General features: G+C 36.3%; 3 protein-coding genes across 3 annotated transcripts in view; 1 reads left to right on the forward strand and 2 right to left on the reverse strand.

The window, feature by feature from the left end:
- LOC128217511 (proton-coupled folate transporter-like) overlaps positions 1-2860 on the reverse strand; it is a 3272-nt gene extending 412 nt beyond the window's left edge. Inside the window, exons 1-3 of the mRNA XM_052924679.1 lie at positions 1693-2860; positions 1377-1460; positions 228-384 (exon numbers count right to left, since the gene is read on the reverse strand). Coding sequence (XP_052780639.1) covers positions 228-384; positions 1377-1460; positions 1693-2860 — 1409 coding nt within the window. The remainder of the gene's footprint in view (positions 1-227; positions 385-1376; positions 1461-1692) is intronic.
- A 1528-nt stretch (positions 2861-4388) lies between these two features.
- Positions 4389-18175, reverse strand: LOC128216434 (ras-like GTP-binding protein RHO). Its single transcript, XM_052923000.1, has 4 exons — positions 18040-18175; positions 16071-16237; positions 13507-13890; positions 4389-6646 (listed from the first exon to the last, which is right to left on the reverse strand). The coding sequence occupies exons 2-4, from the start codon at positions 16224-16226 to the stop codon at positions 6224-6226; spliced, it is 963 nt and encodes a 320-aa protein (XP_052778960.1). The 5' UTR covers positions 16227-16237; positions 18040-18175; the 3' UTR covers positions 4389-6223.
- Positions 18176-26228: 8053 nt separating this feature from the next.
- On the forward strand, positions 26229-54682 carry LOC128216848 (transketolase-like). Its single transcript, XM_052923533.1, has 12 exons — positions 26229-26399; positions 30334-30451; positions 40812-40925; positions 41830-41927; positions 42906-43097; positions 45722-45849; positions 46084-46280; positions 47796-47909; positions 48210-48417; positions 49209-49423; positions 51864-52080; positions 54020-54682. The coding sequence occupies exons 1-12, from the start codon at positions 26293-26295 to the stop codon at positions 54187-54189; spliced, it is 1878 nt and encodes a 625-aa protein (XP_052779493.1). The 5' UTR covers positions 26229-26292; the 3' UTR covers positions 54190-54682.
- Positions 54683-59251: the final 4569 nt, after the last annotated feature.

Genomic DNA, 59251 nt, shown 5'->3' on the forward strand with positions numbered 1-59251 from the left:
GTAGGGAATACGAGTTTGGCAGCATGGGACATTCATGTTTAATTTTAGCTCGAAAGTGACGAAAGCTGATAGCATATAGAATCAGTATAGGATTTAGTTAACTTTAATCGACCATGAAAATGTACATATTTCGTGGATCGAGCCCGCAACCGCTTAGACGAGGCTCGGACACCTGTAACGATAGACCACTCTCGCCCTTTTAAGTTTAACATGTATACCCAACCTACATCATGCACACGAGCGCGAGGCCGTTGACGCCGGCCAGCACGTAAAACACCAACCCCCGGGCGTTGTTGAGCGTAGCGGCATAAATTGAGAGGCCGGCAGGGCCGGCCACCACCGAACACACCATCTCCGATGACTCAAGACCCGCAAACAATGAACCTGGTAAATGTAGGACATTCATTCCGTAAAGAACCAACTGGATTTCGGGAATTATGGCATATATACATATTCGCTGAATAAAGTAGGATATATCAATGTGTACACACCGGTCTCAAAAATAGTCAGTAAGACCGGTGTGTACACAATGTAGGATATATAGCAAAGGGTTTAGTCCGGTGTAACATTACATTTTGGTCCCGCTGAAAATTGACCCTGAAAACAGTCCAACATTATTTTTTTTATCAAAACAGGCTTTGAAATCTGATCAAGCCGAGTCGGAGTTAAAATATTGCAATTAGAGTCTTTCTAAACCGATTAATACAGTTAAAGAATAAACGCCAGAGATCGACTGTCAGTAAACGAAAAACACTTCTAGAAGGACCAGCGACTACCGCATTCTTACTGGCTAGCTTCTTGATATGTCATGCCGAGCCTGAGCTCGAAGCTACAACTTACAAGACCGGTTTTTAATGTACAATGTTATCCACCGACCTGGGATTTACAGAATGCATCTTGATTGTAAGAACACCACTGGTTCTTCCGTACATATAACACCAATTTGACCTCGGTTTTGCAACAAAAATGATATCTGCATTCTTAAATAATTTTAAATAGCCCCATAAACTTTCTTTTCAATTTGAAAAGAAATACGCCATAATTTGCAATTGTTTTGATATATAAACACAAACACCTCCAGTAGTATCTGATTACAGTGGTTCAACAGATGTCCCCGAGTGAAGACTAGAGTACACGTGCATGTACCCGGATACGACGCCTCCTGTCGGTGGAATTTATTTTGTTCTATTTGCTTATTTCCACTAGCTTTTTTATTATAATAATATATTTTTATGTAGTGTTAATCATCTTGATACGCTAATTGACCTTTAAAACCCGACATTTTTTCTAATACGAAAAAGGTTACAATCCCTTTAACGGCCTTAATTATTGGAGCCGCCATTTATAATAATACATGTCAAGAATGGTATAAAAACCTTGTAAACTCTCTGAGGCCCGGGATGAAGCTATTCCCCTTAGAATTGACTTAGGAAGTATACTCATGATGCCGACGGCCAGTGCTGCAATTAAAAAAATAGGTAATTATATGTATAGCCAGTATAATAACGTGATGTTTAAACATCTCAAAAAAAAAAAAATACAAAAAAATACGGCGTACAGATTTGCAAACACTTACGTGGATCATTTACATGTCATAAAAACAAACAACATAATATATTATATACTTTTATATTCAGCAATACTAGTTTAAACGACTGATGTTTTTAACAATTTGAGAATTAACCAACGTACCAAGAAAAGCCTCCAGAGTATCTGAGGCAAGGCCAGTGACCACCAGAAAGCCTATTCCAGACAGCAGCCCGATACACGCGATCACGGGGTCGGAAAAGCACTGCTGGAAGATCTTCAGCACGAGACAGCCGGCTACCATCGTGACGGCGATGTAAGCAGCGCTGTACCAACCTAGCACCTCAGAAGACCAGCAGAACGGACTGCTTAATTGGAAGAGCGTCAGCGCATTGGAGCGACCTTGTATAGTGAACTCGTTCATGAAAAATATTAACATGCACAGCAAAAACGACTCCCTCTCCTGAGAAGATCCATCCCGCACGTAAAACCCAATATAGTTTTTACACAACTGTTTAATAGATGGGAGACGAGATTCTTCGCGGTGTTTGTGTTCACTACGTTTATACGTGTCTTGAAAAAAAGTAATAGCTATGCAAAATCCTACAATGCATCCAAATGCTGCAGTTAGCATTGGGTAGAGGAACCCAAACCTATGAATGAAATATCCGTTCCCGAACTCGGTTGTCAGTTTGCCAACACCAATAACAGTTTCCATGACAGTTAAAGCGAAGACGCGCTCGTGCGCTCTGTGTGTCATATCCGCTGTACACGTGTACGTCATCAGACTGATCATGTAGTTTGACCCGCAGATCCCGTCCACTGCATTAGCAAGCAACACCCACGCTATGTGTAAGCCATAATATATTACCACCGATATTACCAAGCACCGAACGGCGAATCCGGCGATTGCGATACACAAGAACGTCTTCCGTCCAAGATAGTCCGACAAAGTCCCGAATATTGATAGTGAGAAATATGTAAAGAATGCGATTAGAAGATTCAGGTAAAGCTCCCACGAAGATGCCAGCTTCTGGGCTTCGGTTTCTCCTGAAACACAGTCGGTAGTGTTCAAATCTTCTCTTGATTCGTTGAGCGCCTCGGTGGAAGGAACAGTGTTGTTTTCGCACCAAGCGTACACAAACTGTTTCAATGTCGCCATCGCCATTCCCTCACAGCCCTTGAACACAAGGAGGACCAAGGTGAGACTAATATAAAACCGCCCCCTATTCACTTGTCCTGCTAAGGAATAACGATTTTCATTTATAATATTTACCGCAGTGACATCTTCCTTTTCCGGAAGCAACCGTTCATCCTCGGTCTTGCTGGCCATGATTAAGAATTCATATCAATCGATCATTCCACTATCCATATTATACCCCATACCGGACATAAAATACATGCACAGTTTCACTCAATGTTTACTCCTTTGTGTCCGTGTGATTTGTCTCAATATAATAGCTTATTCATAGAACATGTGCCTTCTATAATAATAAAAAATGAAATAAAATTGCCCGAAATGAATGTCATAATTCGAAAAGCTACATATCCTTATTTTTTCATAAGCAATGTATGTATACACTATGCAGTCTGATATCAATAGATATATCTGTGATGTACCACGATGAAAGATAAATTGGTAATTGAAATAATTAAGAAGTTGATCAAAAACCAGGCTACACAAATGCAGCTTGCCTTTTTAGCATAGTACAATATACAATAACTTGTTGCTCATTTGAGTTTTATCGAAGTAAACACGGAAACTATATTTCGGGTTCATATCTTTAATGTGTTCACCCATTGTTTTTCTGCACTACGCCGCCGTCGCTGACAACGCCTAAACACTTTCCATTGCAAAATTGGGTCAGCTATTTTAAACTAACAACGCGTATTTGAATGTGTCGCCTGTTTGGCGTTGTCAAACGAATTAGATAATATAATACATATTTCAAGTAAAAATTAGCAAAACTTTGTAGTAAATTTGGCTACTTAGGCGTTTATCACACTTGACAAAGATAATTTTATGTTTGCAAATGCGGTCAACACGTTTCATCACGATTGGATAATGAACACTGAAGTTAGCGTACATGTATGCACAAGACAAACTTCCTATTTTGTAACATATAAGGGACATTTATCTGGATTTGCTTATGCAAATTACCCCCACGTTCGGACTTAACGGAGACATCATGCTTTTAAAGACTGCCACCAAGTTTCATCATGATGGGACATTATAATACAGTCATTAGATATTGTCTGCAAAATACATATAACTACTAAGACCCAACTTGACCGAAACTTTAAACTGGCACCAACTTCCATCATGTAATACTTTTCAAAATTACATGTTATTTTGACTGTGCTGATCCTTATTGGGCATCATTGCCCATAAAGCCATTATACTGAAATGGCGAATTGTCTTATCCAGCGTGAGGAAGATTTCCACGCCCTGCAGAAAAAACTATTGAAACAGTCGTCTTCTTACTACTAAACATAGAGTATAATGCCATCATCGTATCGGATACGTAACTATGTGAATTTTAGATTCTTGGTGACGCCATATTTTTTCATCCTTCAGAAGGGTTTTATCCGGGGCAAAGAAAAACAAACATAATGACAAACACTTTTTTGGCCTCGAAAGATTGTAAAGTAGGTCAATCACGTCCAATATCAACTGAAATATAGATTAGATTTACAAACTGTAATAACGTTGTGTAATGTAGTTATGGTCATTAACTTTACGAATCAGTAACCTGGTAAAGAAGTCACCAGACATTACCATTTTAGGAGAGAACTAGCTTATGTATGGGATTCCCCAAGTGCTTGGTCAAAGGGAGGCTATCAAAGACACAAACGCCCCAGATGATAGGATATTTAATAAATGAGCTACTCTTGCATAAAAACTTGAAAAGTACAAAAGAAACCGTTCATACGCTTCTTGATTCATCACAAATTACAACATCTATAGTAAACACAAGATGGAAACTGAGTATAATTGGCACGTGTGTATTGTGCATGCAATTGAGAATATTCAAAACAAAATCTTTACAGGCTTCCTTTATTATCTGGCATTATAACATTGCTAAGTAGAGTCGGAAAAAGAAGGCACTTCAAAACATGCCAACAAGAGACGACAACATTTTGTTAACAAAATATGTTACTTCCTAGCAAAAGATTTGCATCATAGCACTGAAGGGCAGAGAGAAAAAAATTAAAAGTTTTAAAATTATTTACAATCTCTACTTTGTACACTTTTTATTATCAACAATTGATATTTGAATGGTGTAGTTTTTTTTTTAAATTATCAATTTAAGTACAGTAAATCAATACAAGAGAAAACAGAGAATATATTCAATTATACATGAATATCGTCCATGAGCACAACCTTATGCATATCTGGCATTCAACGAGTCCTATTGTTCCCTTAACAAATCTACATGCTTAAATCATATTTTATGATGTACTTTTCAATCTGCAATCATTTATTTAAATGAATGAACAAATGAACTTGAAATACTAACTGTTATCTCACTTTTTTATAAATGTCACACTCATTCAATCATGTTTTGTATAACCCTAATATAAACAGAACATTTCAACATAAATCTTGACAGCCGCGGATCTATAAGCGTGTTTGATGTTTCTGCATTTGAAATCAAAATATTGTAAAACTTTTTTGTATTGATGAACTACTTCTTTTCAATGGTAAATACTGATATACAAAAATATCTGAATAATAAATCTTTCACTCTACCACACAAACAAAATAAATAGTCTTGGATAAGATACTTGATGTATAAGACTTGCACAAAAATAACAGAATGAAGTTACAACAAATACATGTACAAAGCTAAAAACAAGTACAAAATTGTAGCCCCTTTCACTACGAAATACTCCCATTATATTGTGCAAGTGAAAGGGCCAGAAAATATGCTAGTTATCATAATGATACGGCATAATAGAATGGATCGTGAAGCCAAGTGCCTTTAACTTTCTGTTTTGAAATGATTCAGTTTCACAAATAACACCTTCAATACATGGTATGTATTTGTTTGGATGGTGTTAAACTAAGAGTAAAACCAACGGAAATTCAACATCATGTTAAACCTCTTATTTCTCAATTAACTGAACACATAACGGAATCCTTGTTCACCTTACAAAATATGTAACAAATTTAAATTCAGCATAATTGACCTATGATCTTGCACGAGAAGAATTAATGGAATTGTTTAATTTTCCACTTTACATACTAAATAATGGGTTGACAAATTTGACTTTACTATTTTTCCTGTTGTGTCGATGGCAGAAACAGAAATCTTAAATTACAATGTGAATAAACAGTCTAAATTAGTAGGAATGAACAGCTAGTTGATGGAGAGACAGCTATGTACAACTACCTTACGTATGTAAATAAAGCCATTGAAGCTACACAGCATAATGAAAATATTTTCATAAATTTTCATAGAGTTGTAACAAATCATTTTTGTTTAAAATTAATTATTCTCAAACTGTTTCTAGGCCCACAGAAATGAGTTCACAGCTTCAGTTATTCTAGTTATAAAGTGTTCTTTTTACTAAGAAAGTTCAGAATGCAGATGCCTGACAACAAATTGTGACACATTACATACTTCCTACAATAATCTTCCGATTCACGACGCTCAGCCACTCAAACAGTTCAAGAATGGTGTTTCTAGCATTATAAAAGCTGACAGCCTCTGCCTTTCTTTTTTTTCACCTGGAGTGCGGCACGAGTGGCAGTCTCAAAGACTTCCCGTACACCCTCCTTTGTTTTGGCGGAGCACTCCAGGTAGCTGAAAGCATTGATTTTCTCCGACATAGCCCGCCCCTCGTCAGGACGCACTGGCTCTTGTTTCATCTTCATCAGCTCGCGTTTTGTGTTCTCATCATTGCGAGTATCTTTCTTGTTTCCTACAAGAATGATGGGAACATTCGGGCAGAAGTGTTTCACCTCCGGTGTCCACTTCTCTGGGATGTTTTCCAAGCTGTCTGGACTGTCGATGGAGAAGCACATAAGAATGACGTCAGTGTCAGGGTATGACAAGGGACGCAGCCTGTCGTAATCTTCTTGACCAGCAGTATCCCACAGTGCCAATTCAACCTGAAGTAGAAAAACGAACAACCTTTAAGTTTCATTAATTTTGTACTCAGTACTTATAACAGAACATTTTTCTTAAACTGCTACCAGCAGCACAGTCATAGAGCTGAAATTTAATATGAATTTCAAGACCAGGGTTCCTTACTGCATTTCTCTACAAAATAAGAAAATCAAATAATTATTTGTGGAATTAGTCAAATTTTCAGATTTGCTATATCTTTTTTGTTTCTTTACTTTATGATCCAGTCATTCATCAAGGCTGTAGACAAATGGAGCATCATGCAATTTATAATACATGACAGACCCAATTAGATTGTTGCCCAGGGAGTACCAGTAGTTTTATCTTCATTTTTTTTTGAAACAACACCGATCAGTCTGTCTTTATCCCGAGCTAAATATCCTTTCTGTCCTTATTTAATATTAAATGTTCATCGACATACTAATACAAGGACTTTAATCATTTCAAAAGCAAAACGCAATTCAATACGCATAGTGTTAAGAAACAATAACAATATATCTTCTAACCCTTGTCGCAATCACATACCCTTGACCTCTTAGAGGGACAGCTGCAACATGCAGCCTTTTCAACATCTTCGACAAAATGAAGGCATTCAGTTCTCAAATTTTGATCATAATCTTGAACATGCCCTCTTCACGTCCACTTGCATTATTGAAAACCATAAGATTTTATTCAGATTACCTTGAAGGATTCATTGGTGCATCACATGATGCCCATCCATTCATGGATACTGAGGTTGGTCAACTCGATATTGTAAATACCCCTTTCAAAGCTTGAAGGAACTACCCGGTACACATCTGATATAATTGCAAGAAAATAAGAAAATTGTAAAAGAATTATATAAAATTCATATCGTTGTGTACAACTCACTGAATCTTACTTACTGATTTATCACATCGCTAAAGACACTTGTATCTTTTGTAGTTCTTGCTTTACTCAAGGTATGTTTTTTTTAGAAAAGGCAATGTTGTTAATTGAGAGAACACAGCGAACCCTGTCTTAGGTAAAAAGAAGATTCGAGAGGGCATTGGCCAGGAGTAAATATATTTTTATATGTACTAAAATGTATCCTGAATAGGTACGAGCATTGAAAGCTGATGCCAATTATTGCCTTCATACATCAAGCCAATAAAACCATAGGATGATACCAATGCAAAAACGTCAAGGGACAAGACCAAGCCAATAACATCATCGGTCAAGACCAAGCCAAAAACATCATGGGACAATTCCAAGGCAATACCATCATAGGTCAACACCAAGCCAAAAACATCATGGGACAATACCATCTTAGGATTATACTAAGCCAAAAACATCATGGAACAATACCAAGGCAATACCATCTTAGGTCATAAACAAGCTAAAAACATCACAGGTCAATTCCAAGGCAATACCATCATAGGTCAACACCAAGCCAAAAACATCACGGAACAATACCAGGGCAATACCATCTTAGGATTATACTAAGCCAAAAACATCATGGGACAATACCAAGGCAATACCATATTAGGTCATGAACAAGCCAAAAACATCACAGGTCAATTCCAAGGCAATACCATCATAGGATTATACTTAGCAAAAAAAATCATGGGACAAGATCAAGGCAATACCATCATAGGTCAACACCAAAGCAAAAACATAATTTGACAATACCAAGGCAAAACTACATGGGACAATACCGATGCAAGACCATCATGGGACAATACCAAGACAAAAACATCATGGGACAATTCCCAGGCAATACCATCATAGGTCAACACCAAGCCAAAAACCTCACGGGACAATATCATCTTAGGATTATACTAAGCCAAAAACATCATGGGACAATACCAAGGCAATACCATATTAGGTCATGAACAAGCCAAAAACATCACAGGTCAATTCCAAGGCAATACCATCATAGGATTATACTTAGCAAAAAACATCATTGGACAAGATCAAGGCAATACCATCATAGGTCAACACCAAAGCAAAAACATAATATGACAATACCAAGGCAAAACTACATGGGACAATACCGATGCAAGACCATCATGGGACAATACCAAGACAAAAACATCATGGGAGAATACCAGGGCAAAACCACATGGGACAATATCAAAGCAAAAACATCAAGGGAAAATACCAAGGCAAAAACACCATGGGACAATACCAAGGCAAAAACACCATGGGACAATACCAAGGCAAAAACATCAAGGGAAAATACCAAGGCAAAAACACCATGGGAGAATACCAAGGCAAAAACATCAAGGGAAAATACCAAGGCAAAAACATCATGGGACAATACCAAAGCAAAAACATCAAGGGAAAATACCTAGGCAAAAACACCATGGGACAATACCAAGGCAAAAACATCAAGGGAAAATACCAAGGCAAAAACACCATGGGAGAATACCAAGGCAAAAACACCATGGGACAATACCAAGGCAAAACACCATGGGACAATACCAAGGCAAAAACATCAAGGGAAAATACCTAGGCAAAAACACCATGGGACAATACCAAGGCAAAAACATCATGGGACAATACCAAAGCAAAAACATCAAGGGAAAATACCAAGGCAAAAACATCATGGGACAATACCAAGGCAAAAACATCATGGGAGAATACCAATGCAAAAACCATCATGGGACAAAGGCAAAGACACCATGGAACAAGATCAAGGCAAAACCATCACGGGACAATACCAAGGCAAAAACATCATGGGACAATACCAATGCAAGACCATCATGGGACAATACCAATGCAAGACCATCATGGGACAATACCAATACAAGACCATCATGGGACAATACCAATGCAAGACCATCATGGGACAATACCAAGGCAAATACATCATGGGACAATACCGATGCAAGCAGTCGTGGGACAATACCGATGCAAGACCATCATAGGACAATACCAAGGCAAAAATATCAAAGGACAATACCAAGGCAAAAACATCATCGGACAATACCAAGGCAAAAATATCATAGGACAATACCAAGGCAAAAACATCAAGGGAAAATACCAAGGCAAAAACACCATGGGACAATACCAGGGCAAAAACACCATGGGACAATACCAGGGCAAAAACACCATGGGAGAATACCAAGGCAAAAACATCATGGGACAATACTAAGGCAAAAACATCATGGGAAAATACCAAGGCAAAAACACCATGGGACAATACCAGGGCAAAACCACATGGGACAATACTAAGCAAAAACATCATGGGACAATACCAATGCAAGCCATCATGGGACAATACCAAGGCAAAAACATCATGGGACAATACCAAGGCAAAAACACCATGGGACAATACCAGGGCAAAACCACATGGGACAATACTAAGCAAAAACACCATGGGACAATACCAATGCAAGCCATCATGGGACAATACCAAGGCAAAAACATTATATGATAATACATTATGGGACAATACTTAGCAAAAAATTATAATGGGACAATACCATGGCAAGATCATCAAAATGGCATTACTAGGGTTACTTATCTCAATATTGAATTCAACAAAAATGGTATTCCCATGAGTGTTGTATTAACAAGTTTCATGATTGGATAATATATATATTCTTAATGTTTGCACATTAAAAACCAACTATATTTTAAACTATAAGGGGCAAAGTTACTGATGCAGCTCATCATACGATTACACTAGACCAACACGTAAAGCCCTCAAATAATGTTACCATCATAATGATAAGATTCCACAGCACTCAAATAAGTTCCTGAGAGAAATGTTCCAAAACACCATCGACAAATGGGATTTCTCAAATTACCGTCATCCCATTTCTTAACAAAAGGGAACATACTTTTTTTTATCATTTATGAACAAATTAACAATAATTTATTGGCATAAAATGCATCAGTATTTTGTTCACTTGCATAAAAGTCAAACAGCAATTTCCTGTGACGACTTGAAGAAAAAATTATTATAGGAAAACATAAGAACGCAAGTCCAAGATAAGAAAAATTGACAGCAATTGAAGTTTGACAATAAAGAGATAAAGCTTACATATTAGCCCCATCTAAACCAGGTTATGCACCACAAATCACATTTAGACTGATTTCTTCTTCTTGACACTTAACTTCTGGTCTTTTACAATTTTTCGTCCCTTTTTCTTATTTATTGCCAAATACTTATCAAGTTTATATGCTCACGGGGAAGATGTTACTCACTTGGTAAGAACTTGTGTTCAACCCATTTTTGTATACTCCTTGTAGTAAATACTTATCATATAAAAAGATATGAAATATAGATAAATCAGAGCTTAAAGCCATGCTCTGACAGATTTACCATTTTGACATTTTTTTATTTTTGATACGAGACTGCTGACCAAATTTCAGACTGCATGTTTTCATATTTTTTGTCCAAAAATTGATGTTTTATACAAATCTGCGATCTGAACTTTTGTCAGCAGTCTTATATCATTGGTTTAAAAACATTTACTTAAAGCCAAAAGGCTAATTCAGAAATTTTGTGTTTTTGTTAAAACCATACATCTCTGAGGGTGCAGCTTTGCACATTTGGGGGGAATCACCTTAATTAATCAACAGTTTATATAATACATGTAGGATATATTGCATTTTAAATTGCAGTTTGACAAATACTCACATGGAACAGTTTCAATATACATGTATTTGATATTAATCGTGTTGCTGTCAGGTCTTTGTTTTGACATGCATCTGGTTCCATGTAGTGATGTACTTTTATCATAAACATCTTTTGTCGGTTTCTTCTTTTTCACCTTAAACTTTGTTAACAATAACAGATATTGGCAAAAATAAAATCACCACATTCCATAACACTCCAACTTTCACTTGTTTCCCAATAGCAATTGTCTATGGAATTATGGGAAACTTCTCATGCATGGCCACAAAATTACAACCCTTCATATAGGCAAGCTTAACAACTTCACAAGTGAGCTTTTTGTACTTGGATCAATCACAATATGCATTAACACACCTCTACTTCACTCTTGGCAGTTGTAATAACAAAGACAAAGATTTTTAAATAACTTGGGTAAAAAATAGTCATGCCGAATTATTTGTTATGAATATCCAAGAAATATTTTAGAAACAGAAAATAAATTACATTTACTCACAACAAAATAATTAATTTACTGGTTTCATTTGAAACTTAAGTTTTGGACATTAATTTAAATTACAAGTTCATAATTTCTTAAGTACAAAATTTTTTGCATGATGGGCATTTCCCAACTTCCACTGGAGATCAACAATGAATTGATAGAAGTACAAATCGTATTAAAGATGTACTCTTATTCCCAAATAAGATTTACCACAATTAATATTGTTTTAATATTCCAAAAAGGATGAATAAATGTTAAAAACAATGGTTCTTATGATAGAAGTTTAATTTGAAAGAAATGTGCATAAAATATGGTATTTCTACCTTAGGAGACTATAGTAGATCACAGTAAATCTTTAAGCATTCACCAATCACTTAATATTTTTGCGTTTTCTGCTATTAAATACACGGTTACGATATTGCTATCAGTAATTAACATTTTCAATAAATGCATTATTGAGTAAGTAGTTAAGGGTTTATCAGTCAAAATTGATGTTTGTTTTACATGTTTATGCATTGATTTTGAATAAGATTGTCACTTTAAAGACAAGTGATTTTAACAGCTGATTTAACATAAGGGGAAGGAGATGTAATGACACCAGTCTACTCTACTTAATGGTGTTTTATTTGAAAGAGTAAACAAGAGTACAAGCCAGGTATATGGAAATATACCATAAACAATCACACAAATAGCTTAACATACATGTTGTGTTGAAAAGATATTCCTGATTTAATGAAACTGCAGAAAAGAACAGTGATGTGTATCACTCAACATAGACTGGAATGAAATATCAATACAGATTGTAACACATGATGGTATGTATATTAAAAATAAAAATAAGAGTGAGAAAACAACAAAAAATATAAAATCATAATGTTCATAGCAATGCAACAATTATGAAAAAGATGTGAGGTTTATTTTCTATATATTTCGGTAAAATAATCAACCATGTTTAAACAAGCTGCAGTTTTGTGTTATCCAAATGACTGTAAACTAAAACAGATGTTGATTAAAAAGGTTGTTTGTCTTGGGAGGGTCTCAACTATAATGGATTATAATTATCGTTCATCTTTAATGGCAATGTGTATAAAACAATCCAAACGCATATATTTAAGATTTTAGACATCTATATCAGAAAATACAAGTCAGTCATCGAAAGACTTAAAAGAACAAGCAAGAATTCTTGGTCTAGTGGTAGGTGTAACAAACTTAGCAGAGCCCTGCAAAATTGTTTTCAGAATATGAACAAGCCTTGAAAGCATGTAACCAGTGCAGGGCTAACTCTTTACAAGGTCTTATATTGAAAGCGTAAAAAAGCTGATAAAAGTATACACACTTGTACGAACAAGGTCATTCATATGAACACTCTTAATACTTTTTTCATTATACTAGCAGGGTTTAATTGTGAAAATTATGCATGATAGGCAACCTAACACAATATATTACATTAATGTTCACAAATACACATGCATATTTAATTGTAAATATATTTTAATATGTACACAAAATTAAGTTATTACAATATACAGTCCATAATAGAAATGTACCAAAACAGCCAATTTCATTTGCAAATGCACTGGTTTTTCATAAACATTGCAACATGACCACACACAGATCACCTAGTCAATTTGTATCAGATAGAAGGATGACATTTCTAACCTAGACAGTCAATTCAACACTTGATCTGTAGGTACAACACCTTAGTATAAAACCTCAGCCTAAAATAATTTACATTTCTTATTTCTCTTCTTTTTAACTTGTAAAGCTGCTCTAGTTGCTTGCTCAAAGACTTCCCGTACACCCTCCTTTGTTTTCGCTGAGCACTCCAGGTAGCAGAAAGCAGAAATACGCTCCGACATGGAGCGCCCATCTTCCAAACGCACTGGCTCCTGTTTCATTTTAGACAGTTCACGCCGGGTGGCTTCATCATTTCTTAGATCTTTCTTGTTTCCTACAAGAATGATGGGAACATTCGGGCAGAAGTGTTTCACCTCCGGTGTCCACTTCTCTGGGATGTTTTCCAAGCTGTCTGGACTGTCGATGGAGAAGCACATTAGAATGACGTCGGTGTCAGGGTATGACAAGGGACGCAGCCTGTCATAATCTTCCTGACCAGCAGTATCCCACAGTGCCAACTCAACCTGAAGTTAAGATAAACATGAAAATAAAATATCAAAACCAAAGGCAGTTTTTTACTACTATTTTTACTGAAAATGACTTATAATCATTTTGTTGTGTTTGCTGTACTATGCTTTACCCATAAAACAAAAAGCACAGGTCTTGCTGCCACAATATTTAAAATATAGCTTTATCATCTTATGTCTATTCAAGTAAAAATATATGAATATCATTATTATATATCTGCAAAATTTCAGACTGTATGGCAGATATCTATCTGTAAGATTCAAAGATTGGACATATAGACTAAGATCTGAACAAAACCTAGTAGCATTGATATATAACTATACTACACAGTAAACAGTCAGTGCATTCCGAAAAGAAGAATAACTTAAAAGGATATAATTTTATCTGTAGCCTTATATTCCCATGTGGGTAAGCTAAAGGTGTGGGACTTTCAGAACAATCAGTCTATATACTGTCACTGTATAACCTGATGGAAATCTTTAAAAAAAAGTCATTCAAAAACTGTCACTTATATGCAATGAATTAACTGGAAATAGCAAGTTCAGAAAATGATCACAACAGATCCAAATGATGTTTCATGCAAACAAAAAATAAACTGTAAATAATAATTTAACTAGAAAACTAGACTAGCTGAAAATAAACAGACAAAATATGGATGCAAAGAACAACAACACTGAGGGAGGAACTACATGCAAGCAAGACCTGTCAGTCAACAAGTTTGCTCTGAAAAATGACCTAGTTTAGAACTGAATATAAATAAGTGACATTCAGGTAAAAGATTTTTGTTACACAAATATAGCTCACAATTCAACTATTTACAGTTTAATGTCATTCTTATACGTATGCAACAAAAACACTCAATGAACACTGCAACAGAGGGGACTCATGCTTACACAAAAGTGTAACTCACCAATTAAAATACTATGGCTTCTAACAAAAAGGAGCACCGAAACGCGTGAAAGAGTACGGTGAAAACGGCTTGTAGATCTTAATACACCTCTCTGTGATGGTGACACAAACTCATAGGATTCTTAGTGACATATATATCTATATGAGAAGTAGGTATGATGTTCCAATATACATTATCATGGAAGGCGTCCACCTAATTTCACATGTATCAAAACGTATAGCATTAACAGAATAAAAGGCAATCAAGCTTGACGTTGAAGCACTGAAAAGCAAAACTGTTTATTAACTGTATCAAAATAAACAAATGTTCTAAAACTCAGTCTCACTTTAAATTATCTGAGAACAACACTTAAAATACCAATGACAACAATAAAGTGTTGATGTACTTTAAGCAACTATTTCTGTAATAGGAGACTTTCATTTGAATAAATTAATTTTATATAAAGGCAACCAACAGATATTCAAAACATCACATTAAAATAAATTATTCTTGTCATTGGCCACATGGAACTGCTTTCAAGAAATTAACTACCATATATATATATGTCCTATTAAACATGCATGCCTTATGGATGTGCCAAGGGTATTTCGGATTATATGAAAGGCACAATGAAAATTTTAACCTTCAACTCCAAAAAAATTGATAAATTCCAATGTAAAGCTTACAGCAGCCTTTTAAGGGCAAAGCTGACTTCATGCATGTAATGAAACCCCATACCCTATATTTGTACAAAATGCCAATCACTATGCAGATGAACATTGTTTAATGATATATTGAAGCCATGTATTTAATGGACCATTTTATTGAAATTTACAAAGCATGGTATATTCACAGCTACGATGCAATGGATACTGATTGTTATTTCGTGTTTTTGACTTGAATAAAGTGGATTTTAAAAAGTTGCTAAATGGAGAAAAAGGCCTTTTCAGCGCGAAGAGTTCTAGAAAGACACGCACCATGCTAGTTTAATAGGACATTCGGTATAATTTACAAACAATGTTAAATAATTATGGACACAATTGTACCACTTACACCCCTGTCTAGTATAATATAGTAAATGCTAAACCATAAAATCGACTAAACTCTGGACGTTTGTAGTTTGTGTTGAAAATTATTTCCATTCTTCAACTACGTTATCATCACCAACACTATCAATGTGGAAACGAAAGTACAGTAGAGCACAATGATGCCAAGGCTATGACAACATTGACCGTCTTATTGGATAAACAGATGAGCTAATGAAGATATTTTTTAATATGTATTTACCTGTTTGCCATCTACTTCAATATCTGCTACATAGTTTTCGAACACAGTTGGTACATATACTTCAGGGAATTGATCTTTACTGAACACTATGAGTAGACAAGTCTTTCCACAGGCACCATCTCCTACAATGACCAACTTCTTACGTATTGCCGCCATTTTTTTGTCTTCTGAAAGGATGAAAAACAACATTACTTATTGTTATTGCATTCTCATGTGCTTCAAGAACTAGACTTTTTCAGCATTTTTAGAGAGATATACCCCTGTCGAAATTAACACATGCCCGGCACTGGTAAAATGTCTTTTGGGCTTGTACAAATTCTGAGTTTTATATAGCATGGCCTCAATAGATAGAATTCACGCTAGTTCATCCAAAAGTCTTAGTATGATGACTGGTCGTTTGATTTTGAACTCTGTCAGCTGTAAATTATTCATACAGAAGACAGACTTAAAGGGCAACCTTTTAGTCTGGACAAAAAATAACAAATGGATATGTAGAGATTTATCCAGTTTTGGCTGCATTATGGCTAGGTCATGATAGTTTCTCCATGCTTTAGGATATTTTCATGGACATCATGTCTGTTCTAAAATGTGTGCAATTTTGGTTGTCATGATATTTAAAGACAGTACCAGCGTTATCTCAAACAAGTAACTAAACGCAAAATATACCACAGTAGACTGGTTTATCTTTTTTTATTAATATATGTTAATATAATACTGAATAATGATATAATTTTGTTTCATAGCAGTTATCAGTACAGGGTCAGTACAATCCACGTCTAAAATAATAGACGTGTTATACGGGATTCTTTCAATCCCTAACGTCTAAACGGGAATGTGCAAAAAACGGGGGTGTTTTAAAATATTTAAATTGTTTTAAGTGAAGTGGTTTAAATAGATCATAAAGAGTTATATTCATATTTTACCATGTAAGTGAAATGTTATTTTGCACTAAACAAGCATTTAATGCATTAAAACAAGTTGTTTACCTTTCCAAAAAACGAAAGTTGACAACAATTATGCGAAGGGGAACAACTTGATACAATCGTAATAACTCGGACACAGACAACAATTATGCGAAGGGGAACAACTCGATACAATCGTAATAACTTGGCCTCCTCCGAAAAAGCTTCGAGATAGACCTCGTTATACAATCGTAACAACTCGGCCATGGCCGAAATGTTCCGAGCGATTTAAAACTGTGCCCTGAAGCCTTGCAGGTGCCCTTCATGTATAAAATGAAAACAAAGCTGTCAAACTCATAATTATAAGTTGGATATTTATTTTTATGTACGGAACTAATACAAAATAACATTATCTGGTAATATTTCTTGTTTTTATGATATTTTATAGACGCTATATGCTTTAACCCGGAATCCTGATCGGAACAACTACCCACTTTTGATACTAAACAATTTGTACGTGAAGGATTTGCCATATCAAAAAATCTAAAAAAAATCCATCAACATACAATTATTTGGACTAAGTACAATCCTAGTAGGGTTTGGTTAATTCATAAGACAAATCAACATGAAAAATCATGAAATATAACAAAACACCGAAAGCATGCAAAATTTGCGTTTTTTTTCAAAGGCACCAAAATAATTAGCAAATGATTATTATAAATGATTATGTACAATAAGTATTGCTGTCACCAGGAAGCGTTCTCTGGTTCTGAAATGATGTCATTCAAAATGGCGGACGCATACTTTCGAATAAGAAAGCCTTAAATTTCAAGGCAATGAGAGTAGTAAAGCATTTTATGTTATTTGAATGATCATACCAAGACCATATTCAATTAAGAAAAGCCCACAAAAACACCATCACTGATCGTTTTGTGACATTTCAAGTATTTTCCCTGGGCAAGTCGGGAACAATAAATTAACATTTTCTCGTTAAATAAGAGTCTTAAACAAACTGTGTGACTATATAAGAGTGTTTATGTACAACATTTCAGTAAGCTAACTTTTACCTGTAGTTAATTTCTCTCTAAAGCGTTAAAACGCTTCTTTTTCAGCTTTTGTTTATCATCAAATTCAGGCCACACCTCAATAGCTTCGTAGAGCGGGGTATGACTAATGGCAAATCTTACGAGATATTTCAATGCATTGTGGGATAGCGTTTCCGGCGGCACAAAATGAAAGTGAAAGTATCGAAGTGAGACATTTAAGAACGTTCTTCGTTTGTTGTTCGTTTGTTTTCATACTTAATGTGTTAAATCATCAAAAGAAAATATTCTTACCTTCCTCTTATTTGATAGATGCAACAAAACATCCACTTACAAGTTATCTCTGATTCTAAATGCAGTAGGATTACAATTTTATTTATAAACTACCATTTCTAATAATAAACATATATTCTCAATTTCATTGGATAAGACAAGTTAGGTCTATAATTAGATATTAAAGTAATTTCTAAAATGGTCAAAACGTACCAAAATATACACGCCTGTGAACTGGCTTGCCAATATACGCTATCAACCTATTTAACTACAGTCTGATATTGATCATTATAAGATTCAAAAGATATTTGTTTTCTTTCAAGTAATTATGGTCCTAATTAAGTAGAACAAACACGGTTGCCCTGCCTTAATATGTTAACTCTAGAAGCCTACCATGTTTGGCTACAAAATAAAGTTAAAAGATACTCAGTAATAAAGTTTTACACCTCTATAGAACTATTCCCCAAAAGAACAATGAAGATACCTATTTTGTGTATGAGGACACTGGTCTTGCACGCAACACATTGCCTTGGCATGTGGACAAATGTGGCAAGTTAATTAAAAACCTGTCGATACAAGATAATTTAAAGTCATTTTAAGATTTGTCAATACAAGAGAAAGTAACAGCCAGGACCACATGTACTCTATGTCCTTATACATGCATCATTTCACTGCGAAAAAATCAATATGTGTGTGACCTTGACTTAAGAGGTAAGAAAACTGGTCTTGCGTGCCACACAATGCCTGAATATGTGTACAAATGTGGCAAGTAATTTTTCCAGCTGTCCAACAAGAGAAAGTTACGACCTGGACACGACCACCTATACTCTTTGTCCTTATATGCAGCCTTCCATAGTAAATACACACTTAGAGTGAACAGGTAAGGACACTGGTCTTGAAGGCGACCCGTTGCCTTGATATTTGGACAAATGTGGCAAGGTTATTTAAAATCTCTCCATAAAAGATAATGTTTATAACAACCGCGACAAGACCACATACACTAAAATAACAGCATTGCATAGTTATCAAACTTTAAGTGTAAATTGACCTAAGAGGTAAGGGCACTGGTCTTGCACGCGACACGTTACCTTAATATATGGACGAATGTGGTAAGTTATTTTAAAAAACTGCCCATACAAGAAAAAGTTACAGTCCGGACACGACCACCTATACTCTATGTCCTTATATACAGAATTCCATAGTAATCAAACACTAAGCGTAACAATAACCTTAGAGGTAAGTACACTGGTCTTGCACGCGACACGTTACAGTGCTACTTGGACAAATGTGGCAAGGTATTTTAAAATCTATCCATACAAGAGAATGTTAGTTACAACCCGGACAAGACCACATACACTCTATGTGAGTAGAAACAGCATCCCATAGTTATCAAACACAGTGTAAAATGACCTTAGTGGTAAGGACACTTGCCTTGCACGCGACACGTTGTCCTGATGAGGCTGATGTGGACAAATTAAAGTTACAACCCGGACAAGACCACATAAACTATATGTCCTTATATGCAGCATTCCGTAGTAAACAAACAGTGTGTGTCTTTTACCTTGGAGGTAAGGACACTTGTCTTGTACACGACACGTTGCCTTGATATGTCGACGGATGTGGCAAGATATTTTAAATCTGTCCATACAAGATAAAGTTACAGGCCGGATAAGACCACGTGAAGTCTATGTCCTAGTATGCAGCAATTTACTGTGAACAAACACGTATAGTGTAACCTCGACCTTAGAGGTAAGGACACTGGTCTCGCACGCGACACGTCGTCTAGGTATGTCAAACACATTAGGCATGTTATTTTAAAATCTGTCCCTACACGAGAAAGTTACACCCCGGGTACAACCACCTACATTCTATGTCCTTATATGCAGCATTCCATAGCTATATAACACCAAGTATGAGCTTGACCTTTGAGGTAGGGAAACGGTCGCTTGCACGAGAAATTTACAGTCCGGAAACGAAAAATTGTGTCGGACGTGCAGACGGACAGACGAAGCAATTTTAGTATGTCCACCTTCGGCGGCATATAAATACGCATATTACTGTTCTTGTTTTGACGGACTATTCCCAAAAGAGCATCACGTTTGTATATTTTTATATTCATTAATGTCAATGCAATAAAATTGTTCAATTAATTCCGTAACTGTAGTGTTTCTTGACATTCCCAATAAAAAATCAATTGATACCACATTGAATTACAAATTGTATATAATGGTTTGCAACCAAATTTTACTTTTAACCGGTGTGTTGGTCCGGTGTATTCTCAAAAAAAATGTGAAAATTAGGATGTGTTGTATGTATCGTTGCTCTGTGAATGTTAACTTATATTTTCTGTATTATTGTTATTATTATTTATTTATTTATTTATTTATTTATTTATTTATTTATTTATTTATTTATTTATTTATTTATTTATTTATTTATTTATTTATTTATTTATATTTTTGTCCATTTTGTTCAGAATTCGGGTGGAGACCATTTTGCAACAATATTATTGAATACAAAAGTTCGTTTTTTTTGTGTTGATGTTTCAACTTTCTTCAGATTGTAGAATGTCTGTTTGAGAACTCCCATCTGTAACCAGCTTGATTTTTTTTATTATATAACATCTGTACTCCGATTGCTGTATAGATCTGGGCCCAATAGCAAATCCTACTCCCAAGTATGGATACACTTTTAGATTACATTCGTTAAATTTGTTTGTTGTATCGTAAAAATATGATCACGTTATATATAAAGCCCATCTGTAGAACAATATGTTTGTTTTATTTTACTCCATGCTTTGAGCACATTATTAATGAATGAAACTTTTTTTGAAACTTTTTTATTAAGACATAAACTATTTCACATTCAAACAAGAGCTGTCACAGTATGTGACGAATGCCCCCGAATGTGACATTGACCTATGAACAAGGTCAGTACATGAAAAGTTAAAGATCAAACAAATACATATGGCAAGTTATTTTAAATTGCCTCTGAACATACAAAATACCACCCATACTTGATAACATACATTCTGATGTCCTTATATTCAGCATTCCATTGTGAATAAACACTAAGTGTATCTTTCACCTTAGAGGTAGGGACATGGGTCTTGCACGTGACATGTTATCTTGGTATGCCGAACACATGTGGCAAGTTATTTTAAAATCTGTCCATACAAGAAAAAGTTACAGCCCGGACATAACAACCAATACTCTGTATCCTTATATGCAGCACTCCATTGTGAATAAACACCTAAGTGTGACCTTGACCTTAGAGGTAAGGACACGGTTCTTGCACGCGACACGTCGTCTTGGTATGTCGAACACATGTGGCAAGTTATTTTAAATTCTGTCCATACAAGGGAAACTTACAGCCTGGACACGACAACCTATACTCTATGTCCTTATATGCAGCATTCCATTGTGAATAAACACTAAGTGTGACCTTGACCTAAGAGGTAGGGACACGGATCTTGCACCCGACACGTCGTCTTGGTATGCCGAACACATGTGGCAAGTTATTTTAAAATCTGTCCATACAAGGGAAAGTTACAGCCCAGACACGACAACCTATACTCTATGTCCTTATATGCAGCATTCCATTGTGAATAAACACTAAGTGTGACATTGACCTAAGAAATAGGGACACGGGTCTTGCACGCGACACGTCGTCTTGGTATGCCGAACACATGTTGCAAGTTATTTTAAAATCTGTCCATACAAGGGAAAGTTACAGCCCGGACACGACAATCTATACTCTATGTCATTATATGCAGCATTCAATTGTGAATAAACACCTAGGTGTGACCTTGACCTTAGAGGTAGGGACACGGTTCTTGCACGCGACACGTCGTCTTGGTATGTCGTACACATGTGGCAAGTTATTTTAAAATCTGTCCATACAAGGGAAAGTTACAGCCCGGACACGACAACCTATACTCTATGTCCTCATATGCAGCATTCCATTGTGAATAAACACTAAGTGTGACCTTGACCTAAGAGGTAGGGACACGGGTCTTGCACGCGACACGTCGTCTTGGTATGCCGAACACATGTGGCAAGTTATTTTAAAATCTGTCCATACAAGAAAAAGTTACAGCCCGGACACGACAACCTATACTCTATGTCCTTATATGCAGCATTCCATTGTGAATAAACTCCGAAGTGTGACCTTGACCTAAGAGGTAGGGACACGGGTCTTGCACGCGACATGTCGTCTTGGTATGCCGAACACATGTGGCAAGTTATTTTAAAATCTGTCCATACAAGGGAAAGTTTCAGCCCGGACACGAGTTATTGAGCCGGACACACGGACGGACGGAAGGACGGACGGACGGACGGACGGTGCGATTTTAATATGCCCACCTTCGGGGGCAAAAAAAATCAGTTTATTTCCATAAACAATAAACTTCTTTTTGAGAAATATTTTTCGATTTATGGTGTCAAGAAAGCGGTTGATATTTGTGTTAGTTTAGTCCACCATTTTCATAGTTTTGGTACAAATTATATCTGTTCATTTTTTCTGGCTTCTTGACACAAATGAATTTGAAGATATGTTATTTTTCAATAATACTCTTGCTTAGATTTAGGAAGACAGTGAATGTGTAGATGATGTTTTGTAACGCATATGTTTTTTATTGAGGTAACTTTGCCCATTAGTGTTAGTTTTCTGTGTTTCCATTGTTTGAGAATTTTATGAAATATTTCGATATTTTATGTTCATTTGTGTCTGTTATTTTTTTGTACGCATATACAATTTCATACCTAAAGCTGTTGAGCATTCTGAAGTCCAAATAAATGGTTAATTATTACAAAGCGTTATCACGGTTCGTGTTTTTAAAGTACCCACTCTAAGAATGATTGATTTATTTGTGTTGGGGTTTAGACCAAAACATTTTGAAAATGATTCCATTTAATTAACCTTAGATTTAAAAGACCTTTCTGGGTGATCATTAAAACACGTTTCATCATCAGCGAAAAGTGTTTTATTTCTGCATTCAGCGTGGTTTAATAGTCTGAAATAATTTGAAGACAAATGCTAAATAAAATCGAAGTAAGTGGACATCATTGGCGTACTCCCTTTTCAACTGCGAATGCCTCAAACAATATCTGAATAGGATATTTCAGTCCAATGTCTTATATCAGATCTGACATTGAAAGTTTGCAGACTGCAAAGTGTTAAAGAATTATCAACACTATCAAATGCGTTTTGAAAGTCGACAAAAACAGTAGTCCAGACTTTTTGTATTCGTCAAGATATTACATTTAATACTTTATAATAAGTCGATTATTTTCGCAAATGCTTATTTCATTGATAAAACCAGTTTGCTCAAATAATTTAGACAGTATCTTTTTTAAATTACATTAGCAATTGGTTCATTGCTATTTCATAATCAATATTTAATAGACCGATCGGTCTCCAATTGGAAATATTTTTATTATCAGGTTTTGGAATAATTGATATTATACCTTGTCCCAAAATGATATAAATTGTCCATTTTGAAAAAAGAATAATCTAATGAGTCTATCAGAACAGATTAAATATCTGTCCACAATATTTTATAAAAAAGTAACACTTACCTTTACCCAGGGCATTTGTTATTTTCCATTTGTTTTAAAACATTTGCATTTTCATATTCATATGTTTTTAGTTAACCTTCGCATAAATTACTATCGAGATCTTGATGTATTTTTTTGTTTGTGTTAAGAAAAATTAATCGATTTAATTCTCCAAAGTTTAGGAGTTTGCTATACATTTTTTTTATTTTTGACTTCTTCAGTTAGCGTGTTTTTACTGTTGTAACAATCTTATCTTTTAAGTGTTTTCTCCCTGTTGGTTTTACCTCTAAAGCTGTCTCGTCTATTGATACATGCTTGTTCAAATTATTTAATAACACTGGAACGTTATATTTCCCAAATGTCACTAAATCGATCACAATAATTAGTAAAATTTAAAAATGTTTACTATTGTTTCGCTTCACCTTAACTTATTATTTCTCTATATAATCGTAAGTGCCTACTTCACGTCAATAAAGGGTTTCTACCACTGCAATTATCAATATTCAATCACTGATCATCAAACAAAATTAATTAAAACAAATACTAGATTTTGTAAAACAAATGATTTAAACAAAAAACAACAACATATGAATGTTCATTAATACAATAAAAAAAATTCAGGGACATATTCAGCCGGAGTATTGAGTAAAAGTTTGATAATAAATGTATGCGTGTATTTACCCTTATAATCTAGTGATCTTTGATCTGTTGATCTTAAACAGGTAGTGACCAACCTCTCCACCCACCCATTTGGAGGACCGTTAGTTCAAACGTTGTCTTTATATAGATTTGACGAGTTTCTTTGTGTTTATGACCACTGTGAACTTTACCTGCTGACCTCAACATCTGTAGGTCATGACCAACGTCCCTTACAAGTTTGACGACCCAATCATTCTCTAGTTACCAATCGGACTAGATTTTTGTGTTCAATGTCACCGCGACCGTAAACTTTGGTATACTGACCTCAAAATAAATAAGGATCATCTGCGCGTCAAGACCAATTAACCTCCCTACCAAGTTTGAGGACTGTATTACCAAACATTCTCCATGTCACAAATTTCAGGGGTCTTTGCAAACATTTATTTTAGACGAGCGATTTACCTAACATACAACCAAGGGTCATTACTTTAATAAAGTTGTGTATATGATCATTACGTTTCGTAGACACAGAAACACTCTTATCAAAACAAACAATATGTTGAAATTATGTGCAGATGGCCATGTACACTTCTAGGGGAGGTGGGGTTAAATTGCATAATAAATAAACATAGTAGAAAGAACATTATCATTAAAACAGATTTTTTATTCTATTAATTATTTTGTTAAAATTCCTCGGACTAGACCGTTAAAGTGGTTGTGTAATTATATCTTATAAAGATTTAAAAATGAACTTAAATAGGCAAAACACATTCAAGATAAGATACAAAGTAATTATAAGTGTATCGACAAACAATTGGTAGCACAACACAATCTCATCCAATGGAAATAAGTTAAATATGATTTCAACATCATATGCTTTTCATGCAAAAGGAATGCAGATGCGGATGTTCAATTATCGATGTAAGAAACTTAGAATCTCCAAGTTCCATTCCGATATGATCATCGGCCACGATAAATCGTTGTCATTTTTTTCCTTTCTGTCACTTTTTACTGAATGTTGATTGATTGGTGTGTTTTTTTCAGATCAAAACAACACGGAAATACATAAAACAGTAGATTCAATGTTCATATTATCAGAATAAAGTACTTGAAAATGTATAATCTACACTTAGCACAACGAACATATTAAAAACATAGTTCCATTGTTCGTCATTGTGCAGGAGCTCAATGAGATTTCGGTGCCCTCCTTTTTTGCTGTTGTTTGGTTTGTCATTGTATTTTGACTATCGTTAGATAGATAGATTTATTCGTGCATATATATATATATATATATATATATATATATATATATATATATATATATATATATATATATATATATATATATATATGTCATAGTAACAAACCAAATATCTCGTAAAATTATAACACAGACTGATTAACAAAGTATTAGTGATGATATCTATACTAAAGCACAACATCATTAGAATGCTTTTGATACATAGGTGCGTTAATAAAGATTTAATTCAATGTGACAAATATATAACACAGGATAACCCTTTAAAGTTATTCAACTTATTTCCAATGGGGTCCATCGTTAATGGAATATTTCCATGTTAGTATACATTGCCACGGTCAAATGCCAAAATGTTTTTACTAGTGTTGTCACCTGTCTTGTTGGGCCTCTGACGATGAAAGGGAAATAATCGCTGCGTGTAGTTTTAAATACTATACGTGTATGAAAAAAACGATTTGATTTTGGCCGTTTTGACCGAACTTACTTGAAGGCGGTGTCGAAGTTAATTACTCCAACCTGGACTCTCTTTCCTGTCTGCCGGCTGAAAATATGTCTGCATATCACCGCCCTGATGCTAAAAATTTGCAGTCCCTTAGGGACATGGCAAATAAACTCCGGATCGACAGCATTAATGCAACACAAGCAAGCAATTCTGGGTGAGTGTCACACCATAAGTTTTAACATTTTCACAAATTATGTTGATGCATTTTTTGTGTAGTCATTTTGACCATGCAATTTTCATCATCGCTGGGACGGAAGTACTGCTTCTTCAAACCTGAAAAATAGTCTATCGTTTATTTTATTTCAAGAGATTGATGCATGTAAATGTAGAATATCTGTAACTAGTGTCAGACATGTCAGGTAGTCCAAATAATTGTACGTTGACAGATTTTTTTTAGATTTTGATATGGCAAATCCTTCACGTACAAATTGTTAAGTATCAAAAGTGGGTAGTTGTTCCGATCAGGATTCCGGGTTAAAGCATATAGCGTCTATAAAATATCTTAAAAACAAGAAATATTACCAGATAATGTTATTTTATATTAGTTCCGTACACAAAAAATAAATATCCAACTTATAATTATGAGTTTGACGGCTTTTCTTTATTTCATTCTGTCGAAACATAACGATATATACATGAAGGGCACCTGCAAGGCTTCAGGGCACAGTTTTAAATCGCTCGGAACATTTCGGCCATGGCCGAGTTGTTACGATTGTATAGAGAGGTCTATCTCGAAGCTTTGTCGGAGGAGGCCGAGTTATTACAATTGTATCGAGTTGTTCCCCTTCGCATAATTGTTGTTTGTGCCAGTCAACTTTCGTTTTATTGGAAAGGTAAACAACTTGTTTTTATGCATTAAATGCTTGTTTAGTGCAAAATAACATTTCACTTACATGGTAAAATATGAATATTACTCTTCTTTATGATCAATTTCAACAATAAAATACTTCACTTAAAACAATTTCAATATTTTTAAAACACCCCAGTTTTTTGCACATTCCCGTTAAGACGTTAGGGATTCAGGGCTTTTTCTATAGTACCCACGGGTCCGACTATTGGACCCATTTCCAAAGCAAAATATAAGATATTTTTCCCAATCTTCAGAAAAAAATCCCAATAAAAAAAAAAGATCTTTTTTTTTTTTTTTTTTTTTTTTAAGAAAGTCTTTATACCTGTACTTGTTTATTTTCAACATCCTAATAAATTATGTGATGTAAAGTTATTATGATAATTGAACTCGGAAATCATTGATTTTCATCACATTCAGAGATCAGTATGAAGTATTATCTGTCATGATTTATTGCAATAGATATTTACACCCCAAGGATTGATATTTCAGCAATTTTGGGTCTTTTAAAGGGAAAATAAACTAATATTAAATCATTTCCTAATTCGCAGGAGACAAGACAGCTTTTTCTTTTAACTGTAAAATTTCCCAATTTTGGCATTTTAACGACGCAAAATTTCCCAAAATGTCTAGGTTTTTTTTCCCAAAATGGGCAGAAAAAGCCCTGGGATTGGAAGAATCCCGTATAACATGTCTATTATATTAGACTAACATGTCAGGGTGATGCCATTATAAGCACAGTTACTTGGTATTTGGACTGCATTTTTTGGCCAGTCGAGCGAGGGTGATCTCTTGGACTGAGAATCATAAAAAAATGTGTTTTAGTATTCTATGATACACATAATAAATAAGCAATAAACTTTTGGTCGTTTATTTTTATACATTAAATATTTTGAAATTTCATACAATCTTTATCATTCACAAGTTATGAAGGTTAGCAGATTTCAGATTGAGACATATGTATGGAAACAAGCTCAGATCTACAAGATTTTTTCGATAAAACAACTGTATACGTCGCATGCATGTTCAGAAAAAAGTTATCTCCAAGGTGCAATCGCTCAACAAGCACAAACTAGACGCGTGATCGCAATTTTCTTTAATAAATCTGCCAAGAATACTCTTTATTTACCGACTCACAGATCCTCGCCAGTAATTTTGACTATGCAAACCGGCCGGACCCGGCATGCGCTTTTCAACTTTACGCGCGAACGGGAACCGGGGATATGTTTACCTCATGACTGGAACCCATCCGCGCGTAGAGCCAAAAAGTGCATGCCGGGTTCGGCCCTTGTGCATACTCAAAAGTACTTGTGATTCGGTATATAAACATTCTTGTCTCTTTTATTTATATTTTCATTTAGGCCTAATAAAAAAAATACATTTGGTTCGGGTAACCCGACCCTACCTACGGAATAGGCGCCGACCCTAACTAAGTTTAAAACCTTAAATTACCTGTACAGAAGATAACTTTAACACCATTTCGCTAGGATAAAAAATGACATTCTTATATAAACCTAATAAAAATAAAATAAAAAAATAAATAAAAAAGAAGCCTACCTACCCTACCTATTTTTGAAAAGGCTTATACCCTAACCAAACAATAATTTTTTTCTAGGCCTTATCAAAAATAAAAAAAATATTAATTGTAATTTATGAAGTCATTTGATTCTGTGTGGCATTGATTGCTAACATCACTGTTTCATCACTCACAGACTGTGATTAATTTATTTGCCATTGGTAAAAAAACAAGTGGCCAAAAAACTTACTTGCTAATTTGTCAAAACTAATTGTTTTTTTAAATCATCAAATCGTATGGCTTTCAATGTTTATTTGGTTTAAACAAGTTAAATTTACAACTCATGTGGTGGATGATATGCATAATTTGACAATAAATGTACAACTGGGTAAGAGACCATTATTCTTCACTTTAATTAACACTTCAACTCCAAGTCATTATACCACATAGTAAATAATTGTTCTTTAAGATAAATGGCAGAGCAATACAAAGGTATATAATAGAGCAAAACTGTTCTGTACACTGACAACGATTTAATTATGACCAACAGTTCTCCTTTCACTTTCATTAAATTGACTGGAAGCAAATGTTACACATTATAACTTCTTTAAATTTTAACTGATAAATATAATATATTTGAACAAAACAAATAAAATATCAATTTTTATTGTTTAGCTTTGCCATTGTTGTTTTTCAAAGCCATCATAGTAAACGAAAACTGCAAAGGTATCTGTTAATTTACATAATGGGCGGAGTGATTCACATCATTGAGTTTGACTGCTGCTAATTGGCACAGTTATTGATCAGAACTAGATCCATAATCACTTGTCTCTTCAGGCGTTGATTTCTCTTGACATGTGTTGTATTACTTAAATTGAAACACACATTAATGGAATAGAAATAAACATTCATCACAGGGCTTGCGGCTCTGAATCGGAGCGCATATCGCTTTTTGATAATCTTAAATTTCGGTAAATCTGACTTCACTTTGGTCTTTGAAAATTCTGATGTCTCCACAGAGTAGAAAAATCTACATGATGTATCAACAGACATTCTCAGGATTGTGGGAGTATGCCACACATGCTGGCATGTGCAAACACACTGGACAGTTGCACGATCAATTTAATAATGCAGAAATAAATTGCTCATCACTGAAACAATTTTGGGAGGTTACCATTATTTTTTTGAATAATTAAGTTTTGAGCTTGGAAAAAAGTGACTTGCTAAGAATATCAAGTGCCTCAGCATGAAATTCTACTTGCATTTTCTGAATTTGACTCACATTTAGCAAATAAGCGACTGCTAAACATTAACCCTGAATGGGTATAGACATTATATCTCTTATAAGCATGCCCTTTTCTGTTATTGATTCCCATGTACTGATAGTTCCTTCAATGGTCTTTTTTCAGCTGCTGTTATAGCCACTAACTAACCATATTCTCTAGGACAAAAAAAATGCATTTGCCCCAATTTGAATGTTTAATTCCCAAAGAATCCTTTAAGAATCTTTTTCCTTGCACAGTCATTGGAAAAAAATATCATGATCATTGTATCTCTAACTGTTATAAGAAAGAAGTACCACTATTTTCCTAAGAAGCATGCATTGCTCTGCAAGCTCACACCTATGGTTTGGTACTGCATGGACGCAAGAAAAGTTGGAATCAGTGACAGTTTTTGAAAACCTTTGCTTCAGCCATTTATTTATACACTGCTCTTCTTTCCCAGCCACCCCACGTCATGCGCTTCAGCGGCTGAGATCATGTCTGTACTGTTCTTCAACACTATGAGGTACAGCACGACATTTCCCCGCGACCCAGCCAGCGACAGATTTGTCATGTCCAAGGTAGGTTCTGTGTAGAGGTGGAGGTCTTTTGTTTGGCCTTAGTATGGTTTGTGAATGTGAGTTGTACATACATGTTTAAACTACAATTAAACACAAGTTTCAGTTACCCCCCATTCATTTGATTTCTTCGTTAAGGTTGTAAAGGGCATCAAAGAACAAGTTATATAAGTTGCTATTGAATGAATCGCTTTCAGTTGACTTGGACAGTATTTTTTAATTTGCAAATTACAAATTACTATTAAAGCATCCCTCTTTGATTGCTCTCTTTTTATAAAACAGGTATTGAGATTCATTTTCTGGATTATTAGATATGATTGAATATTTTATAAACTTTATCATCAATTTCCCAAGTTATTAAGTAGTTGTTTTTATGCCCCCGAAGGTGGGCATATTAAAATCGCACCGTCCGTCCGTCCGTCCGGCTCTGTAACTTTCCCTTGTATGGACAGATTTTAAAATAACTTGCCACATGTGTTCCACATACCAAGACGACGTGTGCCGTGCAAGACTCGTGTCCCTACCTCAAAGGTCAAGGTCACACTTAGTGTTTATTCACAATGGAGTGCTGCATATAAGGACATAGAGTATAGGTTGTCGTGTCCGGGCTGTAACTTTCTCTTGTATGGACAGATTTTCAAATAACTTGCCACATGTGTACCACATATCAAGATGACGTGTCTCGTGCAAGACCCGTGTCCCTACCTCAAAGGTCAAGGTCACACATAGTCTTTATTCACAATAGAGTGCTGCATATAAGCAAAGAGTATAGGTTGTCGTGTCCGGGCTGTAACCTTCCCTTGTATGGACAGATAATAAAATAACTTGCCACATGTGTACCACATACCAAGACGACGTGTCGCGTGCAAGACCCATGTCCCTACCTCAAAGGTCAAGGTCACACTTAGTGTTTATTCACAATGGAGTGCTGCATATAAGGACATAGAGTATAGGTTGTCTTGTCCGGGCTGTAACTTTCCCTTGTATGGACAGATTTTAAAATAACTTGCCAAATGTGTTCCACATACCAAGACGACGTGTCGCGTGCAAAACCCGTGTCCCTACCTCAAAGGTCAAGGTCACCCTTAGTGTTTATTCACAATGGAGTGCTGCATATAAGGACATAGAGTATAGGTTGTCGTGTCCGGGCTGTTACTTTCTCTTGTATGGACAGATTTTAAAATAACTTGCCACATGTGTTCCACATACCAAGACAATGTGTCGCGTGCAAGACCCGTGTCCCTACCTCAAAGGTCAAGGTCACACTTAGTGTTTATTTACAATGGAGTGCTGCATATAAGGACATAGAGTATAGGTTGTCATGTCCGGACTGTAACTTTCCCTTGTATGGACAGATTTTAAAATAACTTGCCACATGTGTTCCATATACCAAGATGACGTGTCGCGTGCAAAACCCGTGTCCCTACCTCAAAGGTCAAGGTCACACTTAGTGTTTATTCACAATGGAGTGCTGCATATAAGGACATAGAGTATAGGTTGTCATGTCCGGGCTGTAACTTTCCCTTGTATGGACAGATTTTAAAATAACTTGCCAAATGTGTTCCGCATACCAAGACGACGTGTCGTGTGCAAAACCCGTGTCCCTACCTCAAAGGTCAAGGTCACACTTAGTGTTTATTCACAATGGAGTGCTGCATATAAGGACATAGAGTATAGGTTGTCGTGTCCGGGCTGTTACTTTCTCTTGTATGGACAGATTTTAAAATAACTTGCCAAATGTGTTCCACATACCAAGACGACGTGTCGTGTGCAAAACCCGTGTCCCTACCTCAAAGGTCAAGGTCACACTTAGTGTTTATTCACAATGGAGTGCTGCATATAAGGACATAGAGTATAGGTTGTCATGTCCGGGCTGTAACTTTCCTTTGTATGGACAGATTTTAAAATAACTTGCCAAATGTGTTCCACATACCAAGACGACGTGTCGTGTGCAAAACCCGTGTCCCTACCTCAAAGGTCAAGGTCACACTTAGTGTTTATTCACAATGGTGTGCTGCATATAAGGACATAGAGTATAGGTTGTCGTGTCCGGGCTGTTACTTTCTCTTGTATGGACAGATTTTAAAATAACTTGCCACATGTGTTCCACATACCAAGACGATGTGTCGTGTGCAAGACCCGTGTCCCTACCTCAAAGGTCAAGGTCACACTTAATGTTTATTTACAATGGAGTGCTGCATATAAGGACATAGAGTATAGGTTGTCATGTCCGGGCTGTAACTTTCCCTTGTATGGACAGATTTTAAAATAACTTGCCACATGTGTTCCATATACCAAGATGACGTGTCGCGTGCAAAACCCATGTCCCTACCTCAAAGGTCAAGGTCACACTTAGTGTTTATTCACAATGGAGTGCTGCATATAAGGACATAGAGTATAGGTTGTCGTGTCAGGGCTGTAACTTTCTCTTGTATGGACAGATTTTAAAATTACTTGCCACATGTGTTCCACATACCAAGACGACGTGTCGCGTGCAAGACCCGTGTCCCTACCTCAAAGGTCAAGGTCACACATAGTGTTTATTCACAATGGAGTGCTGCATATAAGGACATAGAGTATAGGTTGTCATGTCCGGGCTGTAACTTTCCCTTGTATGGACAGATTTTAAAATAACTTGCCACATGTGTTCCACATACCAAGACGACGTGTCGCGTGCAAGACCCGTGTCCCTACCTCAAAGGTCAAGGTCACACTTAGTGTTTATTCACAATGGAGTGCTGCATATAAGGACATAGAGTATAGGTTGTTGTGTCAGGGCTGTAACTTTCTCTTGTATGGACAGATTTTAAAATAACTTGCCACATGTGTTCCACATACCAAGACAACGTGTCCTGTGCAAGACCCGTGTCCCTACCTCAAAGGTCAAGGTCACACATAGTGTTTATTCACAATGGAGTGCTGCATATAAGGACATAGAGTATAGGTTGTCGTGTCCGTGCTGTAACTTTCCCTTGTATGGACAGATTTTAAAATAACTTGCCACATGTGTTCCACATACCAAGACGACGTGTCGCGTGCAAGACCCGTGTCCCTACCTCAAAGGTCAAGGTCACACTTAGTGTTTATTCACAATGGAGTGCTACATACAAGGACATAGAGTATAGGTTGTCGTGTCCGTGCTGTAACTTTCCCTTGTATGGACAGATTTTAAAATAACTTGCCACATGTGTTCCACATACCAAGACGACGTATCGCGTGCAAGACCCGTGTCCCTACCTCAAAGGTCAAGGTCACACTTAGTGTTTATTCAAAATGGAGTGCTGCATCTAAGGACATAGAGTATAGGTTGTCGTGTCAGGGCTGTTACTTTCTCTTGTATGGACAGATTTTAAAATAACTTGCCACATGTGTTCCACATACCAAGACGACGTGTCGCGTGCAAGACCCGTGTCCCTACCTCAAAGGTCAAGGTCACACATAGTGTTTATTTACAATGGAGTGCTGCATATAAGGACATAGAGTATAGGTTGTCGTGTCCGGGCTGTTACTTTCTCTTGTATGGACAGATTTTAAAATAACTTGCCAAATGTGTTCCACATACCAAGACGACGTGTCGTGTGCAAGACCCGTGTCCCTACCTCAAAGGTCAAGGTCACACTTAGTGTTTATTCACAATGGAGTGCTGCATATAAGGACATAGAGTATAGGTTGTCGTGTCCGGGCTGTAACTTTCTCTTGTATGGACAGATTTTAAAATAACTTGCCAAATGTGTTCCACATACCAAGACGACGTGTCGTGTGCAAGACCCGTGTCCCTACCTCAAAGGTCAAGGTCACACTTAGTGTTTATTCACAATGGTGTGCTGCATATAAGGACATAGAGTATAGGTTGTCGTGTCCGGGCTGTTACTTTCTCTTGTATGGACAGATTTTAAAATAACTTGCCACATGTGTTCCACATACCAAGACGATGTGTCGTGTGCAAGACCCGTGTCCCTACCTCAAAGGTCAAGGTCACACTTAATGTTTATTTACAATGGAGTGCTGCATATAAGGACATAGAGTATAGGTTGTCATGTCCGGGCTGTAACTTTCCCTTGTATGGACAGATTTTAAAATAACTTGCCACATGTGTTCCATATACCAAGATGACGTGTCGCGTGCAAAACCCGTGTCCCTACCTCAAAGGTCAAGGTCACACATAGTGTTTATTCACAATGGAGTGCTGCATATAAGGACATAGAGTATAGGTTGTCGTGTCCGTGCTGTAACTTTCCCTTGTATGGACAGATTTTAAAATAACTTGCCACATGTGTTCCACATACCAAGACGACGTGTCGCGTGCAAGACCCGTGTCCCTACCTCAAAGGTCAAGGTCACACTTAGTGTTTATTCACAATGGAGTGCTACATACAAGGACATAGAGTATAGGTTGTCGTGTCCGTGCTGTAACTTTCCCTTGTATGGACAGATTTTGAAATAACTTGCCACATGTGTTCCACATACCAAGACGACGTATCGCATGCAAGACCCGTGTCCCTACCTCAAAGGTCAAGGTCACACTTAGTGTTTATTCAAAATGGAGTGCTGCATCTAAGGACATAGAGTATAGGTTGTCGTGTCAGGGCTGTAACTTTCTCTTGTATGGACAGATTTTAAAATAACTTGCCACATGTGTTCCACATACCAAGACGACGTGTCGCGTGCAAGACCCGTGTCCCTACCTCAAAGGTCAAGGTCACACATAGTGTTTATTTACAATGGAGTGCTGCATATAAGGACATAGAGTATAGGTTGTCGTGTCCGTGCTGTAACTTTCCCTTGTATGGACAGATTTTAAAATAACTTGCCACATGTGTTCCACATACCAAGACGACGTGTCGCGTGCAAGACCCGTGTCCCTACCTCAAAGGTCAAGGTCACACTTAGTGTTTATTCACAATGGAGTGCTGCATACAAGGACATAGAGTATAGGTTGTCGTGTCCGGGCTGTAACTTTCTCTTGTATGGACAGATTTTAAAATAACTTGCTACATGTGTTCCACATACGAAGACAACGTGTCCTGTGCAAGACCCATGTCCCTACCTCTAAGGTGAAAGATACACTAAGTGTTTATTCACAAGGGAATTCTGAATATAAGGACATAATAGTGTAGGTTGTCAAGTATGGGTGGTGTATTTTTATGTTCAGAGGAAATTTAAAATAACTTGCCATATGTATTTGACACATAAAGGCAAGATCAACTTTTCATGTACTGACCTTGTTCGTAGGTCAATGTCACATTCGGGGGCATTCGTCACATACTGTGACAGCTCTTGTTATAATTTATTTTCGTAAGTTTTTAACTCACCTGTCACGTAGTGACAAGGTGAGCTTTTGTGATCACTCTTCGTCCGTCGTCCGTCCGTCCGTCCGTCCGTCCGTTCACAATTGCTTGTGAACACAATAGAGGTCACAATTTTGACCTAATCTTTATGAAACTTGGTCAGACTGATCATCTCTATAAAATCTAGGTCAAGTTCGATATTGGGTCATCTGGGGTCAAAAACTAGGTCACTAGGTCAATTAGTAGAAAAACCTTGTGAACACAATAGAGGTCACAATTTTAGCCTAATCTCAATGCAACTTGGTCAGAATGGTCATCTCTATAAAATCTAGGTCAAGTTCGATATTGGGTCATCCGCGGTCAATAATTAGGTCACTAGGTCAATTAGTAGAAAAACCTTGTGAACACAATAGAGGTCACAATTTTAGCCTAATCTCAATGCAACTTGGTCAGAATGATCATCTCTATAAAATCTAGGTCAAGTTCGATATTGGGTCATCCGCGGTCAACAACTAGGTCACTAGGTCAATTAGTACAAAAACCTTGTGAACACAATAGAGGTCACAATTTTAGCCTCATCTCAATGCAACTTGGTCAGAATAATCATCTCTATAAAATCTAGGTCAAGTTCGATATTGGGTCATCCGCAGTCAATAACTAGGTCACTAGGTCAATTATTAGAAAAACCTTGTGAACACAACAGAGGTCACAATTTTGACCTAATCTTTATGAAACTTGGTCAGACTGATCATCTCTATGAAATCTAGGTCAAGTTCGATATTGGGTCATCTGGGGTCAAAAACTAGGTCAGTAGGTCAATTAGTAGAATTACCTTGTGAACACATTAGAGGTCACAATTTTAGCCTAATCTCAATGCAACTTGGTCAGAATGATCATCTCTATAAAATCTAGGTCAAGTTCGATATTGGGTCATCCGCGGTCAATAACTAGGTCACTAGGTCAATTAGTAGAAAAACCTTGTGAACACAATAGAGGTCACAATTTTAGCCTAATCTCAATGCAAATTGGTCAGAATGATCATCGCTGTAAAATGTAGGCCAAGTTTGATATTGGGTCATTCACGGTCAATAACTAGGTCACTAGGTCAATTAGTACAAAAACCTTGTGAACACAATAGAGGTCACAATTTTAGCCTAATCTCAATGCACCTTGGTCAGAATGATCATCTCTATAAAATCTAGGTCAAGTTCGATATTGGGTCATCCGCGGTCAATAACTAGGTCACTAGGTCAATTAGTACAAAAACCTTGTGAACACAATAGAGGTCACAATTTTAGGCTAATCTTAATGCAACTTGGTCAGAATGATCATCTCTATAAAATCTGGGTCAAGTTCGATATTGGGTCATAAGCAGTCAATAACTAGGTCACTAGGTCAATTATTAGAAAAACCTTGTGAACAAAATAGAGGTCACAATTTTAGCCTTATCTTAATGAAACTTGGTCAGAATGATCATCTTAACATAAGCTAGGTCAAGTTCCATATTGGGTCAACCCAGGTCAAAAACTAGGTCACTAGGTCAATTAGTAGAAAAACCTTGTGAACACAATAGAGGTCACAATTTTAGCCTAATCTCAATGCAACTTGGTCAGAATGATCATCTCTATAAAATGTAGGTCAAGTTCGATATTGGGTCATCCGCGGTCAACAACTAGGTCACTAGGTCAATTAGTACAAAAACCTTGTGAACACAATAGAGGTCACAATTTTAGCCTAATCTCAATGCAAGTTGGTCAGAATAATCATCTCTATAAAATCTAGGTCAAGTTCGATATTGGGTCATCCGCAGTCAATAACTAGGCCACTAGGTCAATTATTAGAAAAACCTTGTGAACACAACAGAGGTCACAATTTTGACCTAATTTTTATGAAACTTGGTCAGACTGATCATCTCTATGAAATCTAGGTCAAGTTCGATATTGGGTCATCTGGGGTCAAAAACTAGGTCAGTAGGTCAATTAGTAGAAATACCTTGTGAACACATTAGAGGTCACAATTTTAGCCTAATCTCAATGCAACTTGGTCAGAATGATCATCTCTATAAAATTTAGGTCAAGTTCGATATTGGGTCATCCGCGGTCAATAACTAGGTCACTAGGTCAATTATTAGAAAAACCTTGTGAACACAATAAAGGTCACAATTTTAGCCTAATCTCAATGCAACTTGGTCAGAATGATCATCGCTATAAAATGTAGGTCAAGTTTGATATTGGGTCATTCACGGTCAATAACTAGGTCACTAGGTCAATTAGTACAAAAACCTTGTGAACACAATAGAGGTCACAATTTTAGCCTAATCTCAATGCAACTTGGTCAGAATGATCATCTCTATAAAATCTAGGTCAAGTTCGATATTGGGTCATCCGCGGTCAATAACTAGGTCACTAGGTCAATTAGTACAAAAACCTTGTGAACACAATAGAGTTCACAATTTTAGGCTAATCTTAATGCAACTTGGTCAGAATGATTATCTCTATAAAATCTGGGTCAAGTTCGATATTGGGTCATACGCAGTCAATAACTAGGTCACTAGGTCAATTATTAGAAAAACCTTGTGAACAAAATAGAGGTCACAATTTTAGCCTTATCTTAATGAAACTTGGTCAGTTATTGACTGCGAATGACCCAATATCGAACTTGACCTATATTTTTCTAGAGATGATCATTCTGACCAAGTTGAATTGAGTTAAGCCTAAAATTGTGACCTCTATTGTGTTCACAAGGTTTTTCTACTAATTGACTGGCCTCTAGGGGCCATACTTTTCATTGGATCTTTATGATAATAGGTCAGAATGTTCACTTTATTTAGCAAAGCTACAGGTGAGCGATACAGGGCCATCATGGCCCTCTTGTATGTTAATTGTGATATAATTATTTATAAAGCCTCTGAAAAAACAGCCCTCAAATTAATTCAGAAGCTGCACAATGTCATGCTCAATGGCTTGTAGAGAGCTTTGAGAAAGCTAGCCTGCTAACTTAATTATTCAGAAGACCAAAAATAAACACTAACTATTTTTAAACAATTCATTTGACAGCCCCTCGGAACTGAAAGGATAATTACTGAAATTGATATCAGTGATTTAATGAATGCCTGATATCAGCTCATATTCTGCTAGGCTTTATTTGAACACTGGGGAAAAAGTCAACACACTTTTGGCCAATTTACAACATTTCTGTGGTGGTAAATTATGTATAGTACCTTTGATTTAATATCTGTAGGATTACCTGTGGTCTAAAATAGCTGAATGCTAAACTACTTTTAATTAAAAGGTATTAATGAAGACAGTGTTTCATTTATTAAGGTATTTATTCTGATCAAGGTGGTTGCAGTGAAATGTGCAATAATAATGACTCCCTCCATAAATGGGGAGAGGAGACATTGTTTTTGCTCGAATTGTCTGTCAGGCCATCCATCTGTCAGTCTGTTTGTCCGTCAGTCGGTCACAAATCCATCACAAATCATGTCCGCTCCTTATCTCTTACTCCGCTTGTAGGATTTTGGAATAACTTGCCATGAAGGATTTTGAAATAACTTGCCATGAAGGATTTTGGAATAACTTGCCATGAAGGATTTTGAAATAACTTGCCATGAATGTTCACCATATTTAGACATAGTGCATATGACATGTTCTAACCACCTTGGTTCAAGGTCAAGGTTACACTTAGGTCAAAGGTCATATTACTACATTTTGTAAACAGTCAATATTTCTGGAACCTTTTGAATGATTTGAAATAACTTGCCATAAGTGTTCACCATATTGAGACAATTTGCAGAGGGGGAGACTTCTGTTTTTGGTTACAGAAACAACTGTCTTTATTTTTTGAACTGAGATATTTGTATGTTTTTGCAGGCAGTCAACACATTTAGAATGTGCATTTCAAACAGGCATGAAATTTATGAGAACATAGCAAATGGACAAATAAGCATATTCTGATAATTAACCAAATATTAATTCACTCATATATAGATACACATCTCATCTCATCAGTATATAAAATCAAATTTGTATCCTGTTCTATAAAACCAAATTCATGTCTGTATCCTGTTCTATAAACCAAAATCTTCAGTGGTTTAAATTTGTATACTGTAATATTAAACCACAACATGTAAACATAGACAGGTACAGGTGACTAGATCCTCTTTTTTTTCCATTTCTTTTTATGTATGAATAACAACAACAAAACATATGTTATTGGAAGCAAAAATGAAAGTTTGTTAAAACAAACTGATTGTTTTAAGGTAACCCTGATATATAACCCACAGCAATTATTAGTCAGCAATAAACATTGATAAAATGTTATTAGTGTGTATTTACCAAAATAAATGGATTTTTAGTAACACATAACCATTTTGTTTTGTTTAATACATACCCAAAACCCTTTAACCAGCTGAGATGTTGTGGTTATATTTTATCTACTGGTCCTGCCTCTATTTAAATCTACCTATTCACCTGATTTAAATCAGTAATGGGCTAATGGCTGACTGCTATTTTCCCTTTTTTATGCATGGGAGATTTGAAAAATACTGTCATCTCATTGGACAAAATATAACATTGACCACTTAAGTTATATTGCAGGTTTTCAGTCATAGTGGATGCTTATAAACAGGATCTGCAACTAAATACACTGTACATGTCAAGATTTGAGCAATGTCATGATATATCTTTACCTTTCTATTGGCAATGACACTGAAATTTTGGACAACCCATGTAAATGATCTATTTCTACTTGGCTTTCTGCTACACAATGCTTCATTGTTCAAAGAATGCATTGAACAGGATGTACACAAAAAACATGAAAAAATGAGATATTATTTTACAATGCAAGCAACTTGATTCTAAAATGTGTCAGATCTAAAAAGAAATTTTTCTGTACTGACAGATACCCGGTATGTGAATTTCTCACTTGCAAAGTTATGCATATTAACTCAGAGCAACAGTTAATGAAGCACTCTAAGTGCTACTCACTATCTATAATTTAGCTGTAGAGTTGCCAGTGTATCCTTGGAACAGGTTTGTAAATATATCAGTCATCTCATAGTAAGTCCATTGCAGGGCCATGCTTGTCCTATTCTGTATGCAGCCTGGGCAGAGGCGGGTCTGTTTGATGTGAGCGAACTGCTGAAGCTCCGCAAGCTGGACAGTGACTTGGAGGGACATCCAACCCCTGTGAGTATTGGCAGCCATGACGGTCGTGTTTCATGTGTTAAAATTTATTGATAAAATTTGTGTTATTCATAATCATCGCTTAAAGTGTAAATAACACCAGGCCGTACCATAGCCAAGGTAGTTGCAGTGCAATAGTTGCGGTGTCGCTAGTATATTTTTTTTTCTAGTGACAGATGAAGATTATTTTCAAACTATTAATTTATCTGAAAATCTTTTATGGGAGGCGCTATGGCATGTAGCAGAACATTGTTTACAGCACACCATGTATTTAGACATACCTTGTCTGTTGGATATACGCAGCAATTAAATAAAATGAGATGAAAGTCTACCTTTTAGCCAGGTTTTTCATTGCAGAATTCTTGGTTACAGAATGGTGAAAAACCATGCAGGCAGGCACTCTAGTGTTGTTAATGCACCAGTCAATTGTAACCGCAGCCCCCCCCAGGTCCGGGTGTATACTGGGGATAGCGGGGAAAATGAGCCGTATTTTACCTTTCAGGTGGCCCCGCAGTGCCGAATGAATGCAGTGGTTTTGTTTTTTTAGCATAAATGAAAAATGAATGTCAGAAAAATCTTAAATTGCCTCAATAGCCGAAAGTTGGTAGGAGTAACCTTTAAGATAAATCTGAAGAAAGACAAATATTTAAGGTGAAATGCTACCAAAAATTTTACAGGTCAAACGTCACCAAAGCAAACTGTGTAAGCAGTGCAATCCTGTGTTTATTGACTGGTTGGAATTAAAGTTTAAAGAAAAGCTTTTTTTTATAGTGACCCTGCGGATTCCCAAGCCATTGGTTTAATTGATCCTGTAAAAAACCCAGGGTGTCTTGGGTTACTTGGTTACCATTATCATTTTGCCCTGATTTCACTCAGGCAACCTTTTTTATTGTGACATACATTACAGAGGCTGAACTTCATTGATGTGGCGACAGGTTCCCTGGGACAAGGCCTCGGCTGTGCTGCTGGCATGGCCTACACAGGCAAATACTTTGACAAGTCAGAGTAAGTTTCATTATAAGCTCAACTATTGGAAGAATATATAGTTATACTTCTCACCCTATCATCAGAGTCACACACTTGTAAAGTTTTGTATAAAACCACCTTTAAGACATTCTCTCAGCAAAAACATGATGTATTGTATTTGAACTTGAGATGTGTTTTCCCAATTATCTAATCTACTTAATTGAAGGGACTTGCTCATGTTTTGGCAACAAATCTTTTCCCCAAAAATCATCTGAAATACTTAAATTTTATATTATATGACTTATATTATAACTGTTTCACTGTTTGATACTGAAATTGCAGAAAAAAATACTTTTTAAGTTTATAATAAACACTTTTTAAGTTTATAATAATAATCTGCTCTTAGTGGTGTTTGAGCCCACGACAGTACAGTAAAGGAAAATTAGAAAACTGACAATAAAATCTCGCACCCTCAAAGTCTCATACACAATGACAAGATTAACTTGACCTTTTAACCTTTTGTTGAATCGCTTTACTAACGCTATTCAAAATCATGGACTTCAAAGACAATATGTGAGGATATATTAACATTTTTTCCAGCTTCCAGCCATCAGTTTCTTAGTTTTAACACTCCTGATGGTTTGCCTCACTTTATTTCATACATAATTGTCCTTGTTGTTGATGTTATGCGAGTCCTTCAAAAAAAAATATTTGTTTCCAACAATCATGCCCATTGTGTCAGCTAAATAATTGTAAAGTTACCGGTGGCTGCATTGGGGCATGGTGCTTCCATTTCTTTAACGATGATTAATTTGTATTGCAAAAGCTTTCTTGACTTGGACAATATTAGGTTCAGAAAATGTGCTCCATGGAAAGTTATTTCTTAAATGCTACTAATATCCAGATAATTTCTTGGCTGATGAAAGACAGATAATTACAGTTGTGTATGATAAGTATTTACTGTTGTTTCTCCATGCACCTATTATGTACATGTTATTTCTTCTGTGGCTGTTCCAGTTACCGTGTGTACTGCCTGGTTGGGGATGGTGAGAGTGCGGAGGGCTCAATCTGGGAGGCTCTCTCCTTTGCTAGCTTCTACAAACTGGACAACTTGGTCGCCGTCTTTGATGTGAACCGCCTTGGTCAGAGTGACCCAGCTATGCTGCAGCATGAGATGGACGTCTATGAGGCTAGACTCAAGGCTTTTGGGTAAGATTAACTGACTTGAAGCTTAATTGCCCGCATCTACTAATTAATTACGTTAAACTAATGAAAAATAGGTCGTTTCCCTTTCCAAACATTACAGGGTCAATTCAAGGCATTATTTTCAATGATAAATTATGGTTTAAAGAATGGCAAGAACTGGGCAAGTGGGTGGTTGTGATTCAATCTAGGTCACTTGGTCAAATCTTGGAAGAAAAAAAAATACCCTAAATAAATTCAATCATTTTAAAACAATTATCATGAAATACTTTTCTTGAACAATTATGAATAAAGGTCACCTCAAGTCAAAAACTGGTTCACAAGGTTAAATAAAAAAGAGATAAAATACATTCATAAATTCAACATTTTTTTTATAATTTACTTAAAAAACCTGTTAACAACTAAATTCACTTGCTTTTCTATAAACAATTAAACACCATTCCCAATTACCTCTATTACCTATAGTTCTGCTCCAAACTATTCAATAAGTTTGAATGTAAGAAAAAAGCAATTTTGAATTATCTCCCAGAAACCATACATCCTAATGAAAAAACACCATTGTTAAAATAGAAATATTGCTATAATTTTGAATCCCCTGCCACAGAGTGGGGAGGGGATTATAGGAATGCACTTTGTCTGTCAGTCTGTCTGTCTGTCCATCTGTCCGTATGGCTGTAACATTTTGTGTCCGGGCTATAACTTACTTATGAATTGATGGATTACCATATTACTTGGTACAAATGTTGTCCTCATTGAGACGATGTGCAGTGACCTTGACCCGGGTCAAGGTCACACGAGACATTTAAAGGTCAGAGTACACATGCTTGTGTCCGTGCTATAACTTACTTATGCATTGATGGATTACCATATTACTTGGTACAAATGGTGTCCTCATTGAGACGATGTGCAGTTACCTTGACCCAGGTCCATACCTCAAAGGTCATGGTCACATGAGACATTTAAAGGTCAGAGTACTCATGCTTGTGTCTGCTCTATAACTTACTTAAATGCATTGATGGATTACCATATTACTTGGTACAAATGTTGTTCTCATTGAGACGATGTGCAGTGACCTTGACTCGGGTCCATACCTTAATGGTCAAGGTGACATATGATATTTAAAGGTCATAGTACACATGCTTGTGTCTGGGCTTTTTATATTAGCAGTGAAGGCATGTCAATTCTTACCGGATTTATTGACCTTATACATTTCATGTACTTTTAGCAACAATAACTGAATTGATCCAAGAACTGGAACCAATTGCAAATTGTGCAAGTAATCCATCATGAAGTTTCGGGTCCATATTATGACTATGCTAAATAGAGGATAAGTGATAAATGTTAATTGAAAGTTTTAAACAAGTTGCACAGATTGATACTTAGCACACTCTACCAAGCATTATCATTATGTGCAACAAATTTAATATTTAAAAAAAAAACAATGGACGCAAATGTGATAATATATTTATAACATGTGTTTTCTCTTCAAAAGCAGTAAAACAATGTTATGACGTCAGCACAATATATATGTATCACTTTATCGAAAATACTTCAGGCTTGCTATTTTATTGATGTTATAAATCAAGGACTCATTTTCCTTCCTATTTTTAGCAAAAATAACCTTGACATTGATCTTACCTACACTACACACAATATGAAAAACTTTAAAAAATATCCTTTTATGATATGTTCAAATATCCAAGAATATTAAGGTTACTTATCAAACAACTTGTATTTCCTATATTCCCACTCTTGACCAGTGGTTGTGTACAATTTTTGTCAGATTCAACGTACCGGTCAGGTTGAAAAACAATATATACTAAAAAACAACAGCGGTGGATATAGCCATCCTTTGGACTGCCTTGTGCATACTGCATTGCCCCTTGTTGAATAATGATATAATGTCACGATCATTTAAACCCAACAAAAATATGGTCAATTCCTTATGCATTCGTGTATAGGAAGGGCTTAAGGAAACCTTTCAAAGGATTGAGTTTGGGGCCCATAACACTGTTAATAAAAATAAAAAAAACTGTTTAAACTGAATAACTTTAGTTAGGGTTGACATATTTTAACTAAACTTGTCATTTGGGAAATGTTTATGGAGACCTTTCATAAGATTGTGTTTTTGGGCTACTGGGGTCATGGTCAAGGTCACTACCACTAAAAAAAAAAAATGGTTGAAACTAAATAACTTCAGTTAGGGTTGACCTATCTTGACAAAACTTGGTATAAAGGAAAAGTTTATGAAAACCTTTTATGGAATGGCATTTGGGGCGCCTGGGATCCAGGTCAAGGTCACTGTTACTAAAAATAGAAAACCCTTGAAACTTCAGCAAGGACATATTTTGACTAAACTTGGTATTTAGGTAAAAAGATTATGGACACCTTTCATTGTATTGCGTTTGGGACCGCTTTGGTCAAGGTCAAGGTTACTGTTACTAAAAATAGAAAACTGTTGAAATTGAACCTTACAATGAAGGCTGAAGTTCTTCTAACAGTCATTGAAAACCTGGTTCCGTTGCTTTGGGGCATTTCTTGTTTTTTTTTTATTAAAATGAAAAAAGATGGTCTTAAAATAAGATTTGGGTGACAAATGATAATTTCACTGTAGGGATTTCTATTCTCAGGTGGAACACGTATGTTGTTGATGGGCATGATGTGGAAGTCCTGTGTAAGACCCTGCATGATGCCACCACTGTGAAGGACAAACCCACATGTATACTTGCCAAGACCTTCAAGGGCAAGGGATTGCCAGGTACAATGCTTTCCCTGTTGATCATGATTAAGTCAATAGCAAAATCCTGATCGATAATTTAATGGACAGTTAATGTATTTACAATTAATTGAGGGGAATATCTTCTATCTAACAGACAGAATCCTGTGATCATTTATTTTTGTTGACAAATTTATTACTAGTTTGGATTGTCAAAATAAGGGAAGAATTTAATTTTAACAAGACTAAGAATAAGAGGCTTTTGTTTCCGTGTAGGCATTGAGGACCAGATGAACTGGCATGGGAAGCCAATGGGCACCAAAGCTGATGAATTGATCAAGATACTAAAGGACAACATGTCAAAAGAGGGTCCAATTAACCTGCGGCCCCAGACTATCACAGCCACTGTACCCAAATCGGATATCTCCAACATCCGCTTTGCAGAACCTCTAAAATATGAAATGGGACAACAGGTATTGTGGTGTTGTCACTGTCCGCCAATTTTGTCTCGATTAATATTTTCCTCACCAATTAGTATATGTAAAACACCTGTTATTGATGAGAGTTAACAGTGTAACTATATTATTTTTATGCCCCCGAAGGTGGGCATATTAAAATCGCACCATCCGTCCATCCGTCCGTCCGTCCGGCTCTGTAACTTTCCCTTGTAAGGACAGATTTTAAAATAACTTACCACATGTGTTCCACATACCAAGACGACGTGTGGGGTGCAAGACTTGTGTCCCTACCTCAAAGGTCAAGGTCACACTTAGTGTTTATTCACAATGGAGTGCTGCATATAAGGACATAGAGTATAGGTTGTCGTGTCCGGGCTGTAAGTTTCTCTTGTATGGACAGATTTTAAAATAACTTGCCACATGTGTACCACATACCAAGACGACGTGTCGCGTGCAAGACCCGTGACCCTACCTCAAAGGTCAAGGTCACACTTAGTGTTTATTCACAATGGAGTGCTGCATATAAGGACATAGAGTATAGGTTGTCGTGTCCGGGCTGTAATTTTCCCTTGTATGGACAGATTTTAAAATAACTTGCCAAATGTGTTCCACATACCAAGACGACATGTCGCGTGCAAAACCCGTGTCCCTACCTCAAAGGTCAAGGTCACACTTAGTGTTTATTCACAATGGAGTGCTGCATATAAGGACATAGAGTATAGGTTGTCGTGTCCGGGCTGTAACTTTCTCTTGTATGGACAGATTTTAAAATAACTTGCTACATGTGTTCCACATACCAAGACGACGTGTCGCGTGCAAGACCCGTGTCCCTGCCTCAAAGGTCAAGGTCACACATAGTGTTTATTCACAATGGAGTGCTGCATATAAGGACATAGAGTATAGGTTGTCGTGTCCGGGCTGTAACTTTCCCTTGTATGGACAGATTTTAAAATAACTTGTCACATGTGTTCCACATACCAAGAAGACGTGTCGCGTGCAAGACCCGTGTCCCTACCTCAAAGGTCAAGGTCACACAAGTTTAGTGTTTATTCACAATGGAGTGCTGCATATAAGGACATAGAGTATAGGTTGTCGTGTCCGGGCTGTTACTTTCCCTTGTATGGACAGATTTTAAAATCACTTGCTACATGTGTTCCACATACGAAGACGACGTGTCGTGTGCAAGACCCATGTCCCTACCTCTAAGGTGAAAGATACACTAAGTGTTTATTCACAAGGGAATTCTGAATATAAGGACATAACAGTGTAGGTTGTGAAGTATGGGTGGTATTTTTTTATGTTCAGAGGCAATTTAAAATAACTTGCCATATGTATTTGACACATAAAGGCAAGATCAATTCATGTACTGACCTTGTTCGTAGGTCAATGTCACATTCGGGGGCATTCGTCACATACTGTGACAGCTCTTGTTTATATAATATATAACTGTTATGAGTATTAAATTATGTTCTTTGTAGAAACCAATAGATCGTAGGTGTGAAGCTGATTTTATTCTTGGATGTCTTTCAGGTCGCTACTAGAATGGCCTATGGTGTTGCTTTGGCTAAACTAGGTTCGAGCAATGACAGAGTTATTGCCCTTGATGGTGATACCAAGAATTCAACATTTTCGGACAAGTTTAGGGTAAGCGCTTGTTAGAAAAATTAGAACTTTCAATTCCAATAAAAAAATATATTTGCATGTATGAAAAATTAGAAATTGAAAAAAAAATGCATGTTTGAGGTCTAGACAGAAGTTATTTAATAGAGTTTAGAACTAAATTTGTAGTAAAATTACAAGTTTAGTATTTTCAACAAAAACTACCTACTACTAAATTTCAGTTTGATGATGTCCTTTTATTTAAAAAAAACCCTGATACGTTAAATTGTTACAATGTTATGAATGATCCTTAAGAACCTCGAAAATATGGTTTCGTTTGAGCAGGTTGCCCACCCCGAACGATTCATTGAGTGCTACATTGCGGAGCAGAATCTCGTAGGTGTGGCCATCGGCTGTGCCACCAGGGACAGGACTGTTGCCTTTTGTAGCACTTTTGCAGCATTCTTCACGCGAGCATTTGACCAGATCAGGATGGGCGCCATCTCACAGACTAATGTCAACTTCGCTGGTTCCCATGCTGGCATTTCCATTGGTACTACACTTTTTTTGGCTTAAATCAATGACAAATGTCTTTATGATAAATTAGCATACCCCCTTCGAAAAAGAGAACCCTTGGACATACAGTCTTCAAACTTGGTTGGGAATTTGGTCATAACTTGCTGACTACTATTTGAGACCCTGATTCTTAGATGGATGGTCAAGGTCACCAGACAGTCATATTCAAATCAGGTTTAAAAAAAATAACTAAAATGTTTTGCTTGAAAGTTGCAAGAAATTGATAATGTTCATATTATTATTGATATATTGGTTACAATGTCAATTGACCTTAAACAGCTATCTGTATAACTTGCATTGCACATATTCATAACTTGTGTAATACATTTGATAACCAATTCACTGCTGTCAGGAGGCCGCATGCATGATGTACTGGAAACTATTAACTTCTCAATTTCTATAACAACACTTCAAGACTTGATGCTGATAAAAACAATCTTATTTGGTAAGGTCTACCTTGGTCTTAGCGCAACTCTGTGCAGCTAGCATAATACAGGGGAACTAACTGTGCGAGGGGTTTTGGGATCTCCTTATTAAAGCACTCAACTGGGTTCTTTGTCTCACTTTTAAGATGCTCTTTTGAGGGCCTCCCTGGCTTCAAATTTGAAGCAAACCGAGTAACTATACGGTACTAAAAGCAAATATTAAACAACTGAAGCAACCAGTTAACTTTTTTTTGCGGCCATCTGTGAATCTATGGGCAAATAAAATCCCTGTAATATCATGTGTGAGCTTGAATGCGTTTACAGATTATGCGTTGTTTTGTAGGTGAGGATGGCCCATCCCAGATGGCCCTAGAGGACCTGGCTATGTTCCGGTCCATCCCAGGCTCCACCGTGTTCTACCCAAGTGACGCTGTCTCATGTGAGCGTGCAGTTGAGCTTGCAGCAAACACCCCTGGGGTCTGCTTTATTCGAACCAGCAGACCCAATGTACCCATCATCTATGGGAATGATGAGGTTTTCGAAGCGGGAAAAGCAAAGGTATGGCTTTTTGTATTTTGTAACAGAATGAAAAAATATTAAATGCTGCAGATTATTGATTCAAATACAAGAAGCAAATTTAAGTGGGATTGGCTAGAAACATAAGTGAATGGTCACCCTTAATGTGTCATTTTGCATGACAATGAAAAGTATTGTATGAAATATTGTATATGCATTGCCCCCTTTTAACCCAAATGCTGGCCTTTTGTGGGCCACAGACCCTTCACCAAAATGGTTTCAGCTGCCAGGTCAAACACATCTCTGATCGTGTGTACACAAATTTAAACCATAAGCTATAAGCGTGATAGTTTAGAAAGTTAACAAGTTAAATAAAGTCTCTATATACAAGTCTCCAGACGACTTTATCATGCATTAGACGCATTTGACCGAGTCAACAAAATAATCATACACAACAATAACTAGTCCAAAGCCTTTTAAATCTCACGAAACCTTTCCCTTGCTCTCAGGCAGTATCTCATAAAGATCCAAATTCAATGGGAGCTTTTATGACAAAAAAGTCTGAATACAAGTGGAGCTTTATGACAAAAAAGTCTGTATACAATGGGAGCTTTATGACAAAAAAGTCTGAATACAATGGGAGCTTTTATGACAAAAAAGTCTGAATACAAGTGGAGCTTTATGACAAAAAAGTCTGTATACAATGGGAGCTTTATGACAAAAAAGTCTGAATACAAGTGGAGCTTTATGACAAAAAAGTCTGTATACAATGGGAGCTTTTATGACAAAAAAGTCTGAATACAAGTGGAGCTTTATGACAAAAAAGTCTGTATACAATGGGAGCTTTTATGACAAAAAAGTCTGAATACAAGTGGAGCTTTATGACAAAAAGTCTGTATACAATGGGAGCTTTATGACAAAAAAGTCTGAATACAATGGGAGCTTTTATGACAAAAAACATCAAAATACAAGGGGAGCTTTTATGAAATTTTTTGGTCTTTAATCAGAAATCACTAATGCGAAATAATCGCTATTCCGAAGTAAAAGTTACAGTCCCAATTTGGTATTTCACACCTATTTATCAGTTCTTAATTGAAACCTGATCGTGTCATAGTTTTTCACACCTTACTGTGAATGCACTCGGGCATCGGCTTGAGGTGACAATGCAGCACAATTAGTGCTTGTAAAGAATGACATTGAGCACGCGTATGTTACAAACATTGATGTCAGAAAATGAGCGATTCATTTCGGTGATATAGTATATAATTGCTTCATTAACAAACTTGACAGATACGTAAGAAACACATAAATGGAATCAACAGAGTTCAGAAAGACATCTGACAAACTGAGTAAACAACATGTAATTTCAGTGCTATTTAAACAGGCTTTTTATAAACTGTGCTACATATGTATGTTTTGAATGCATGCATGTGTTGTCATTTGTTTTAAATGTTTTATGTTGTTTATAAAGGTATGATAACAAATTATTTGTCAATAATTTAACAATAAATCAACTAATATTTTATATATGAAAAATAACTCAACCCGAGTGTTTTGTATTGGTAACGTTTAACCGACATTGCAATTTTCACGACTAAGTATTTCACGTCATCTATATTTCGCGAACGCTGTCATTTGCAGAAAATTCTTAATCTGAAACACCGTTAATCCGAAGTAATTTGTTGGGTTCCTACGACTTCGGATTAACAGTGGTCAACTGTAATTACTTACCGGTATTCCCTGCTGCTGCAAATATCAGTCATCATTTGAACATGAATAAAAGCTGTACCTACTGTCCTCACACTTTCAATGGTCATTATCTTACTGCCACAAAGGCATTCAATGTCAATAACAAATCAGCTTTCATTTCGGTCCATGCATACATTTAATTGTCCAAATAATCCTGACAACATGGGGCTCAGAGGGGGTGGGGGGGCCTAATGTTTGACAAACATCTCTTGTTTCTTCCAGTTTCTCAATTTTTTATGAACATTAGTTAACTTGTGTTTCCATGTCAACCACAAATTTTGTCCTGACTTATTATGACTGCATTCATTGTCTGTGTTTAAAACTCCAAATGGATTAAAAGTACAGAAATGAATCATCAAATGTGTCTTTATATATGTTCCGTAAAGATTCTTTTTTAGGAAAGAACTTATTTATAAGCTGGTTGTAATTTTGTTACATTTATGTTTTATAATGTAATTTCATAATGACGTCATGTGCCTGATATTTGGTTGATATCCCATGGACCAGCCAAATTACTTTGAGCCTTGTGAATATTGAGTCAAGTGTGAATGCTAACAAAGAGTAAAACCAATTAGTCCTTTACATTCAGTTTGAGCTAACTAGGAAATTGAGCCAAGTGATAACTAGCCAATGGATTTCGACTGTACTTTATAAATTAATGAAAGCAAATGTACGTCTGAAGGCCAAAATTCCTGTGATGCAGCTAATTTAACCCTCCATGAACCCACTCCAGGTTGTGCGTCGCAGTGACAGTGACAAGGTGACTGTGATTGGATGCTGTGTGACTCTGGTGGAGGCCATAAGGGCGGCTGACAAGCTGGCTCTGGATGGCATCAACATCAGAATTATTGATCCGTTCACACTTAAACCCCTGGACCGAGACACCATCCTATCTAATGCCAAGGAGACTGGGGGCAGGATCATCACTGTCGAGGACCACTATGAGTGGGGTATGGAGTGCTAATTCTGTTTAGTTGAAGTAGGCTAAAACAATCTCTGGATTAATCTAAATTTTCGTCTAGTTATACCCCCGACAAACAAAGTTTGAAGGGGGTATATTGGAGTCACCCTGTGGTCGGTCGGTTGGTTGGTCGATCGATCCGTTTGTCAGTCGGTCCGTTGCAATTTACTTTGTCAGGAGCATAACTTAAAAACTACAGGATGGAATTGGATTAAACTTTATACAATGATAGAGCATAATGAGAGGAAGTGCAGTGTACAATAACCATAACTCTATTCTTGCGTATTACTGAGTTATTGCCCTTTGTTACTTTTGTTTGTCCGGAGTATAACTTGAAAAGTACTGGATGGAATTCATTGGAACTTGATACAATGGTAAAGCACAATGAGAGGAAGTGCAGTGTTCAAGACCCATAACTCTACCTTAGCTAATTACTGAGTATTGCCCTTTATTGTTTTTTTTTGCTGTCAAATATTTTTCCAGACATATACTTGCAAACTACTAGATGGAATTTATTAAAACCTAATACAATGGTAAAGCACAATGAGAGGAAGTGCAGTGCGCAAGAACCATAACTCAATTTCAGCCAGATACAGAGTTACTGCCCTTTGTTACTATTTTCTTGTCCGGAGCATGACTTGAAAACTATTGGATGGAATTTAATAAAACTTCATACAGTGATAGATCATAATGAGAGGGAGTGCAATGTACAGGAACCGCAATTCTATTTCAGCTAATAACAGATTTACTTCCCTTTTCTTGCCTGGAGCATGACTTGAAAACTATTGGATGGAATTTAATAAAACTTCATGCAGTGATAGATCATAATGAGAAGGGGTGCAGTGTACAGGAACCACAATTCTATTTCAGCTAATTACAGAGTTACTGCCCTTTGTTACCTTTTCTTGTCCGGAGCATGACTTGAAAGCTATTGGATGAAATTTAATGAAACTTCATACAGTGATAGACCATTATGAGGGAGTGCAGTGAATAGAAACTGCAATTCTATTTCAGCTAATTACAGAGTTACTGCCCTTTGTTACTTTTTCTTGTCCAGAGCATAACTTGAAAACTATTGGATGGAATTTAATAAAACTTCATACACTGAAAGATCATAATGAGAGGAAGTGCAGTGTACAGGAGCCGCAATTCTATTTCAGCCAGTTACAGAGTTATTGCCCTTTGTTACTTTTTTCTTGTCCTGAGCATAACTTGAAAACTACCGGATAGAATGTAATAAAACTTTATACAATGGTACAGCACAATGAAAAGGAGTTCAGTGTACATGAATTATTACACTATTTTAGCAAATTACAGAGTAATTGCCTTTTTCTGTGTTGTTTTTTTTTGTCAAACTTTTGTCCATACAGTAACTTGAAAACTAATAGATGGAATTTCATAAAACTTCATACAATGATAAATCATAATGAACTGTGGCGTTCGGGGATATTAATCACCTTCGGTGATAGCTCTAGTTATATCTGGATTAATCTTGATTTTGATCTAGTTATATCTGGATTAATCTAGATTTTGATCTAGTTATATCGGGATTAATCTAGATTTTGACCTAGTTATATCTGGAATAATCTAGATTTTGATCTAGTTATATTTGGAATAATCTAGATTTTGATCTAGTTATATAAATTATGTATTAATCTAGATTTTGATCTAGTTATATCTTGATTAGTCTAGATTTTGATGTAAGAATGTGCTTCAGTTTGAAAAAGGTAGCTATAAATCTTGCGCTGGTTTGTTGAATATTAGCAAAATATGTTATCACAAAATGAATTTTGCAAGATCATGTTATATTTGATAAAGAAATATTTATAATTCATACTTTTTTTACTGTATTATGTTTTGCATGCGAGTAGTGGATATGTAATCTGATCCAACACACTCTTAATATTGTCCATGATATTTGTGTACAGGAGGTCTGGGTGATGCTGTGGCGGGAGCTCTTAGTGAGGAGCGAAACATCTGCATCAAGAAGCTTGCCGTACGAGAGGTCCCACGCAGCGGGAAACCTGCAGAACTAATGGAGAAATATGGCATTAGTGCCAACTGTATTGTCAAGGCTGTCCACTCCATGCTAAAGTAACCTGAAACCAAAGATGTGAAATCAGTCCAATAATATGCCATATTGACTTTACCTCTACTTAAAAAAAATCCATCTTCTTAAAATGTTGTTTATGTATAACCAAATGTAACCAACGAACTGTTAGTTAGGTTCTACAATTGTATTGTAACTTTCTTAACGCATTTTAAGTGTTTTGTAAATGTTTTGTGAGTTTTGTGAACATTTTGAATTTGCAAGTTTTATTAATTTTTCCTTCTGTAGTTTTGTAGCTCTTTAATTGTAATGTTTATCTTTTAATTCAGTAGATTTAAGTTGGATTGGAATTATCATGAGCAAGAAGTATTTAGTTATAAACTTTTTGACATATTTTTGAAATTTTGTGATGGAATATAACATATTCAAATGCAGAGTTGAGTGTTTTTGTTCAATTCATCTCAACTTACATCAACTTTTTGGTTTGGTGCATTCCTTGTTACTGGAGAAATTTAAGTACTGTTAATAAATATTAAGCAGACTGTGTTATCTTACAATTCCCATATTCCTCTTCAAAGTCAGTCAAATAAACATGAAATATCAGATCTGAGCAGGTCATTGTTTCCGTTTAACAACTTTCAAACCACTTGTAAGATTTTGATATTATTGACAAAGGATTTGTGCATATAAATTGTAATGTATTGTTACAGCCAGATCAGTCTGAATTCTAAGTCACACTTAACACTTGCATCAGTTCTCTCTCTTTAATTGTCGTAGGAATTTTTAAATGAGTCCACAGAAACAATTGAAACAAATAATTGGCACTGCAAAGTTAGGTTAAGTTTGAAAAGAGAGATGAATGCTAATATTTACACATTTTTAGCTTGACTACTCAAAGAAACGGAGGCTATACTACTTGTCACAGCATTTGCGTCAACATCCGGTTTAAGTTTTAGGGCAAGTTGGCATTTTCACTTATAATCCAATACCTTCGTTCAATTCACTTAATTCTTCACACTGATGTTCAGGACCATCACACAATAAGGTTACATATCATTGATACAAATTATGGTCCCTAATTGACTTAGAAACATAGGTTTAAGGCACATTGTGTTAGGTTTACGTTTGAGGGCAAGTTGGAATTTTTATTTGAGATAGGGTTAACATATTAATACGAACTTGGTATATAGGAAGAGTTTATGGAGTCCTTTCATGAGAATGTGTTTTGGGCATCTAGGGTCAATGTCACTGTACGAAAATGCTTGGTACTGAATAACTTAAGTTATGGTTGACATATTGGGGAGTTTCTGGATATATTTCATTGGATTGTATTTGGAGCCTCTAGGGCCAAGGTCAAGGTCACTGCTACTGAAAATAGATAGCTGTTTGGTACTGAACAACTTAAATTAGGGTTGAATATTGTGACCAAATATGGTAAGTAGGAAAAGTTTATTGAGGACTTGCATTTGTGGTCCCTAGAGTCTAGGTCAAGGTCATTGTTTCTAAAAAGAAAAAAGAAACCCTTGAAACTAAATCTCACAACGACAGCTGTATTTCACTTTTTATTAATATATTATGTTATTGATAAAACATAATTACATAATAAAATTGGGACTATTCACATTGATATATTGTGTAAGACTTTCAAAGTAATAGTTCAACTTTTTTTGATACAGGTCTCTGATTTATGAATAAAAAGCAGTTTATTTCAAACTCAATGCAGGCGGATGCATGATGTACACACGTCTATTCAAACCATGGGTGGCCTACTGGCTCTAGGTACAGGATGGCTATTGATTGCCACCCTCTGGCACATTTGTACAGTTGGTATTCGGCAACAATGGTTTCATTTTGAAACGATGTCGGTTTTCTTTTATCTTTCACTACAGTTTTCTTTTATTTTTCACTACAGTACCTTAGGTTGTGAAGAATATTTTTTCACCGAATTCATATAGATCAACTTAAAAAGCAGCTGTCACAGTCCTGTGACGAATGCCCTTGACCGGGCCTCGTCTGACAGATAGCTATTATATGATCACAATAGATGTTTTATTAAACATCTGTAACCAATGTGGTGAAAGGTACTGTTGATGTCTGATTCTGAATGTCGCTTAGGTCGGCACAAATGGCCTTAACAGGATCCAAGTCTATGAGAGGTATTTGGCTGATTGAACTTGTACGAGTATTTATTATGTCTCCCCCTCTCTGGGGGAGACATATTGTTTTTGCCCTGTCCGTCAGTCCGGTAGTCCGTCAGTCCGTCCGTACGTCACACTTTGTTTCCGATCGATAACTTGAAAACCGCATGACCTAGGATCACCAAACTTGGTAGGGAGGTTGGTCGTGAGGTGTAGAGGATCCCTATTGTTTTTGGGGTCACTAGGTCAAAGGTCAAGGTCGCGGCGACCCCCAATATAAAAAACATTTCTGCTCAAAATCTTGAGAACGGTTTGACCTAGGTTCACCAAACTTGGTAGGGAGGTTGGTCGTGAGGTGTAGAGGATCCCTATTGTTTTTGGGGTCACTAGGTCAAAGGTCAAGGTCGCGGCGACCCCCAATATAAAAAACATTTCTGCTCAAAATCTTGAGAACGGTTTGACCTAGGTTCACCAAACTTGGTAGGGAGGTTGGTCATGAGGTGTAGAAGATCCCTAATGTTTTTGGGGTCACTAGGTCAAAGGTCAAGGTCGCGGCGACCCCCAATGTAAAAAACATTTCCGCTCAATATCTTGAGAATGGTTTGACCTAGGTTCACCAAACTTGGTAGGGAGGAAGTACAAATTTCATGTCCATCATTGATTATTTCTCACCTACAACCACACAATGGGGGAGACATGCGCTTTTTCAAAAAAGCAATCTCTAGTTCATTAATGATTTTAATGTCTCATAATTGTGAAATCCTCACAATAACATTGAATGCTGTACACTTTCATTGGACTGCAGCATTCTCTCCAAGTCAGCCAATAGTTCAGATTTGGAAACTTGTGGTAATCTATAGATCAGTACAAAGTCCATGAATAAACCAGCAGTAAAATGAAAGCGTACCCTGAGAGTTTCTAAGTGATCAGTTTGAGGCACAAAAACAATTTTGGAAATAGCATGCATGACCATTTGGAGATTGTTTGGTCTTGTGGGATTAAGATACTGTATGGATATTAGTTTGTTTTTAATAATTGTGAAGTGGAGATGTGAAACAAATAAGACGGAAAAGATGCAGATTGGATTTGCTACATCTGGGAAGTGCAGTGGCAATGATTTTGCATTCAGAAGCGGAACTGTCAGATGGCGACTGTTAGTGTGTACTAAGGAGGAACTGGAAGGGCTCCCAATGACATCGTCTGTTGTAGTCTCATCATCTCGTATGAACAACATCAAAGTGTAAAAACTGTAAGCCTTGTAGTTTTTTAGAACGACTCGGTGCAACATATGCCTGAATATTAATAATCTTTTGTTGAAGGAAACCACACACTCATCAACCGACGAGGCTTGCACCTTGTGGATAAAAAAAAACAAGTGGCAGTTTTAGCTGTATTCATGTTTTCTACAGTCCACCTGATCCACTCGAGGATGTTGAGAATGAGACGTCAACAAGGTTAATTTGCACAACACTCTGACTATAGCGAAATAAGTCCAATTGTGATGATGCTCTAGTAGCTTTTACAATGTTTCGTCGGTGACTAAAATAAGCTTAAGCAATATATGATATTTTATGAAAAGAATGAAAACTGTTTTAGAGGGCTGACGCAGTATTGCATAAAACAATTTGTAACAATAATTTTCTTGGAAGTTTGTGTTTGGGTATCTGATGTGATTAAGCATCCCTGAACAAAGCCAATGCATATAGTAACCTTCACTTTCCTTTCAAGGCTGTTTTATTGTTCAAGAAAGAAAATGACTTGAATGATACGAGAAGTGAATATATTTGCTATAAAATATTTTTCTATTAGTACCCATTTCGGCGCTAAAATCTCAATCTTGAAGGCGTATGTTACAACGTTTTTCTGACCATTTTGCTTTTGATTAAATACCCAGCCCAATCCAACGCAACTTGCATCTGTATGCACATCAATGATTGATCAAACTGCAAGCAAGCGAAGATTGAATGTGAATCAACAAATTCTATCTTTAAAAATGTTTGGTCTTGCGGTTTGCCATTGCTTCTTTCCTTGTTGTTTCATACTCCTTCAGAGTAATTGGGGGAACATCTCAGACAAAGATATAGTGATTTCACTGTAATATTTTAAACACATTTTCTGTAGTATACCGTTTATGCTATGGAAGAACGCGGCCCATCTGTGTCGGTGTGGGATATTTGTTACTTTAATACATTTCTGGGTCGTTGTCAAGCCCATTTTCACAAACAAGATGGATGTGGAACTTGGCCGTCTTTTCCGAGAAAAAAACAACACATCTCAGCGGATAGCTTTATTCCACATTTTTCAACCCGATAAAGGCTTTGTCCAGGCACTCAAGATATGTTGAAGTGAAAATGCTTAGTAGTCAACAATTCAAAATCAAACCCTGTCTAGTGGCACAAGGCAAGGGCCCAAACGACAATAAACTAGAGACACACATATTTACAGCCCATACCAAAACACAAGTACTAGTAAACAATCTTACTTTACATACACAAATACAAACACCACAGACAAACCTTACCCTAATTAAAATTGCTTTATCGTTAAATGATGATATTACCGCCATGGAACGGCCAATGAAACAAGAGTTCACTGGAACCTGAGTCTACTGCCGGTGTAAACTAGTAAGCATGGCAATAACCTCACACTTGTCCCTTAATAAGTACTAATTAGAAAATATAAGCTTCATCAAGGTATATACAATGGATATTTAGATGGCAATGTACCAGACAACCATGCAAAATGCGATGATATGTCGAAGGCGCATTCATTAGGCCGAATGATAATTTATTGTGTTTTCACAATAAAGTGGTCCTAAAGTAAAGGCTGTTACGTGTTCAAGTATGTCATCTTAACAAGATGGTATCCTTATTTCATTAATACAATGAAAAATATAGGGACAAGCCCAGTAGTTGAAAAACACAAAAAACACCACAACAACAAAAAACACATGTTTTGGGGCAAAAGGCAAG

Source organism: Mya arenaria, chromosome 14 (genome assembly GCF_026914265.1).
Source record: "Mya arenaria isolate MELC-2E11 chromosome 14, ASM2691426v1".
NCBI lineage: Eukaryota > Metazoa > Mollusca > Bivalvia > Myida > Myidae > Mya > Mya arenaria.

Bases quoted from the DNA above. Each gene is read 5' to 3' on its own strand.
- LOC128216434 (XM_052923000.1), bottom strand. From the start codon at position 16,226: ATGGCGGCAATACGTAAGAAGTTGGTCATTGTAGGAGATGGTGCCTGT. The intron at 13,891-16,070 runs GTAAATACATAT...TCTTAACTTCAG, and splicing joins TTGAAGTAGATGGCAAACAG to GTTGAGTTGGCACTGTGGGA. The intron at 6,647-13,506 runs GTTAAAAAGAAG...TTTCTACTTCAG, and splicing joins CAACTAGAGCAGCTTTACAA to GTTGAATTGGCACTGTGGGA.
- LOC128216848 (XM_052923533.1), top strand. From the start codon at position 26,293: ATGTCTGCATATCACCGCCCTGATGCTAAAAATTTGCAGTCCCTTAGG. The intron at 26,400-30,333 runs GTGAGTGTCACA...CTTCTTTCCCAG, and splicing joins ACACAAGCAAGCAATTCTGG to CCACCCCACGTCATGCGCTT. The intron at 47,910-48,209 runs GTAAGCGCTTGT...TCGTTTGAGCAG, and splicing joins CATTTTCGGACAAGTTTAGG to GTTGCCCACCCCGAACGATT.